At 39.5% G+C, this 72,089-nt stretch overlaps 1 protein-coding gene across 2 annotated transcripts; it reads right to left on the bottom strand.

Annotated features, from left to right (window-relative positions):
- Nucleotides 1-20,594: 20,594 nt before the first annotated feature.
- On the bottom strand, nt 20,595-51,184 carry LOC126092012 (serine/arginine-rich splicing factor 7-like). 2 transcript variants are annotated; one of them, XM_049907392.1, is made up of 6 exons: nt 51,042-51,184; nt 50,699-50,764; nt 50,422-50,575; nt 49,322-49,513; nt 47,462-47,644; nt 20,595-21,750 (listed from the first exon to the last, which is right to left on the bottom strand). In XM_049907392.1, the coding sequence occupies exons 2-6, from the start codon at nt 50,754-50,756 to the stop codon at nt 21,696-21,698; spliced, it is 642 nt and encodes a 213-aa protein (XP_049763349.1). In that variant the 5' UTR covers nt 50,757-50,764; nt 51,042-51,184; the 3' UTR covers nt 20,595-21,695. The 2 variants fall into 2 exon arrangements, with proteins under 2 accessions (XP_049763349.1, XP_049763350.1); XM_049907393.1 differs by having other exon boundaries at nt 50,699-50,777; nt 51,042-51,119.
- Between the last annotated feature and the right edge of the window lie 20,905 nt (nt 51,185-72,089).

Below are 72,089 nucleotides of genomic sequence, written 5' to 3'. Positions count from 1 at the left end.
TGGTCTGGCACACAGTTTTAATCTGTCAGGAAGTTTCTGGGTGTATTGTTGAGAGTTAGAGTGAAAAGTATTCTTGCTCATAATGCTTGCACAGTGTTGACAATTTTAAAATCAACAGAAGTTTAATTCTGTCTATGTGTAATGCAAGTTGCTTGTACATAGATGACAAAAGAAGCAACTAAGTGAAACTGAAAAACAACAAGAACAAAAATTATCCAGAAAAGGAATGAAATCTGAAATTAATGTGTTACAATCCCTGAAAACAAAAGAGTCAGCTGAAGCACCTAAAATTTTGTCAGAAATTGATGTTTGAGAAAGTATACATTGGTAAGTGTGCTACAGAATGGCCGGTCAAAGTCAAACATGCAGGGTAGCTAATGCAGATGGGCAGGGATATGCAGGGTGTTTGTTGTACCTGTTACACACACTTGATCACTTGTCTTGACAGACTTCATGGGATGAAAAATCAGCTTTCTTGACAAACATTCAAACTGTCATGTCACCAAGTAATCATTGATGAGTCGCCACAGTTTATTCAAATATAGCTAATACACAGTTCTGTAACTTCATATTGCATAGTGTAGGCCTAATGACAATTTGTTGCAAAAGGAATGTTTTTGTAAACAAATCAATGTAAGACTATGAATACCTTAATAAAATTCAATGAGAAACTTCAAGTTTTCTTTCAAGATTAGCTATAACATTCTACCATCTTTAATCCATGAGATGTCACTTTGGATTTTAATTTGTCTGTTCTGTGTCACTTCTTTCATGTACTGGCCATTTAACCCTTCAGTTGACCCTAATACATCTGGCTTAAACAAACAGACAGTGTTGCATAATATTTTGATGTGCACTATCTTCCAGATGATCACTCCACTTGGTCAGTCATGCTGTATGTGGTGTACATCTTGACATGGTTCATATCGGACATCACATATTTAAAAAAAAAAGCAATTTGTTCTTTCCAGTGTAGTATGTATGCCTAACCCCATACAGTAAATATAATACATGACAACACTGAATTTGAAAATTCAAATTTGGTGGCCACCGTGATGTTTGTACAAAGAGTAAATTGCTTTTCTGCAAATAGATTCTGAAATTATGTAAAGCCTCAGTTTCATTATAATAGGTAGCAGCCAAAAGCAAGGAAATGTCTGGCCATAGTGAGGTTTAACATGGCAAAAATTAGGGAAATGTGCCATTCCATTTTCAATATTTTCGTTTGCTTTTGTTATATAATTTAGAACATTTGCTCCCCACAGAATTTGAAACAGTAGAATTACTGAAGTAATCTGTAAACTACTTTTGTATAGCAATCGTATAACCTGCCTTGAATTGTCCTTAATGGGGCCGTAAGTGGTGCCTCAACCCTACTTATGTTAAGCTACCATGGAACATGCCATATCCCAGTCAGTTTGCTGCACTAACCGTAACATTTCAGAACAAAAGCCACTAAATATTACATGCAGTACATGTGTGTGAAGCTACAGTTAGGGAATGGGACAACTTTTCTTTACACCCTTTATGTGTAAAATCTTAACCACTTTCACTACGCCCAAATATAATGAGAATTAAAACATGTTTACAGTGCGAAAATTACGGAACAAACCAGAGTCGAACACCTTAATCTCAAAGTCCATTCTCTGTTGTGTACAAAATTGTTTCTTGTGATATGTACTGACACTGCATACAACATAATGATTAAAGTTTGTCAAAGGAATAACTCTTTATTACTAATCTGGGGGATATCGAAAAAGTTGCAGAAGTGGATGGCTTTGAATATATCCACAAGAAACTAAACTTTCAAAGGAATTTTACATTGCAATGTTACAAATTCTTTTTCTACCAGCTTTACGTGATTTTTTTGCAGCATATACACTGCCATTTTTTTTGTTATAAGATAAATGATCATTTAACGATAAAATAAATACATAATTGTAGCAAGCAGCAAAGTTCGTCAAGACAGATATTCATTAAACTGAGTGCTACAAATTACAAAAATATCAGTGGATCTAAACAATACGTGAATGTTCCAGCACAATTAGCACATACGTATTGAAAATATGGACCACGTTATGTTTACCTCCCTTTTTTCACAAAAATAACTGCAGTGACAAAATACACCACTCCACTTCTTATAAAAACGTAACGAAACATTTCACTAGTATAGTTGAGAAATCGTCAAAAAGCTGTTGCCAAACAGGTATTTTGCCTTCCTCTCCTAAGTAATCGTACCACTAAAAGACTGTCGGTGCAAGGAAAACAGGTAATTACTGATGATGCGTAATTTTGTTGCTCGTAAAAAGAGTAGTCAACACGTTTCACCTGGCCGCATGTAAAAACGGATAACTATCGAACTAACATAAGGAATTTCGCAGTAACTACGTTAACTGTATATCTACATGTGAAAAGACAACATGACAAGACTATTTATTGTTAAAATTAATGCCTAATTTCAGTTATAAATGAGAAAAACAATAACTATCTCAAAAGATTGGTGCGTATGCAGTCTGTGTTATTGAAGATGACATGTAAACACCAAAGATAAAGATGTCCACGCCAGGTTCATCCAAAGCGAAGCAATCCTATTGGCTCTAGCTACCTTGAAATGCTATTGGTTGGTCTCGTTTCGAACCGAGCTGTCCCCAACGGCATGTGTCCCCAACGGCAAGTGAAATCCACAGGGGAGGAGTTGTGTCACGGTTCAAGAGTACTGAATAGCACGACCCTTGCAGCGTTGGTATTGCACAGGAACCGTGAAAGAAAAGTAAGAAAAGCACGAAAAGTAGAGGGATACGGAAGTTACAGATCGACTACTGCACTACGAGGTCTATTCAAAATATTCCAACATTCGTAATTTCGCAGCAATGGTGTGAAATGCGGTTGGCATCCCTGCACATGCCTGTCTTTAACATGTAACTGCCGGAAGTACAGTGCTGTGTGTCGTTTAGTTACTGTTCAATACTGTATTGAATAGAACGTCGTGTAGTACAGTCTGCGAATTTCGAGACGGCACAGTTAGAGGAGCAACCAGTCAGTTTACGCCGTACTCGGTGTTATGAATGGTTCACACGGTTTAAAAATGGCTGGACAGAAGTTGAAGATGACCCTCTTTCAGAACACCCTTCGATATCAACCAACGACGTTAATGTCAGGAACGTCAACGAAATTGTGCGTGCCAATCTAAGACTGACAGGCTGACTGAGAGACTGCAGAAGAATGTAACATTTCAGTTGAACCATGTAATGAAATACTGACACAGCATCTTGTAATGCATCGTCATGCCACCAAGTTCGTCCCATGACTGATGAGTCGAGGCTAGAAAGATCTTCCACTCACAATCGGAATAACTTTTCGATCACGCAAATGAGAACGAGATGTTCCTAATGAGAATCATAACTTCTATTACTTCCAAAGCTGAAAACTCCGTTGAAAGGACGAAGACGATTTGCGACGATAGACGAGATAAAAGAAAATGCGGAGATGGCGCTTCGCGTGATCCAGCAAGAGGCATATCAACCAAGGCTGCTTCCGACAGTGGAAACGGCATTGGGAGCGGTGTATCAATTGTCAAGGAGAGTATTTCGAAAGAGACCATGCACAATGAGTAAAAATCAAGCGTAGAAAAATTTTGTGGACATAGTTTTAGGATTTTTTTAATAGACCTCGTATTTCAATAGCCTATTCCTAACTTCCCTAGTAGAGAAAGAAAGACAGAAAACATTCCAAGACCACTCTACATATTCATAGCATTCTGTATTGGAGGTTTTAAATGCTGTTGTCCTTACTGACTGGACATGGAGTTTGTCTTTTTGCCTGGTACTACATTCATGTACATTAGTTTTTATTTCTCTCTTTTAAATTCAAATGTATTTACAAGTTTCTAGAATAAAATTACAGGGCCTAGGAGGATTAAGACTTCTGAGAGGCCTGTAGGAATCTAGTCATGCTTGGTGCAGTGTTCTTACAGCTGTTTTGAGAGTTATGATGACTGAACTATAAGTCTTACTATCCCAGAATATAATTCCATACTGTATAATGCTGTGGAACTGGACAAAGTATGCAATTCAAAGTATGGAAGATTGCTTTGTGTGCAAGTGAACATACACTTCAGTACTTTCTGCAGTATTACCTTTGCTTTTGTTATGCCATTTAAAATCATGTTGAAGCCATATGCCTAAAAATTTTACTTTCAGTGAGGATATAATTCTGTTGGTGTTTATCACAGAGGTGTCAGAGTCTTCCCCTTTTAAACAGAAATTAAGATAATTTGTTTTGTTATTTTATTGTTAAGTTTATTTCCTCAAAACCAGTAACTTGGCTGATCTGTATCTTCATGTAAGTGTTCCTGTAGTTGTGTTGTTTTCTCTGTAAGAAGGGTGCCAATGTCATCCACAAACAAAAGTATCTGTGAATCAATGCATGGTCATTTATGTACAGAAGGAAAAGGGTACACACAAGGATGGTTCCTTGAGAAACTCCAGTTTTTATTATTTCTGCATCTGAAAAATATGTTCTAGTGCTATCGTTTAGCTTGTGTTATTACTGCTTAATGTTTCCTAGTCAATTGTGAGGAGAACCATTTTAATCCAGTGCCTCTAATGCCTTTCTTTTGGAGCTTCTCCAACAGGATTCTGCAGTCCAAGATGTCAAAAGCTTTGCTTAGCTCTAAGAAAATACCAGCAGCATTTTGTTTTGTATCCAGTGCTTCTAGAGCATTATGTAATAAATTATATATGGCACTTGTCATGGATTTGTTTTTCTCAAAACCACGCTGGGCATCACTGAGGAGGATGTTCTTGTTCAGGAATTTGATTAATCTGTTATATGTGATCCTTTCAGTGCATGTGGCAAAAACTGATGAGACTCATCTAGAATTTTCCAAATTTGCTGTGTCACCTTTTTTTATGAATAGGGATCATTTTCACAATTAAGACATTCAGGGAAGATTCCTATCATGAAGGATGAGTTGATCATCTCTGCGAGGGAAGTTGCAATGTTTATGACAACATCTGGAATACCATCAATTCCTGAGGACATTTTTTGAAAGTTTTCGGTATGTGAATGAATTCATTTGGAGTTGTTACATAAAGAGAGATTGAATGAAGACAAGAAATTACTTTCTTCTCTTTTTACTTTGGGTAACATTATTATTATCAGCTATTTTGTATTGTCTGCAGAGTACTGCCTTATGATATTTGCAATCTATTGAGGTTCGTAATTATCTTGTTTTCAAAGTTCAGGGTGATATTTTCCTTTTTACTATTTCCTTCCTGCTTGATTACTTTCCTAGTTGCTTTGCTTTTATTTTCTGATTAATATAAACTTACGATTGGCCATTATTTTTGCCTAACACGTCTTTCCTATATATCTGAATATCTTTCGTAATTAAATTAAAGAGATGGGGTATGTTGTAGCTTTTTCTGTAATGGAGCAATTATTTTTTTGTGTTTCTTGAGACTTATGCCCCTTGTTACCTATGTCTCTGTTTTTGTATTTGTGCTCCTTTCCACCTGTATTTTGAGAGGAACTGCTGTTTCAGAATAATAGTTGAAAATGCCAGAGAACTTTTTGTTGGTGTCACACATCTGAGAAATTTCTTCCCACGTTTCTTTTAATAATAAGTGACTGTTTCTATGCTGTGTCTTGGGAACCTTCTTGCAGCCAAAATTCTTTTATGGTTTTGTCTGGGTAGTAAATAGCCTGAGAGAGTTGCTACTTGAGCTTCAGGATCAGTAAAATTTGAATTTACACAATTTGCAGTACAGAGTATGTTAAATATTTGGTCCACAGTAATGGCAGAAGTTTTTGAATTTCTTGTGGGGGTTGTGATTGTTTGTTTTAAACTGGAAGTATGTTAGGTTCAGTTACAGATCTTTATTCCTGCTTGCTACAAGAATGTCAGTGTTGCAATACCCACACACAGTACTGTTGATTTCTTGCCTGCATGTATCCTATTTAGTAATGTTTCAAGTTTACTGATAAGTGCGACAGATACAACTATATTTGCACCACTGATTTCTACAACTGTTGCTTTGAAGTCCCTTTCTGCAATTACGTACTGAAAGCTGTCATTATTTTCTACATCCACCCACTTTAATTAAAACAGCAGTCCCTCCATGTTTCTAATTTCTTCTACAGAACAAATTTGCAAGTTTGTAGCATGGTATTGAAAATGGAGCAATCTTATCTGCCTTTAGTGTAATATAGAAGGAAAAAATACAGCAGAGGAAATAAATGGACTGCATTTTTCACAATAGCAGTGAAAAAATTGGTAATTAAAATTTTTCCCACTAAAAACTGCCTTTCCTCTGATTAAGCCTGCTATTTTACAGAAAATCCTCATGTGAATTATCATACCACAAATGTTTTGTACTTAACCATGCTCCCAATCTAATCTTCCCTTGCTATTAGAAAAAATGGTTGCTGCAGTAAAAGTATTGAAAATACATCTATGTGCCTGAGTTTCAACAGACTGTGATGTTATTTATTTTTTCAATAGATGTAAAGACTGTCCCCTAAAAAGCCAGGCTCATTAGATAATTTTTTTTATTGTGATCTAATTATAAAGTCCTAAGTTTTGCACAAGTTAATGGGCCAGTGGCATATGAAAGCTATGCTGAGGATGCACACATGAAGAGCAAGACACAAGTTAGTCACAGTGAAGTGCACTTGTCAGTAAGCCAACAAGGAGGAATGCCTGCAACAGATGCAAGAAATGGGCCAACAAGCTGTGTACAGGAAATTGCTGCACAGACTATTACTTTCAAATGGAGGATATTACGCCTGGTTGACTTAAGTGCTCACAATACTGGATGAAATACAATCTTGTGGCGTGGCTTTTATAACTAGATGACCCCGCTTTGGATTTTGAGAAGAATATGTCATGTATATCATTTGTAGATTTGAAAAAAAATGCATTTGACAATGATTGCAGGTGCATACTCTTTCAAAGACTGTAGTTATCAGGGATAAAACAGAGAGAGAGAAATATTATCTACAATTTCAACAGAAACCGCACAGCAGTTTTAAATGAAAAGACACAGTGTGACAGTAGTCGAGAACAGAATGTGGTAGCCTTACACCTGGTTATTCATCTTGTGTAGTGGGCAGCAAGCACAAATAAGGAGAAATCTGTACAGGGAATAGAACTTCAGGAAGAAGAAATGAAAACTCAGATTTGGCAATGAAATTTTAATTCTCCGACAGACAGCAAATGCTTTGCAAGATCAACTGAACAGAATTGAAATGTTAAAAGATTAATCAATTATAGCTTCATTAAAAGTCATGTGCTGGTGCGGGAATTAAGATTTTCTGAGCCGCTAAGAGCTGTGGACAAATTAGACTATTTGGGCACCAAAGTACCTGACAGTGACTGAAGTAAAAAAAAAAGGGGTTTTAATACTAGACTTACAGTACAAAAAGCTTTTCCAAAAATAAATTTAAAGGAAGTAGTGTCTGAAAGTACACAGGATGTGTTCTTATGTGATAGTGACACATGGACAATTAATAGAACATAAAAAAGATAACAGAGGTTTTTGAAATTTATTACAGAAGAATGCTGAATGAGATGGTAGTATGGGTAACTAGTGAAGAGACTTAATTGCACTGGGGAATAAATTAGTATATCAAAACTTTATGATCAAAAGAAAGGATAAGTTGATAAGACATACCATGAGATGTTAGGGAGCAGTTAATTTGATAATGGAGAGGTGTGTGTGGAAAAAATTGTAGGGGGAGACCAAAGCTTGAATAGGCTCGAATGTAGGTAAGTCACAACTCTTATGCAGATAAGAGGGAAGATCGGAAAGTAAAGCATAATTTTATTACTCAACAGTTTAATAGATAACAAAACAAAAAGTTACAAATGAACTTACATCTTTCACCAACTTTTCTACATACTCACCAAAGTTCAGCACATTTCTCCCATCCTAGTACCAGTATCAATAAGCCCTGTTAGTACAAGTCAGTTTCATTGGTGTATAGCCATTGGTAGACTGCTGATTTCACTTCTGCAAAGCGTTGGCTGACCACGAATTTCTTAATGGGACTGAACACATGAATGTCCTACAGTGCAAGCTCTGGAGTTCACAGTGGATGCTGGAGCAGCTCCCACCAAGGAGTTCATGGTGGATGCTGGAGCAGCTCCCACCACTTGGCATTTTCTCACGAACAGAAACAGCATTATGGCAGTGAGCATCATCATGAGGTTTGACACCATCGACGTTAATATTGTGGCATTTGCCACTAAGGGCATGACGCAACTTAAAGTTTTAATGTAAGCTGTGGCATCCACAGTGGTCCCGTGTTTAGCAAATTTCAACAACACATCATGCATATCCCAGAATACTGTCCCAAAAACTTACCTAGCAGACTGAGTGACTGAATATTTTTATTTATTTTTTTTATTTTTATTGTAGCATGCTTCTGCTCTGTAGAGATCTACTCGGTTTTTGGCACATAGTGGTTCACCAGTGACAATTCCTTTCAGAACGACGTCCTGCAGCATAAGCAAGCCAAGCTTGTCATCGTTCGCTTGCCCTTGGAGTTACCTGCCAGTTCTTAGGTAACCAGCGAGCACCAATGTTAGTAAATTTCTAAATGCCTTGAACAATATTGTAAACCACGCCATAGGAAATGTTGTTCTGCTCCGATAAGGTGTGGGCAGTTGCACACACTGGTTGCTCAAAATTGCTGCCTCAATGATTCCAACATTCTGCGGGACTGCACCTGATACCAGCTTCCCAGAGCATGAGGAATCAAAAGGTTCACACAGCCCTCTTCGAGGAATGCACACACCTGGAGACACTGCTATGGTCCATAAAGTTGTCCCCATACACACCACACATGTCCCTGTGAATCTGACTGTTTATGCCCTATAGCTCACAAATACTGAACTACGCTGCTGCTCTTCACAAACTAAAAGCACTAACGTGCAAATCACATTTGTTTTGTAGTTCATCCTTCTCTCTAAAGCTGCACACGAAACAAAATACTCTCTGTAGCGCAAGCTTCGAACTATATCATCGTGAAATTTCAACATTTCAGTTGGCAGAGGAGGAGAAAAATTATTGCACATTATTTCCCAATCCTCCCTCGTATGATACTTGCATAGGACACACTGGTGTGAGGAGCTGCATCAAACCTGTCTTTGGACTGAACACTACATCGTCTCTGTACTTTTTGCCCACAAAACCTTGAACAAAAACTTACACAGCATAAACATTCATTACAATTATTCACACAACAGAATGCACAATAGGTAGCAGAATACAATTGCTACCATTGTGACTCCTCCCACGGAGACAATGCATGATTCACAGATCTGTCCAATCCTTATTTCCTCCTAACTGAGAAAGTTGCACTTGCAAAGCACTGAACATGGTAGAATGTAGCTGTGACAAATAGACACACATTAAGTAAAATTACCTGGCTCACAGATCACATATGTATCTATAATTTTCTGTATATATTTTTAAATCCTGAATTTAAAGGGACATCTTGCTGAACATTACGAAGATTTAGTAATTGCCTTTATGCTAAAAGACACTAATTTACACTGGACAAAAAGCTAGTCAATCCCAAGAGACTTCGCTCTATACCATGTAACACCACCTATAATCTAATGGCCTCAATTCGACGAGTTTCCTCATGTTTCTTTAGGTATACTATATTCTGCTGAAGCCACTCATTGAACTTAAGTCTAGTAAACCAACGTAACCACAGGGATGTTGACTGCTACATTTCAGCCAGTGTTACTATTTTCTATGGGATTTAGATTGGATGATTTAGCACACCAGCTGAGGTGCGACAGGGTGCCTAGGTGTTCATCAAACCAAGAACGTATGTGAGCAGTGTTGTGGAAAAGTTATTATCTCACAAAATGGGGGGGGGGGGTCCACAGCATGAAGATATAGAAGAAAGGGCATCATTTGGTCACTGACAATGAGAAATAAACATCCCAACCCATATTTCATAACCTGTGAGAAAGGGCCCAAATCATAGTCTTAACGTCCCTGCAAAACATCCCAAACCACTTCTAGGATCAACTACCCTCGGCACACAATTTGCGTTAAATGCATCACTGGACTTGCATCATCTGAAAATGGGCAAAACCTGAACTCAAGTGTACCACACTACACCCCTTCAGCTACTCCCCAATAGCTATGTTTGGTACACTGAAGATTGGGAATTTTGGGTGCTAGTGGAAGAAATGGCCTTTTGCAAGGTACCAGACACCAAATGTTTGGCATACCTTTCACTTTACAATGTATGCTCACACAAACTGGTTGAAATGTACCTGAACTCATTAGCAGTTCCTGTCAGGTTTGAAAACAACTGCCATTGGCAAGGTGTGGTACTTGTCTTTGGTTTCTGTGGGTTAGGGTCTTTTTATGACCACTGCTCTTACACTGCATTATATGGCTGTGAGTGGATCATCATTCCTCAGACATGTCAAGAGTCCCCATCAATACACTAAAAATCTGACAACTTCATTCACTGTGTAGCCCACTCCACATTGACCTATCTTCCTGCACTCATTACAAGGAAGGAAGGAAGATAGGAAGAAATATTTGATTTAACATCCCGTCAACTTTAAGGTCATTAGTGACAGAGCACAAGCTCGAATTGTGTCTCAAAGAAAGGGAATAATCAGCCCTGCCCTTTCAAAGGAACCATCCAGGCATTTCCCATGAGCAATTTAAGCAAATCACGGAAAACCTAAATCAGGATGGTCGGATGCTAGTCCAGTGTGCTAACTACTGTGCCACCTCACTCGGTGCACTCATTCCATACAATGTCAGGTACATACGAGGGCATTTTGAAAAGTAAAGATACAATGGCTCGCAGTCCTTAAATAGAACATTTATTTAGAAAATGTCAGTTACATCTTATTAACTGGATTATTTGTTATTTTTCAAAATAATCACCCCCGTTATCCAAACATTTGTTAAGTCAGTGCACAAGCTTTTGTATCCCACAGTCATAGAAAGTTGCCGCCTGTTGTCGGAACCACATTTCAACTTCATCTTTCATCTCTTCGTCGCCGTGGAATGATTTTCCACCAAGATGTGACTTCAGGTAATGGAAGTCGGTGGGCGCAAGGTCTGGGCTGTATGGCGGATGGTCCGACATGTACCATTTGAATTGTTTGAGTAGTGCTTTGGTTACGAGCGCTGTGTGAGGCCGAGCATTGTCATGAAGCAAGCAGACTCCACTTGTCAGCATTCCCCTGCGTTTGTTTTGAATTGCCCTTCGAAGACATTTCAAAGTCTGGCAATATGCAGCAGCATTAATTGTTGTTCCAGGAGGCATAAATTCCAACAGAAGAATGCCTTGTCTGTCCCAAAAAACAGAAGCCATGATTTTCTTCGCTGAAATCGACGTTTTGCATTTCTTGGCTTTTGGTGAATTCGAATGGCGCCATTGCATTGATTGTTGCTTGGGTTCAGGTTTATGGTGATAAACCCACGTCTCGTCACCTGTCACAATGTGATCAAGGAACTCACCTTCCTCAGCATAGTGTGTGAGGAAGTCGAGTGCAAAGCCCATCCTTTTCTGTTTGTGTTTTTCCGTTAACAGTTCTGGAACCCAGTGGTCACACAATTTCCTGTATCCTAACTTGACAGTCACAACGTCATAAAGAGTTGTCATTGACACGTCCTGTATGATCTGATGAAATTCTTTCAATGTGAGATGTCTATTCGCACGAATTGCTTCCTCAGTTCTCCGAAGAAGGGCATCAGAGATCACAGATGGCCAGCCTGTTCTTTGTCCATCATGAACATCGGTCCTACCTTCAGTGAAATGACACCATTTCGTTACTTTTGTCGATTCATAATGTTCCTATAAACAGAAACAATTTCTTTGTGAATATCCGCTGGTCGCTGACCTTTTGCGTGAAGAAAACGTTTGACGGAGCGCACTTCGCATTTGGCGGGATACTGAATCGACGCAGCCATACACGACCTACTACAACCATAAGCAATGTTCAACTCACGGGGGTGAACGCTATATGAGAGAAAAGGCAACAAGCCAGGTAGTTCCTTCCAGACCACTAGAGGTCAAACGAAGCTGGAATTGATCAATGAGAGCTATCCAATGGCGGTTGTTGATATTATATTGTCTTGCTCTGTACAGAAGTCAACGGTTACAGTGGTCTTTGCATATTTTCATATTTACATAGTACTTATCTTCATTATTTTTTCAAGGAAGATTCTATGAATAAAACTAGGCATAGGTTAAACAGGGATGTGTTCCCGAAACATGTGGCAGGTGTTCCATGTGAAATTTCTAATATCACTAGTGAATTAGGTGAAACTGTTGTTCATAATGAAATTTTTATTGTCTGCTTGAGAAATAAAAAGTAAGTTTTGTTTTCATTTCACTGTTTTTATCCACCTTTCCTATTTTAGGTACTTGATATTTATGTCTTCTTTGTTGTGTTGAAGCATTTACAATTGTAAGATGTAGGAACATTTTTTAAGAAATTAATGGTCAGTAGTGCAAGTTTCCTGGGCAATTATTCAGAAATTACAGTCATGAGATATAGTTGTAACGATTTTAGAATTCTTCATTAATTAATACTGTGATAAAGATTTCTTAATTGAACCTCTTTAACTGTTGCTTATTCTCTTAATTATAGTTTTTTTTTCTCCATTGACCCCATAGTTTATAAGATGTCAAAGTATGAAATTATTCAGTAATTAGCTGCAACAATTTTTATTTAGCTTGTGACAGTTATTTAGACTAGAAGCTGGTTTCGACTTACTGTCAGTATCAAGTGTTGCGTCTAATTTTTGTGACGCACAAAACGACCTGGAGCTTTTATATGTTGATAGAAATCAATATGTGTCAGTCTGGAAGTCTATTCTTGACGGTAGCGCCTGACAGTTGATGTTCAAGAAAACATCATTGGAGCACCGACAGTCAGACGCAAACGTCAAAAATAGACTTGTAAACTGACACACTTATACTGATTTCTATCAACATATAAAAGCTCCAGGATGTTTTGTGCGTCATAAAAACTAGATGTAATACTTGAAACTGACAGTAAGTCGAAACAAGCTTGTAGCTCAAATAACTGAAGCTTGTAGCTTCAATAGCTGAAGCTAAATAAAATTGTTGCAGCTAAATTGGACTACAAATGTTTCTTAGTAATAGGTTTGTCACTGTTGTACTGCAATGTGCTGTAGCTGTGTTTCAGTTATTTTATTATGATGCTAGCCAAATAATTACATAGCACGTCCAGAAAACTGAGATAAGAAAATTAAAAGAAAAAAAACAGCGTACATAAGCTAGAAGGGATGCACCCTGCAATGTTTATCCTTTTTTTAGTTAATCTCCATACCACTTTTTTTTTTTTTTTTTTTTTTTTTTTTTTTTTCCAACTGCCGTACGACCGCGAGGAGAAAGCTAACGGTTCAAGGTTAACACTAGTGTTACCAACTTGCTCGCCAAAACTTCTGTTTCTCTGGCGTACGGTGTATCTTTACTTTCCGAAATACCCTCGTACACACCGCTTCACTGTCATGACTTACGTCAGCATTGAAGGGTTAAATGCCACCTCCAAAGTGACCGGTTTGCTGTTTTAACCCTAGGACACCCAAGCCTTTTTTTTTAACTTTGATGCCTGAGGTTGGTACGCAGGTGAACAGCTGTATGTTTGAGTGGGGGGGGGGGGGGGGGGGGGCAATATTATGCTGTGGGAAAGAATAGGAAAATACAGCAACACGAAAAATGAAGTCAGCTGTTTTTACAAAATTCGTGAAACTTGACATTTTCCCCATATAGAAGAGCTATAAATACAAGGATGATTGTTTACTAATATTGATAATAGTTATTGTATGTTGAAATTGGACTGACTTTCCTCAATGTTGAAGCTCATGTTCAATCTGTTTTTACAAAATTCGTGAAACTTGACATTTTTCCCTGTATAGAAGAGTTATAAATACAAGGATGATTGTTTACTAATATTGATAATACTTATTGTATGTTGAAATTGGACTGACTTTCCTCAATGTTGAAACTCATGTTCAATCTTAAAATGGCAGTACATTTTCTGCCAAGTGAATTATGACTTGACATCAAAAGAAAATATTCCATTCTAGTAACAGTTTTAATTGCCAGCACTTTTAGAAAAAATACGGCAATCTTCAATGCTGTACATTAATTAAAACACTACTTTGGCATACATACAAACCAACATGTCTCTTTGGTCTGCTTTTACGAGCCAATCGCAACACAGAACCTGCAATGTTACACAAAGATCACAGTTGCCACATACTACAAATAGGACATGAAGTATGATGAGCACCTCTGAATCACATTCATAGGTTTCATTAACTTGCAACCATCTGAGCATTACCTACCTAAACCTTAGCTTTCCAACAGATCATGTTATGACTGAAAACTGCATTCTCAAAATAGTAAAAATAATACTGAAATAAACATTCAAGGAATCTTGTTTTATCATCACAAACACCTTCGCATGACGTGTCCTTTGCTGTGACTCACTAACAGAAGCAATCTGAGCAAGCCTCATTGATTTACGTGTTTGTGAAGCTTAAGTACTGTATTTTGAGATTTTCGTATTTATACAAGTGAACTATGAAAATATGTATTTACCTGATGCAGTACATTAATATTCATCCCAAACTGTATATTTATGTTATGATATGTAGTGTAAAAATCTGGAAATGTGCCATCAAAACTATTACCTCTATTCCAAATTAAAACGCTCTTTCATTGTTGTGGGTACAGGAATGTTTGGTGGCAAAACCAGAGAACTGTTGAACACAATAACGCATTTCAAAGGAATGACTTAAACTCACTGGTCTGCAACTCCAAACTAGGTTCTTACAGCTGCAGATCTTTGCAAGTCTGGTTAACACCCTTAAGTTCTTGTTTCAACCTCATGAGCTCTATTATTACTGATATAGCACATCAGTCACAAAATGCACCTGGAATTACAGGTATCAGCCATGTAAGTTATCTAAACAATTTCCTTCAATATTAGTGCAAAAGCAACTTTCCACACCAGTAAGAAACGTGTACATTGTGAAATGTCATTTCCACACTATACTGAAGTGCTGATATATCGGTAGCAGGTTTCAGAAGGTAACTAAAGTTACGATAATGCTTTCTTTTGAAAAACTTTACCATGGTGTGTGGTTCCAGTGTCTTTTTGTATAATTAGGTGTAATAGGTTAATGTAAAAGATTTTTTGTAATTTAAACATATGACCTATGATGTCAATAAATCAATGTAACTGACACACATTTTTCATTTTCAACAAAACAATGAAAAACTAAGATAAAAATAAGGAACATACAGTACTGCAAAAATAAGCAACAGAAAATACATGAGCTGGCAGAAGAGATACCAAAACTGACAAAAAATTGCTGGTAAATGTCAATAATACTGAAATAAGTAAAAAAAAAAATAGCATCGAAATTAGCAAAAAAGGACAGCACTGCAATTGGCAAAATAAAAAAGCATTTTCTTGTTTCTAGCTATGGGGATTTCCAATGGGGCTTTCATAGTTCCAGGGTAGAATGATTAAGGCACTATGATATAGGAACACTATTGCAGGCCACCTACTGTACACCTCTGCATACTCGATATTTTCCCATTTGAGGAAAGCATCTTCCAGCAGTTTAACAGCCCGTGCTGAAAGGCCAGAATCATGCTTCAGTGGTTTGAGCAGCATAATAGTGAACTCACACTGTTTTGTCTTAGCCACTGAATTAATCACATGAAACTGATGGAACACATCTGGGACACTATCAAGGCTCAGTTCCATACCCGAAAACTGCTGGCCCGTAACTTACAGGAACTGGGTAACCTAGATGTAGAAATCTGGTACAACATACTTCCAGAAACATACCCAGGACTTGTTAAATCTGTAACGCCCAACTGCAGCTGTATTGTACTCCAAACACAGACTATCCCACTATTAAGCTCCAAGACTGGTCTTCAGAATATTATTCACAAATGCTTTTTCCTACTTCTTTCCCTGAAACTTTTTCACTATCTCCTACTGGCTGCAGTTTCTTAATGTTAAACAGCAACAGCAAATTACAGAAATTGCACCAGCTGAACCGGAAAATTGGAAATGGAATTTGTGTTGGTACAAGCCCTTGGTGTCGACATCCACTTAAACTCATTTATGGAAGTTCAGATCCTGCAATTTGTTGATGAGAGTCCAATTGTGATTCTTAAAAGTCAAGCAGTACGGCACAGTCACATATTATGCACAACTAAATCCCTGTTGTGGTCTTCAGTCCTGAGACTGGCTTGATGCAGCTCTCCATGCTACTCTATCTTGTGCAAGCTGCTTCATCTCCCAGTACTTACCACAACCTACATCCTTCTGAATCTGCTTAGTGTATTCATCTCTTGGTCTCCCTCTACGATTTTTACCCTCCACACTGCCCTCCAATGCTAAATTTGTGATCCTTGATGAATCAGAACATGTCCTACCAACCGGTCCTTTCTTCTTGTCAAGTTGTGCCACAAACTTCTCTCCTCCCCGATTCTACTCAATACCTCCTCATTACTTATCCCTCCAGTACCAAAATGTTAGTAGGATGTATACACTGACCATTCTCTGTTTACATCGAGGGAGTCTCTGAAAATGTCATCTTCCAGCAGTTTTACTCCAAAGGTCAGAATCATTATACTGTGGTTTGAGGAGCAAAAATAGTGAACTCTAAATGTTATCTTGGCCACTGAATTAGCCACATGAAACCTATGGAACACATCTGAGACACAATGAAGGATCAGTTCTATACCTGTAAAATCAAAATGTTAATGTCTAATTTTGTGCATTCGATTAATGATTGTAAGTTGTTCATTAGAGCAAAGGACAGGAATATCTGTACATAGTGTATACTGAATAACAAAAAAAATACGAAAGTTTCGGAAATCAACATACAAAGAATAAATACTTAATTTATATATGAAGTCTGATGTCAGTTTCCTGCTTATAAAAAGGAAAGATCTGATGGAGACGCATCTGAAAAGAATGTTAACCAAGTTGGCATCCACTGCCGAATACATGGTTACAACCTCCAGATATAAAAAGAAACTCAAAAAAGATGTGTCAATAAGAGCAACAGCAAAAAGGCAATATAATACAGGTGACTGTACTGTTGGTTTTTAAGCAAGTCTAAACAAACCCAACTTTTTTTCTATTTCATGTCCTCACTCACCTACAAAATAACTACACTTTGAACACCTAACAAGATCAAAAATCATTACAAATTGGTGCCCATACAATAATGTAAAAAACTCTTAGGATTGTTAATTTTTTTCACTCAACAAGAAAATGGAAAGCTGGTGTAACGAAAATATCTTCAAAATTTCTTATTCACAACAATTATGCTTCCTAAAATTCAAAATCATATGCATACAGGGTTATTACAAATGATTGAAGCAATTTCACAGCTCTACAATAACTTTATTATTTGAGATATTTTCACTATGCTTTGCACACACATACAAAAACTCAAAGTTTTTTTAGGCATTCACAAATGTTCGATATGTGCCCCTTTAGTGATTCGGCAGACATCAAGCCGATAATCAAGTTCCTCCCACACTCGGCGCAGCATGTCCCCATCAATGAGTTCGAAAGCACCGTTGATGCGAGCTCGCAGTTCTGGCACGTTTCTTGGTAGAGGAGGTTTAAACACTGAATCTTTCACATAACCCCACAGAAAGAAATCACATGGGGTTAAGTTGGGAGAGCGTGGAGGCCATGACATGAATTGCTGATCATGATCTCCACCATGACCGATCCATCGGTTTTCCTATCTTCTGTTTAAGAAATGCCGCACATCGTGATGGAAGTGCGGTGGAGCACCATCCTGTTGAAAGATGAAGTCGGTGCTGTCGATCTCCAGTTGTAGCATGAGCCAATTTTCCAGTATGTCCAGATACACGTGTCCTGTAACTTTTTTTTCGCAGAAGAAAAAGGGGCCGTAAACTTTAAACCATGAGATTGCACAAAACACGTTAACTTTTGGTGAATTGCGAATTTGCTGCACAAATGCGTGAGGATTCTCTACCGCCCAGATTCGCACATTGTGTCTGTTCACTTCACCATTAAGGAAAAGTGTTGCTTCATCACTGAAAACAAGTTTCGCACTGAACGCATCCTCTTCCATGAGCTGTTGCAACCATGCCGAAAATTCAAAGCATTTGACTTTGTCATCGGGAGTCAGGGCTTGTAGCAATTGTAAACGGTAAGGCTTCTGCTTTAGCCTTTTCCGTAAGATTTTCCAAACCGTCGGCTGTGGTACGTTTAGCTCCCTGCTTGCTTTATTCATCGACTTCCGCAGGCTACGCGTGAAACTTGCCCGCAGAGGCATCCAGAAGCTTTAAACTGCGCATACCATCGCCGAATGGACTTAGCGGTTGGTGGATCTTTGTTGAACTTCGTCCTGAAGTGTCGTTGCACTGTTATGACTGACTGATGTGAGTGCATTTCGACATACGCTTTCTCGGCTCCTGTCGCCATTTTGTCTCACTGCGCTCTCGAGCGCTCTGGAGGCAGAAACCTGAAGTGCGGCTTCAGTCGAACAAAACTTTATGAGTTTTTCTACATATCTGTAGTGTGTCGTGACCATATGTCAATGAATGGAGCTACAGTGAATTTATGAAATCGCTTCAATCATTTGTAATAGCCCTGTAATTCATAGTTACAACCAAATGGTGTAAAAAATTGAGAACAAAAACAATAACACTCAGAAATTTGCTTTATTAATATGGAAATATCCACTATCCATTTTGTGTTCAGATGGCCACAATACATTATTTACAATGACGCTACTATACTTACCATAAAAAGTGACAAGTTGAAGACAGGCACAATTAAAAGACACACGTAAGGTTTTGTCCACAGCCTCCATCAGAAAAAGAGAGACCATTCATTCACACAAGCATCAGACCTCATGCACACATGATCACCAAACCTAGCAGCTTGTGCCAGAATGCCTGGCCCAAGCTGTCGGATGATTGGTTTGTGGAGCGCTCTATCGTGTGGTCATCAGCACCCGTACAAAGTCCTAATTTTTACACAATCCAATCTAGGCACTGTCACAAATGATGATGATTATGATGATGATAATACAATGAGGACAAGACAGACATCCTGTCCCCGGGCAGAGAAAATCCCCAATCCAGCTGGGAATCGAACCCGAGATCCAGAGGCAGCAACGCTAAACACTAGAGCACCCGAGCTGCCACAGTTGGCGGTAATGTGCACATGAGGTGTGCACGCTTGTGTGAATGGAGTGTGTTTCTCTTTTTCTGGCCTAGACTGTGGGTCAATTCTGCCTGTCTGCAACTTAACATGTCATCTTTATGGTAAGTAACAACCTGTCTCTTCCTACATTTTCGGTATTCCTGCCTCGAGTTCCCATTGTTTAATAATACATAGTTTATATTAACTTCATAAACACCAATCATATTAACACTTTCACTGCCACAGACGTTCTCTCTGCGTTCCAAGCTGATGGCGGCTTTTGTTATGGCTGAACTGCTCACCAGATGCTGGTGCCTGTGTTGAGATGGCATCCTGGCCGATAAGAAATACCCGCTTTTATTAAAAACTGTTACATAAGGAAACTTTATTTTTGCTCATCTTACAGTCAGATCTTCTCGATTAAGAACTGAATTTCTTTTCATTATATGTCATACTTACATAACTGCATCATATACATAAAACAATGCGTAACATTTTAAAGAGTTTGTACAGGTTTAACTGCCTTTAGTAAATTGAGCATGTAGTCGATTTTCACTAGTATACTGCAGCGATTGAAATGCAAATAAGGTATCAAAATTTTATTTAAAATTAATAGCAGAGTAGGATGTATACACTGACCATTCTCTGTTTACATCAAGGGAGTCTCTGAAAATTCTAGAGTTATTGGGTTTTAATCCAATGGATATCCATTCTGACTCGAAATGCTGGAATTGGCAGTCATTTGTGGAAGGTGTGCTTGTGTGTATCTTTCCTGACAAAAGCTGCGGCTGAAAGCTACATGTGTCTTAATCGTGCCTGTCTGCAACTTGACATGCCTTCTTTACAGTAAATAGCAATCTATGTTTTCCTACATTGTTGATATCCAATGGATAGTCACACACGATGCACCCATTAACATCCTTGCACGTCGCAAATCGCGTGATCATAAGAACAGTCACATAATCTCAAAGAATTCAAGACACTGAAGCAAGGATTTTTGCAAATGATAGCACACAATGAGGTACATATGTTGTACAATAAATACTCCCTAAACCTTTTTGTTCAGGGATGTGGAAGTAACTCATCTGCAGCAGAGAGGTCGGCAACTCTGGATGCATACACACATTCATAGCACTGATGGAAAGCCCAAGTGGTGCACTTATATGTGACCACAGCAACTGGAGAACGGTGTAACAGATCATGTGTACACGTCCACAGCAGTGGAAGGGTTAATTCTGGTCAAACAGTCTTTTCAGTGCACTTCACACTATTCTCACAATGAATCCTTTCGCTCCATAGTCAAAACTGCTGAATATACAAGGTACAAAGTAATTCCACAATGTCAATGTCTGAAAAGATACTTTATTAACATAACATTTAAGTACACTTCATTAGAAGAACTTCACATGAAGAAGTGAATTTAAAGGATTTGTGGCACACAAGCCTTCCCCTTATTTGCAGCTATCACTGTCCTACTGGACCCACCTGATTTACTACACACTTGTTAAGTTAAAGACAGCTGTCGCAATACAGGTATGACCAATCATGGAGAAGACAAGCATTTGAATAAATTCAGTTATTATGATGTGTATGAGTACAAACTACAGAATCTAAGGTAAATGCTGAAAATTGACCTGTCATGTGTACCTGTTATTTTCACAGGCAGGTACATTCCTAAATTTGTATTAACTATCTGCAAAATCAAACAAGTACACTTAAACAAGCCCCCCTTCTCTCTCTCTAGGAACAGGAGGGTGGGGTGAACAGGAGATGGAAAGGAACAGGGGGGAGAGAGGGGAGGGGAGAGAGGGAGAGAGGGGGAGAGAGAGAGAGAGAGAGAGAGAGAGAGAGAGAATGGCTCATCACTCAACTGTCACCACAAGACAACTGCTCTTGATATGGCAAACACGTGAAGTTCTTAGTACTACTGCAAAGGAGCTTACAATCTTATTATAGGCTGGTGCCCAAAATTACATAACAGAACTGAACTGAAAAATACTTTTGCCCAGTACTGAAGTGGTTAACTATCATTCCAGTGAGATCAAAAATAAAAATCTCTGTCAAATCACACTATAGGAAACTATACTTCATGTGAGTATACGAGCTGATCCATTCAATAGTTTATAAGAAAAGTATAGAATGTGTTTTTAAATACAAACCTGCTGCATTTGTTCACAGGAACCTATAAAAGGTACACTGTTTACAAAATGCATGTCCAAATCTAACACTGGCAGTGAGTACTGCAAAATTAGTACTCAATACAACATATGGAGAAACATTAAGTAATAAAGCTTAGCCTAATTCATTCTTTAGTCAAACAAGTGCTGGAACATTTTAAAAGCATTACAAGAGTGACTTAAAAATATAATCTGGAAGTTCCAAGCTGTCTAGATGCCTCCCAGAAATCACCAGAAGGTCCAAGATGAGTGTTAAAGCAAAGCAATCAATCCCGTTCATTTGTGTTAACATCCCCATTGCGATCAGGAGAATCTCGTGCCCTGAAAATAAATGTATAATTAAACCCTGATAACTGACAAATGAAATATTTAAAAAAAATAACAACCATACTAATCTAATATGTAATATTAAACAGATAAAGCATAGCAAGGATTCAGTACTAAGTATTATTTCTAAATACTTGGAAGATCATGTACTGACGACCCTCTACTGTGCCAAAACAAAACGGCTGAACTACGTAAGACTTTTACAGTCTTTCTGATTAAATATTTTCTCAAATCTTATGTACAATTAGCAAGATAACTTTTGTGAGCAACTCCAGCATTACATTAAGAACATGTCAATGTAACATTAAGTCTAATGCTCCACAAAGGTTTTAATTACAATTGAGTGATGGCTCAAACAGGTCTGTTCTAACTTTTTATTGTGTGTTTTGACTAAGTAATCATTCATTTTGTAGGTAAGTTTTTGCCATCTGGCAGGTCATTTTACTATGTCTTCAAATATGTAAGAAAGTGTGTCCAACCAAGAATAGTTTTGTACCTTGCTAGTAAGAGCTGCCTCCAGAGGTGGCATTATCTTTAAAGACAGACCAACCTGTTGGTCGCGTAGTGAGGCTTGGCATTTTCATGGCAAACAGCACACATGCTGTGGTACGTTGTGATTTTTTTTACAACCACAGAATTCAAGTTTGATGAAGCAGTTCAAAGCGACAAGTAGCATTTATTTTAAAACAGTCCTGTACTAAATCAACTAAAATACAATTAGTCCCAAACCCAAAACAGCAAGGGTATTTACAACTTTCCTGCAGACAACTATTTTCTACACCATTCATGATCTTTTTAAAATCACCATGTGGCAGCACAGAGCTCCTCCAAAGAAAAAACTGGTAATTGTATTCTATACTGTCATTCATATGGAAGGTGCCAATCTCAAATGGTTTTCTGGCAACAGTCAGGGTATTTTCAATATATTTTCAGTATTTGTTTTACAAAATTGAAAATCTTTTTAATCCTGCAATACTTTTAATTTCCAGACTTGTTCTGCCTTTTGTATCAAAGTCGTCGTCTTTAGATATTTAGTACTTTTTACCTTTGCTAGCAATTCCTAGATTTCCTTCCACCTAGTTGAAGGTTGAGGAAAGCACTTCCACTACAGTTAAGTAACTTTTGAAACATCTGCATACATTTCTTTGTTTTTTTCACATTGTTTTGTGCATTATATGATGTGAAACATTTCGCTGGTGATCAATTATTTCTGATCTGTAACATGACGACTGACACAGAAGAACTACGCACTTACGAGACTAAAGTCTATTTCTTCTGATTCCATATGAAAATAAGTATCATATTTTATGGACCATAAGACACTACACCAGCTAAGACAACTTAATTTTTAAGCAATTATTTAAAGTGTCATTTGCACCTTTTTCATTGTTAGATTGCAAAGCCAGGCTGAAGATCATCTGAATTTTCTTCTTCCTCCTCCTCGTCGCCGTCCTCTTCATACAAAAGATTGTCTTCACTGCCACTGAGAGTGTTACTTATTGCTGCACTTCTTGAAAGATTTAACAATAACACCTTCCCTTACTCTAGACCATGACTGTTTTATCCTCTGACTCTTTCTTTTATTGTAGGAAGTTTTAGAGAACCCTTCGGCATGATGGGTTTCATCCGTCGTCCATATGTTCCATTCCCCTCTCTCTCTCTCTCTCTCTCTCTCTCTCTCACACACACACACACACACACACACACACACACACACACACACACACACACACACACACACACACACACTTCACAAGGTTTATTTATTGATAAGTAAGTCATCCTGGAATAACAGCAAGCTCTGTATTTCCCCGTCTAAATTTCTCTTTCACAGAATTCTTCAAATTACTACTGAACTGATGTAGCATAAGGAGAAAAGTTTTTTTCAAAAAGCACCTTTCCTTCTCTCCCACACTCTGTTAATCCATAATTTCGTATCAGCCTCATCCATGCAACCCTTGTCACGCATGTGAACACCACCACCTGGCAGTATTTCAGGAGGTTTAGCCATCACTCTGCACTTGAAAATGAACACTGGGTTAAGTTTAGTACCATCATCACAACATGAAAGGACAACAGTATAGTGCATTTCTTCATGTCCATTTGCTTTTATAGTTGCAATCTTAGCACCTTTCATAACAGTTCTGTTACTCGGCCCATCAAATGTCACGAGTTTCATCCATATTCACAATTTGGCATAGCTCCACAATGGTTTTCTTTCATTGTTGAATAATAAAGTGATGGAAAGATAATATTCTCTCTTCACACTCTTGTGGCATTTTCTGATACATTGTTTTAGCTCACATACTAAGTCCATGACGCTTCATAAACCTGTACACCAACCAACTCCAACCTTAAAATCTGTCAAAGTTTCACTGCAGCACTAGCTTGCGAGCGTGTATTTTAATAATTATTGTTGTAATTCCAATGCAATTTTGATGGAGTCCTTTAATCCATTTCAGTACATCTCTAGTTTTGGCCACTTTGCATTCAATCCTCTATTTGCACATTTAGTCACAACCATTTTTTCTGTTCTTTCCCAGCATGCCAATCTCATTTTTTTCTTCAGTCGGTGGAAGGCCAAAATGCCGCTCAGCTGCTCTGTTTCCATGTATTAGCATATACTGTCACTTTCAATTTAAAGCCATATCATATGAATACCTTTTATTTTTTCCATTAAAAAACCAGCAACTAACACAAACACTGTTACCAATAACACAAATCACTTTCAGTTCAAGTTCACTGGTACCACAGACTGCAATGATACATACTATGCTACACAGTGTTCTGGGTTTGTGATGACAGGGCAGCAGGGAGACAATGTTAGCAAGCTTGTGAATCCCCATAATTCACGTTCATCACATCGGTATACTGCTGCTGCTGCCAGTTGAATCCAATGTTGCCTGATAGAGATTGGTTTCCTGTGGCGGCATATACACGGCCATTTTTAAGACTGGCGGGAATTTTAAATCAAACACTGGATATTTTTATATCAATTCTAAATTTAAGATGCATCTGAATTTTTGAGGTAATTTTTTGAAGGAAAAAATGCATCTGGAAGTCTACAAAATATGGTAGCCATTCTCCACTACTAGTGACTAAACAACTGAGACAAAACCTTTTTTGAAGTTATGACATAACTACAAAGAATCTCAACACAATTTACCCCTGGTTTTTCTCCACATTCTATTAATAGACCTACAGTGCTCCGTTACTATACAAGCATTATCTGAGAATGCAGAGCAGGTATATTTTAAGAAATAACATACTGAGAGAGGCATTTCTGCCTTATGTAATGCAAACAGTTGGCTTTTTACATCTTTGGACAACACAAGAATTTCTAGGAATATAAAACAACCCCCACTTATCGCTCAAAATGGGATCATAAGGACAAGATTAGATTTTTACAGCACAGCGAGGCATTTAACAGTAACTGTAGCATATTATTTAGTGTTGTTGTTGTTGTGTTTGTTATAATTTGTGTGGTTAATGATAGTGGTAAGCAACAAATTGTACAAATTCAAGTAAGAGAATTTGCAAGATACAAATTTCCTTCAGCTGCAAAGCCCCTCTACATGCGTATTGCAACTGTTGTACGGAACACTGCAATTCCTGTCCATGCCTTGACTTGTGCAGGTTACCATCATTCGTGAAGCAGACTGTAATATAGTATGATTTTCACATTTAGGTTTCTCTAAATCACAGTGTAGTACTGTTAGTTTACATGTATTTTACTCAATCTGAACAGTCGAAAAAGTTCCTATTGATTTTGCAGAACTTGTAGAAGTATCTTGTACAGAAACTTGTTGCACTAAATCTTCAGTCAACATCTGCTCTGTGCAAAGGTCATTCATACAGTGGAAAACAATAGAAGTGAATTAGAGGTAAACATTAGATGAGCAGCAACTGCATCTAGTGATTTGGGATGGGCATTTATAAACAGGTATTTGCCTGGGAATTTGGCCCAAGCAGTTTTAAATGCCAAAATCTGGACATTTATAAAAAAAATTACTACAAGAATAAAATAATTTATGAACTTGTTGTACCAAGGAAGGTCATGTGTTGCTGACAGCTGCTTTTCATTTATAATATCCTTTTTAATTTTACCAGTGCGCACTCTCTCTCTCTCTCTCTCTCTCTCTCTCTCTCTCTCTCTCTCTCTCTCTCTCTCTCTCTCTCTCTAAGTAGCATGTATTTCTTTATGACAAATGTACACTTAAATGTTGAACTGTTTTTAGTAAAAAACAAAAAATGGTTTGTCAAATGTAGCAACACTTGAGAGATTCTAGTTTTCTATTCCGCTCCTTTATCTACTTTTGTATGACTGCACTGCTGTGAAGATAAAATGAGTACACTAACATAAAAAATGATTTAACAACAAAGAATCAATGCCCAAAACACTGGAACCATTCTATTTTAATAATAGCCCCTTCATAGAGAATCCACAACTCTTGAAATTGTGAAATTGGAATATTCACTCTAATTCCAGTTATTCTAAGTAAATAATAGTGCTATTGCTATTCTTGCAAGTGGCTGGTAATTTCAGGCAATTAATGCATTTCTGTTGGTTTTATAACTTAATAGAATGTAAATACATAAAACTGCAACCAGTCGCTTTTATGAATAGTTATTTATCATTCCATGGACCAGTTTTCAAACCTTTTCAGGTTTATCTTCCGATGTTTTTCTGGCAGTTACATCACTATTTCTAGCACAATGCTGGGTGCTCGCGTGTGACAGTATGGGAGGCTTTTTTCTGTTATTATCCATCTGTCTGCTTCCATCTAACAGCCAGCTGGTTAACCACTTCACAAACTTTTACTTTTAAACTTGAGTGCCCTCTTTTTATTATATACTACCCCAAGAATTGACCTCATTAAAAACGTAAAAATTCATGTTTACATCCATTTATTTCTCCTAATTATTCTTCCCCAACTCTCAAGCAGCTTCTTCAACATGGTTACCCAATCCCTGAAGAAGCAGTGTTGCAAAACATTTTCCAATACAAAATATCAGCTTAAATTTTCCTTTTATAAGTGCCACTTCTCAATTGAACTTTAAAATGCATAAATGCCTGGGACTTTATGAAATCCAGGCATTTGCTCCTACCTACAAATGCCTAGGCATTTTACACCACTAGTTACACCTTTCTGAAAAATATAATCATATTTTCAATTACTACCTGAACCAATTTTCTAACATTATAATTTTATTAATCACAATGTGACATGTTCTGTGCTGATCTAGTAAACTAAGAGATGTATCAGTAGCATCTTTGATGTGACATCGCACGTGCTGGACTACTGTTGAAATTGCTCGTCAATATTTTATTAAGTTTTAGTCCTAAGTGGTCATTTATTCATGAGTGTTCTTAAGTCATTCATCCAAGCCTCACACCTCAGTGGTGTGTTTACATTATGTAGCGTGCAATTGCTGCTGTAGCTAAGTACTAACAAAGTTATTTGTGCACTGTTATACAGTTATTAAATTTAATAGTTTTCAGCAGTGTTTCATGCTGTTTCTGGCAAAATAACAATTTAATAAATTTTTGGAAACATCCACTAGCTGTGTTTGTTCTCAGAGTTTTCTGAGTGTTGAAGTCGTTTAGTAAATTTCGTGCTTTAGTTTTCAGCTGACATTTCTCAATGTTTCTAGTGAAACATTTCAGTAAAATTTTCATTCAGTGCTTTTAACTTAGTTGAGTGTTCCAGTGGCTGCTTGAATTTTTGGTTCTAGCTAATAATTTTGTGAAGTTTTGTTGGTACTGGTATTGGCTGTGGTGCAGTAGTATTAATACAAGTAGCTGCTTTCTTAGTTGTCAGAGAATTTCGAGATTGCTATTGTTAGTTCTATAAATAATTCTACAGGTGTAACTGAAATTAGGTAATGTAGGACTATAGTTTTTTCAGTAACTGAAAACTTTTACCATGAGTGAGAAGTGTGGGCTCTGTCATACGTATGTGAGTAGTGGGTTACTGTGTGGGATTTGTTAAAAATATTTTCATTGGGGAGAATATACTGGGGAAGTCAGTGGGCATTCTAGTGAGATACTCTCCTGGGAACATAGAGTCTGTAGTAGAAGTAAGTTGATGTAGGAGCAGGAGCGGCCCTTCAGGTGCAGTTACAATGCACAAAGGAGGAACTAGATACATTGAGGAGGGTGAAGGGTGGTAGGGAATGGGAACTGGCAGTTGGCAAAAATAAACCTAGGAAGAGGAGGTGGTATTCAGACAGTTATACTGTGCATACATTCAACAGATTTAACCAACTGTCAGAATTAAGTGGAGAGGAACCTCTTGTAGCTGTAGATGTAGGGAACATGCAGCAGTCCTCAGCAGTTAGGAGGCCTAGGTCAGTTGCAAAGTCTAACAGAAAGAAGGTTCTGCTGCTAGGTAGTTCGCAGCTGTGGGCCAGCAGTTGCAGAAGTGTTGGGGAGTGAGTACCAGGTCACCAGCATTGTGACCCCTAGTGCAGGATTGGTTCAGGTGACTGACAGCATAGGGGGCTTGTGTAGGAATTTTACGGAGGAGGATCAGGTAGCGACCAGTGGGTGGAGCAGGGAACAGTCTTGATAGGGACAGGGAATATGATGTAGGTGGTGACCTGGTAAAGATCGCTACTCAAACTGGTGGCACTAATGTGCATTTCGTGCAACTGTTTCAGCATCATGATTGACCTAATCTTAATGCAGCTGTTAGGCACATTAATATGGGGCTGGAGGGGGTTGCTGTTGGCAGAGTGCATGGGTCACATTTCAATGGTGTCATTTGGGTCTATCAGTAGGTCGGATTTCACTAGGCATGGGCTGTACCTCAACAGGTATGGGAAGGGGAGGCTGGTAAAGCTTATAGGTGACAGTGTAGTGGCTGGTGGTGGGATCACTCATGGAAAAATACCTGTAGTAGTTGGTGTTAGAGCTGCACCTTTTTTAGATTGAAGTCAGCTGATAGGTATACCTGCTTAAAGAAGTCCCTCTACTGAGGCTCACCTTCAGAGGATGATATGTTTCCAAGTAGAGAAGGAATTAACATTTCACCAAAATATAAGAGGTATTAGAGATGAAGTTAGTGAACTGCTTATAGATGTTGACTCTGAAATTATTGGTATATCAGAGCACCACTTAAATAATTTGACAATTCAGAGGCTTCGTTTACCAGATTACAGATTAGCTGGTTGTTTTTCAAGGAGTTCCTTACAGTGTGGCAGACTGGCTATGTATGTAAAGAACAGTATTCCATTTGAGTCCATAGACTTATCGTGACACTGCACTGAACAGATATTTGAACATTGTGCAGGGGCAGTTGATTTAATGAAACTTAACTTCTAATTGTTGTTTATAGGTCCCCTAACTATGACTTCAGAGCATTTTTTCTGAAGCTAGAGGGGGTTCTTCATTCACTTTGTAGGAAGTACCAGAAATTAGTTGTATGTGGTGACTTCAATATAAATTTTGTATATGAAGGTGCAAGAAAAAGGATGTTGGCAGATCTCCTAAATGCATATAATCAGATGCAGATTGTTTTTCCAACTAGGGTGCAGGGGCACAGTAACACAGCCATAGACAATATTTTTATTCATTCTTCATTACTAGATGGGCATTCTGTTAGTGAAAGGGTGAATGGCCTTTCAGACCATGATGCACAAATTTTAACACTAAAAGGCTTTTGTACTCAAATGCCACATATAATTACAAACTACGTAGGAAAGTTAATCCAACAGCAATGGAGTTTTTTAAACCTTGTCAAGGAACAAGAGTGGCAGGATGTTTATTGTGCCAATAACATAGATGATAAATATAATGCTTTCCTTAACACATTTCTCATGCTCCTTGAGAGTTTATTTCCACTAGAACGTTCTGAATGGGGTACTAGCAGCAATAGGCAGCTCGGGTGGCTGATTAGTGGGATAAGAATATCACGTAGAATGAAGCAGGAATTATGTCAAAATGTTAGAAGTAGTCACAATCAAGCTACAGTAGCTCATCACAAACAGTATTGTAAGGTATAATAAATAGTCTTCACAGGTTTGCTGCCGGATCACGTTGTGCAAATTCCACAGTATTTCCTTGGAGCAACTGTCCGACATCTTCAGGTGGTTCCACCTTGCTGGTATGACTGACGGTATCCACCCGTCGACGATCCGTTTCTCAAATACGCAAGGGAAAAATGCGCAGGCATGGGAATCGCGCATGCACAATGATTTGCAGATAGATGGTGCCACATTCAAACTCCCTCCACCGAAAATCGCAGAGATGGTCTCCGTGCTGCATAGTACGCTGCGTTTGCCAACATTGCAGCCAGACGTTACTCACCAACGGCCGTACTAGATCAATGTTTATGACGGGCCTGTTACTAAATAATCTTTATTTTCGCATTGTGACTTAATAGCAGCCAATGCATGGTTCCAGGCTGTGCTCAGCTGAAATCTTGCATCCTTGTTGAGGACATTATCGGCTGTACAGATATGTATTGCTTCATTAATGACGCAATCCCAGAATGATGATGCCAGGGATAAAACTTCCGTCTTTTCTTAAATCATCCGCTGTCCTGTATTCAGACAGTGTTCCACAATTGCCAACCTTTCCGGTTGACGAAGACATGTATGGCACTGATGTTCATCACAGCATTCTTGTACTGTGCGGCATGTCTGGCCTATATACACTGTCCCACATTGACAAGGAAGCTTGTACACACCACATTTCCTTAGGCCAAGGTTGTCCTTAACCGAACCCAAAGGTTTCTCAGTTTTGCAGATGATTGAAAAACACACTTAATTCCATGTCTTCCTAGGACTCTTCCGATTCCTGATGACACGGCACCAAAATATGGCAAAAAGGCCAAAGTGGTGGGTGTCTTCATATTCTGCTCCATAGACTGAACTCACCTGGGCCTGAATGCATTACGTACCTGTCTCTCAGAATAACCATAGGAGAAAAGAGGGCTTGCCATGGCAACACCGTCCACTTATTCAAAATATTGGTCATGAAATAACAAGTATGTTGAAGTAAACACGTGTTTAAATAATGCTACTATGTCCTCTTCAAACTTGTTACTGGTGTGCTCCAAAGAGTACTGCAAGGACACCTTTGTAAATAAAGACACAACATCGAAACTAACAGACCCGATGATTGCTATCTAAGAGTTTTCAGGCGACTTATAAATCTTCAGTGTTTTGAATGTGATTGTCGCACTTGCCTACGAGAAGTCCCAATAGTGATGTCAAGTATTTGGCAACAAAATACCGTATTTACTTGAATCTAAGCCGCACTCTAATCTAAGCCGCACCTGTCAAATGAGACTCTAAATCAAGGAAAAAAAAAAATTCCCGAATCTAAGCCGCACCTTAAATGTGAGACTCGAAATTCAAGGGGAGAGAAAAGTTTTAGGCCGCACTTCCAAATTGAAACAAAGTTGGTCCATTGTAATATGAGACACAATTTAGGTCAAATGAATGACGATACGGCTACAGTAGTTTGGTTCGAGTCGTAATCTTAGCAGTCAAGCTTTATCAGGTAGCCACTGCTATGCGTCAGGCGCTCCGTCCGTATTTATATGGGTAGCCTTTCTTTTTCACGTGCTTCGTCTGGTTTGAATTGACTGCTTATTTTCTTTGATCTGATAAGTGCCGTTCTCTTTGTTATAGGTGTTTATGTCACTCCAAGCTGAAAATGCATTACTGTACTGTGTCATGCATTGTTTGTCGCATTCTGATAATCTGTGTTTACGACCTGTCGCCACTCGCAGCATGGCTTGCTTTTGTGCACGCTACCGCCGCTTACAATTAAAAAACAAAAGAGAGGAATCGTCTCATTAGCGAAACAATGGCAAGAGACCGCTATTTGTTGTGACTTACACTCCTGCTTTCTCAATAATGATCAACAAGAACCAAATAATAGACTGTATATGATAGAAGATGTTCTGAACGAGAATTTAGCAAAAAATGTTCTCTGTTTGAAAATCTTTGCAGACGCCTCTTTAGTACATTACATTCTGCACAGAAATTAGAGTCATCTTAGATTTAAAAATCTAGTCAATTGCCGTGCTTCATTTCTGACTGTACCGCTATTAGGCATAAGAATAATACGAATATAAACATGACATGATAGGTATATTCTTCCGCATTTGCTGTTGACTCACTCTAGTTTCGTAGTTTATTAGGCATACAGGATTTCAATGAGCTAGCAGCAAACACGAAACAATACATGGCAAAATGTTTATATTTGTATTATTCTTATGGTGAAGAAAATACTGCAAGTGACTCACAATACATAAAAGTTCCTATTAGCAACTATCTCTTCTCACAGGTAGGAAAAAATTCAGTCGGATTTTCGTAGTACATTGAAATGCTGCTACATTCGAAGATGAACAATACGGAATTTGTATTTACTTCATTGGATAATGTATGAAAATGCAGTGGTCAAAACTCGGGGCGAAGAAAAAAGCTCATCTTCAACCTTTTTTTAAAATTTATTTACTGACGCAAAGGTTTTGGCGTCTTTGTGCCTGCAAAGCATGCCTGTGTAGCGCTACATATATTCGACGGCAGAACTTAGCTGTGGCGGCACCTAACAACATTATTCAGAACTTCCACTTACTTTGCACTCGATTCTAAGCCGCAGGCGGTTTTTTGGATTACAAAATGCGGAAAAAAGTGTGGCTTAGATTCGAGTAAATACGGTAAGTAGGTGCTCCTATGTTACTTACAATGGGATGGAAAGGTGCCCCATTCTTATGGATCTTGGGTAGGCTGTATAGTTTAGGAGGAACTACAGCCTTCTGACGCAAACCCTTAGTGACTTTCGCTGGAATTGAGCTCTTCCTGATGAGTTCCACAGTCTCTCTCTGGATCCTACCCGTCAGACCACTTTTTAATTTACCATATGCAGGATCGTCGAGCAGTTTGTATATCTTGCTGTTTTATTCTGCGCGTGAGAGAAGCACAGTAGCATTTCCTTTGTCAGCAGGTAAGATGACAATGTCTAGATCTTCTCTCAATTCTCGTACAGCATTTCTTTCAGCTGAGGTAATGTTAAAGTTGGACATCTCAGATGAAGCTTGAGTGAAGATGTGGCAAGTGTCACACCTAACCTCTTCGGCAGCATCCTTAGTTTCGAAACAGCCTGCTCTATTCCACTAATCACATATCGGAGGGAAATGGTCCCTAGTGTAGGTACAAAATTCAGATCCTTCTCTAGCACCAAAATTGCAGTATCACCTAAAGTCTTCTCCGTGAGACTAAACACTGTACGTCTTCTTGGCAAGACATCTTGCACTCGGGCTTCCCCGAGTCCATTGTATTTAGTCATTTGACAAAACTTAGCTTGTCATTCAGTCCAGTCAGCCAGAGCCCAAGTGGCACTGTCTACCCAGTTCCAGGATACCACTGAAATGTTCGCTTAAATCTTCAGATGGAGTGATAGCAATTGTCTGGACCCAAGCACAATTCCTGACACATATAACGCACCCTTTCTATCACAAGTGCCGCACTCTGCCATCGTTTAATGTCAGCCGCAGAATCTATACAATGTTTAAATTTAGCAAAAGTACCACATTGTGCAGACCACAAGCTGCCATCATCCTGCACAACGCAGTAGTGCATTATGTACGTTAGTTCATAGAGCACATGGGGTATCTGATCCTGAAAGCCTGTCGAGTGAAATACAACATTTGAAGACACGTGTTCCGACAAAACTGTTATTCTGAGACAGACACGTAATGCATTTAGGCACAGGCGTGTTCAATATATGGAACATAATGAACACACAAAGACACAACCACTTTGGCCTTTTTGCTGTATTTTGGTGTCATGTCATCAAGAATCTGAAGAGTCCTCGGAAGATAAGGAATTATGTGTGTTTTCCAACCATCTGCAAAACTGAGAAACCTGTTGGGTTCAGTTAAGGATGACCTTGGCTCGAGGAAATGTGGTGTATCGGCAATTGTGGAACACTGTCTGAATACAGACATCGGATGATTTACAAATGCAGCATATAGGGCATGTGCGGGAGAGCCGCTCTGTGATTTTCGGCAGAGGGAGTTTGAATACGGCACCATCTATCTGCAAATCATTGCACATGGACAATTTCCCCACCTATGCATTCTTCCCGCGCATGTTCGAGAAACGGGGCATTGACATGCATATACAGTCACTCGTACATAGCCACCAGCAAGGATGAACCACCTGAATGTGTGTGACAGTTGCTCCGAGGAAATATTGTGGAATTTGCACAAAGTGATCAGGCAGCAAACCCGTAAAGGCTATTTACAGCAATCCGCCAGAAAAGCTTGAAGAGTCAAAGTATTGTAAGGTGCTTAAAAATGTTATTAGGAAGGCACAGAGTATGTGGCATGCAAATAGAATAGTTAATTCACAGGATAAAATTAAAACCATATGGTCAGTTGTAACAGTGTCTTGTCAGCAACAAGGTCGACGATATAAAGCCAGTTCGTAGTAAAAATATTTCTGTTACTGATAAATCAGATATATGTACAGTATTTGGCAAATGCTTTTCCAAGATTTATGTCTGAAATACTCCTCTGTGATACAAGGGAAAGATTGAGTCAATAATTACTGAAGACAAAGGACTCGTGGATATGATGGAGTGCCTAGCAGAGTATGAAAGTACTGTGCTGCACATGTTAGCCCTGTATTTAGCGACATTTGTAATTTTTTCTTTAGGGATGGTCAGTTTCCTGAATTAAAGTACTCAGTAGTAATGCCACTTTATAAAAAGGGAGAAACAAATAATTTAGACAATTTTAGAGTTATTTCTATGCCATCAGTGTTTGCTGAAGTTGTTGAAAAGGCTGTGTATGTAAAGATAATTTATCATTTTATATATCACTATTTGCTACCAAATGTACAGTTTGACTTTAGAAGTCATTTAACGACTGGAAATGCTGAATTCTCTTTTCTCTGAGAGGTACTGGATGGGCCAAACAGAAGGTTTTGAACGCTAGGCATATTTTTTGATTTAACTAAGGCATTTGATTGTGTAGATCACAAAATATTGCTCCAGAAGTTGGACCATTACGGAATACAGGGAGTAGCTCACAATTGGATCACCTCTTACTTTAGCAACAGACAGCAAAAGGTTATTATTCACAATGTTTAGAATGGCTGTGATATGGGGGTCAGAGTGGGGTACGATCAAGGTTTCTTTGGGGGGGAGAGGGTGGGGGGAGGCAGGGATCAGTGTTGGTGCCACTCCTGTTCCTTATTTATATAAATGATATGTATGCCCTCTAGTATTACGTGTAACTCTACAATATTTCTGTTTGCTGATGACACTAGCTTGGTAGTAAGGGATGTTGTGTACAACATTGGCTCGGTTTCAAATAGTGTAGTTCGTGACTTAGAGAATTAACGCTAAATCACAGTGAGACTCGAACTCAGCAAATCCTGATGTTTTAATTTCACAGAATGGGCATATGATTAGTGAAACTGAACAGTTCAAATTTCTAGGTATTCAGATAGATAGTAAACTGTCGTGGAAAGCCCATGTTCAGGATCTTATTCAGACTTAATGCTGCCTTTTTACTATTCGAATGGTATGTGAAGTGAGTGATCATTCGACATGAAAATTAGTCTACTTTGTTTATTCTCATTCACTTATGTCATATGGTATTATATTTTGGAGTAACTCTTCCCATTCTAAAAGGATATTTTTGGCACAGAAACAGGTGGTTCGGGCAATAAGTGGTATAAGTTCACGAACCTCTTGTTGACCCCTGTTCACAAGTCTGGGTATTTTGACACTGGCCTCTCAAAATATACTGCCATTTCTCGTTAACAATATTAGCATAATCCCAAGAATAAGCAGCTCTCGGCAGAAATCAAACCTGCATTCGGATCTGACTTCCTTAACTCTTGTGCAGAAAGGTGTGCAGTATATTGCTGCTTCCTTTTTCAATAAGCTACCACTCGAAATCAAAAATCTTAGCAGTAATCCACACACTTTCAAATCGAAACTGAAGAGTTTCCTCACGGATCACTACTCCTATTCTGTCGAGGAACTGATTCTTCTTGTATTGTTGTTTGCTTTTACTTAAACTTATGTACTGACTTCGGATTCATCAACATTTTATTATTATCGGTTATTACTTTTATGTATTAATTTCATGTACTTGGAGATTTGCTCCTCAATTTGGTCCAATGGAACTTGACATGTAAATAAATAAATAAATAAATATATCTAAAAAGAAAGATGATGAGACTTACCAAACAAAAGTGCTGGCAGGTCGACAGACAAACAAACACAAACATACACACAAAATTCAAGCTTTCGCAACCAACGGTTGCCTCATCAGAAAGAGGGAAGGAGAGGGAAAGACAAAAGGATTTGGGTTTTAAGGGAGAGGGTGAGGAGTCATTCCAATCCCGGGAGCGGAAAGACTTACCTTGGGAAAATAGGACAGGTATACACACACACACACACACACACACACACACACACACACACACACACACACACACACATCCATCCTCATATACACAGACACAAGCAGACATTTGTAAAGGCAAAGAGTTTGGGCAGAGATGTCAGTCGAGGCGGAAGTACAGAGGCAAAGATGATGTTGAAAGACAGGTGAGGTATGAGCGGCAGCAAATTGAAATCAGAAATTAGCGGAGATTGAGGCCTGGCGGATAGCGAGAAGAGAGGATATGCTGAAGGGCAAGTTCCCATCACCGGAGTTCTGACAGGTTGGTGTTAGTGGGAAGTATCCAGATAACCCGGACGGTGTAACACTGTGCCAAGATGTGCTGGCCGTGCACCAAGGCATGTTTAGCCACAGGGTGATCCTCATTACCAACAAACACTGTCTGCCTGTGTCCATACATGCGAATGGACAGTTTGTTGCTGGTCATTCCCACATAGAACGCTTCACAGTAGGCAGGTCAGTTGGTAAATCACGTGGGTGCTTTCACACGTGGCTCTGCCTTTGATCGTGTACACCTTCCGGGTTACAGGACTGGAGTAGTTGGTGGTGGGAGGGTGCATGGGATAGGTTTTACACCGGGGGCAGTTACAAGGGTAGGAGCCAGAGGGTAGGGAAGGTGGTTTGGGGATTTCATAGGGATGAACTAAGAGGTTACGAAGGTTAGGTGGACGGCGGAAAGACACTCTAGGTGGAGTGGGGAGGATTTCATGAAAGATGGATCTCATTTCAGGGCAGGATTTGAGGAAGTCGTATCCCTGCTGAAGAGCCACATTCAGAATCTGATCCAGTCCCGGAAAGTATCCTGTCACAAGAGGGGCACTTTTGGGGTGGTTCTGTGGAAGGTTCCGGGTTTGAGGAGATGAAGTGGCTCTGGTTATTTGCTTCTGTACCAGGTCGGGAGGGTAGTTACGGTATGCAAAAGCTGTTTTCAGGTTGTTGGTGTAACGGTTCAAGGATTCCGGACTGGAGCAGATTCGTTTGCCACGAAGACCTAGGCTGTAGGGAAGGGACCGTTTGATGTGGAATGGGTGGCAGCTGTCATAATGGAGGTACTGTTGCTTGTTGGTGGGTTTGATGAGGATGGTCATGTGAAGCTGGCCATTGGACAGGTGGAGGTCAACGTCAAGGAAAGTGGCATGGGATTTAGAGTAGGACTAAATAAATAAATATAAATAAATAAATATAAAAAACAAATATGCTTTAACTTACCCACATGGAATGTTTCCCTCTATTATATAAATAAATAAATACATACATAGAAAACTCCATAGAACATCCTGTAAAATCATAAAATCAGATTAATGTTCTATGTACCCCCCAAAACCTATAATACAGACTTCTGTAGCTGTTAAAAGTGTCCTAGATAAAACACATAGCTTGTTTTCAGAGCCTTTAGTTCATAGAAGTCTTATGATATTGGGAAACTCTGCCACTTTTTGTACTCAATTCTACAACAAATCTTCATTCATTACTTGAGCATGGTCTCAGGCGGCTGCCGCATCACCAAGACAGTTTGCAGGCTATTCTCACGAAGCATCTAGTTTGTCCCCCTGGAGCACACTTCTAACATGACACCTTTGCTGCGAACTGGCCCCATCTGTACAGTTAATAGTTTTCAGCAAGAAAATACTGTCATTCAGAGTGAACATCTGCTTGAAAATGGTATGGATTTTGCTGACTGCAGAACAGTACATATATGTTAGCCAGTCAGATGAAGGATCAAAAAGTCTCAAAACTTTTGCCTCTTACTTTGAAGCCTTTTCTGTCTTCAAATGTTTTTCACAACATGCTTTCCAATACACAAACTGTACATTAGAAGTTGCAGGCAGAGTACCTACTGCTGAAAAAGTGTCCTTGCAATGACTGTAGAATAGTTTCCTTCTTTTCATTTTCACCAAACCAAATGTCCTATACGCATGAACCAAGGGGTCTACATGTGGAAAAAAAGTCACTTAAACTGAAGTTTCTTCTTAATAAAATGTTCTCAGTTTTCAAGCCACAATTAAAATTCAAGCTTTCAATGCATATGCACCACGGCAGAATCAAATTGAGAAAGTAGTGTAATTTTTGTTCCGTCCCACAGAAGAATCGGAAATGTAGTGAAGTCCCTTCACTGTTTAGTTTCTCACTTCCTATTTTGTTGAAGTGATACTTCATTGCAGCCCTTGCCATGCTCTCTCTAGCCACCTGTAGAAGACAATCCTAGTTCAATAACTTCTCTAGAGTGTTAAGTGTTATGCCATATGTGTAATATCGTATTTGGCACGCACAGTGTACTTCCCCTATAGTAGCCTTCACTAAAGATTGGTTCTGCACGAGATCAAAATTGACGCTTACGAGTTCCTTCGGGGAGCAGGCTTAAACAAAAAACACCTTGCTCGATTATTATACACGAGATACGAAACAATGACCTGCTTCTTTTCTTGTGAGTTTGTTTCAGCTTTGTCACAGTTTTAGCCTCAAACATTCACTTCAAATACCAATCAAGGAGCCACAACAAAAAATTAAAGGCTGAACGACAAGCATAATAATACAATGAATACTGACATTTGTGTGATTTTTGTCAGTAATCTTAAGAAATTCTATGCATTTCGCTTACAGTTAAATAAGCTGGTAAATATTTTCTGCCAGGCATGTTTTTCCTACTTCAATATAATCCTTTCTTTGTTCTTGAAGCAAATTCATCTTTTCAGTCACTCGATTGCCACCTCTTATCTATTTCTTCAATTTAACTTTGGACCTTCCTATGCTTAATAAACAAACTACCTGGGCCTGGTAAAGTTTTGATAAAGTTTTTAGCACTTTTCCCCCTGCAGTTACGGGTGGAAAGTCTGTTGTAATCATAAAAGTACTCCTTTGTAAAGCTAACGAATTTATAGGAACAACATCAAAGTGTTTCACAATAAGTTCCAGACTTTGTGAGATACTATTAAAGAAAGACAATATATTCAGTGGAATTCACAAGTTCCTCTTGTGTCTGAACGGAGTATTTGCTCCTACCTAAATAGGATCTTTTTGGATTTTTTGAAGTATGTGTATTGAATACAGATACTCAAATATTCCACTTATATTATCTTTCTATAATAGTATCTCACAAAGTCCGGAACTTATTGTGAAACACTTTGACGTTATTCCTATAAATTCATTAGCTTTACATAGGAGTACTTTTATGATTACAACAGACTTTCCACCCCTAACTGCAGGGAAAAAGGGCTAAAAACATTACCAAAACTTTACCAGGCCCAAAAGGGACTGACAGAAATACACTTACACCATTAGATGCATATTATTTTGTTATCACATGATAGAAGACATCGTAGCTCATACCAACACATGGACTGGGAAAAAAACGTAGTGATACCAACTATTCTGGAGTTCATGATTGCAAGACACTTCAGCAGAAGAAATTCATGCTCTTTTTGGTGCACTTTTTTGATTGGCATAAAGAAAGGACATCATGCCAACTGCAGTCAACTGTGGACATCTGATGTTACTGGTGTGACTATCTTACTATCACTTTTCAGTTATAAACTCTCCGTTTTCTACTTAGAGCAATTATGTTTGACAATATAGAAACAAGAATTGAACCAAGGTCTACAGAAAAACTGGCACCTCTACGTGAGTTTCACCAAGAATTTGTAAATAACTATAATGTCAGTGAATTTGTGATAATTGCTGAAATGCTGCAGGCCTTTACAGGCCATTGTAGGTTTGTACAGTAGATTCCAAATAAGCCTGCGAAGTATGGTATCAAACTATACTCCCTTAGTTACGCAAAAACATTTCAAACCCTCAAGTTTGAAGTGTATTGTGGCAAACAGTTTGCTGCACCTTATCTAAAATCAAATAAACCTTAAGATGTTGTCAAAAGACTGGTAACTCCCACACAGGGCACAAACAATGTTATGACATAACTATTACACCAGCTAGTCTAGCTCATAATCTAGTAGATAAAAAGTTCACCTCCATCAGCACTTAAAAAAACCACCTGAATTTCAAGCTGGTAACACGGGGGAAAGCAAATCGACACTCAATGGCTTTCAGTACAATCTGTTTATCTTCAACTGTCACTAAAAAAAAACCAAAGCTGTGGTCCTCCTCTCTACGATGCACAATACAAATGAAATTGACATCTAAAGTGGGAAATCAGCAGTAAATTTGGACTACAACAGAACCAACGAAGGAGCAGACTGTGAATCAGATGTGAGCATCGTATACAACAGCCAGAATAACCAGATAGCTACAGGCATTATTCTATCGACATCTTGATATCGCAGGAATAAATTTGAATGTCATCTTTAGCCACAACACCCCAGACAGACAACTGATGGCTTTTTCTAAAAAACCTGTCATATGGTCTTATGAAGGCTCATCTAGTGCAAAGAGCGAAACTAACGAACCTTCCGAAAGCTATACAAATATTTCTTGAAAAATTCAGAAAAGGAGGCCCAGTTCATGACAAACCTACACCCAGAATAGATCACATATTTGGATGGAACAAAAATGTCAGGACGAAGACATCGTGCAACAATTGTGGAAACAATGTCTGCAAGAAGCATTCTTGTCAGGACATTGTGTATTTCTCTTGTGATGCTAATGGCCAGCGGGTGGAAATTTATTCTGCCTGAAGACATTTATTTATGTAACCTATTTTAATATAGTTTTTTCTTTTACTTTTAACGGAAATAAATACTGCAATGACATGCTCTTTTATTTCAGTTCTTACCCTTTGGTTTGCCTAAAAACAACAACAATGGGAAGACTAAATTGCAGTGTAAAGGCATGCATAACCCAAGTACCTCAAGTACGAGTAACCACACGTAAAGACGCAATTGGTCAGCTTGTATGGGATGCCATCTAGTGGAGCAACTACTCAGCAGTAACCTACTGGTACTGTCGTACCTGCTCATAGTACCATCAACATGTTCAAGGCTATCACACAAATGAGTTGCTACTTTAGTAGCAGTGCCAAAACAGGAACAGCAAAACATTGTGTTTGACAGTAGTGTGATAACTGGGCATTCAAGAGTTGCGTCTGCTTTAGAAAGGCATTTGAACACACAAATTATTACATACTAAAAGTATATTCTTAGAATCAGGTAGAATAGAATTTTATTAATTGAAAGAATTCCATTTTTGGGGCCCTCAGGGCATCCAGGTCCCACTAAGTATGGTGGTTATCACCCCTTGCTGCCGCTCTCAGCACACACTGGCAACTACCCTTTCCTCCACTCACTCCATACCGAACTTATTTTAAATGCACTGTAACTGCCTTATTCTGTCCAAAGAAAGACTAATGTGATCTGTTTTACTTACAAGTCATATAATATTTGAGTTAGTACAATGCTCACTAGATAAAGAAAGAACGCAAGACAGGAGAGGTCAAATGATAAAGGCAGCTGATAAAGGAAATAGCTGTGCATTTACTAGGTATGTGCATGCAGATGCAATGCAATTAGCACTTGCAATCTTGTCGCCTTATTTCACACAGAAATTGATTTGTCATGGTTCACTGCTTACAATTTGCACGATGATTCAGTGGTATATAACATTTGGCATGAAGGAGGGGGCTAGAAACTTAAGCCTTTGCAACTTTCCTTTCAGACTTTTTAGGAACAGAAAAGACTCACAAAACATAAAACTAACATATTATACAATGGTGTATTTCTCTCAAATGTGTAAACAACATTACAGCATAGCAAGCAGTATATCAATCATCCAAAAATTACTTGTAGGTCACACAAAAACACAATACCATTGTTCACATTTCACAATAGTACACAGGTAGAAAAACAGGATGCACTATTCCTTGGCTATTTACATTAATGTGAAAAAGCAAAAAAGGCAGGACAAACGTGGCCACATCAAGTAAAGTATGTATCTCACATCTTTAAAAACTTTTCCAGGCAATAAAGGAGATGTGTTACAGACATATCAGTTCAGGGGTATAATCCATATGTGGGTAGTGTATACTGACTGGATTTTTAAGATAATGGGAAATTACTTCCAAGACACCCCAATAGTCATCAGATACATAAAAATGTACACTGAACCAGTTGCTATTTCTGCATAGACTTATCACAATTTCATGTTTCTAGAATCAGTGAAATCAAGTGATTGGCATCTTTCCAAGCAAATTGTGGGAAGAAAACAACTTCTTCCTAACTTATTTTTGTGTGAAAGCCTTTAAATTGACATCAGTTTTGTGTGTTTGTATGTTCAGCTCTTTTAGAAACATTAGAAACTATGAACGCAAAACCCTATATAGTGTGTCAATGTTTTGTTGCTAAACCTCACGTATTATTAAACAAAACCTTTATATAATGTTTTTCAAGAGACCACAAATTCTGAACACTATAGAGGAAAACACTACAAAGAGGAAGTTGACAAATGGTGCCATAGATGACATTTTAAATTTTCACAACACTGTAATGTGATATTCATTGCAAATGATCAATGTATCAAATGATTAGTTTTTTGTAATTAAATCATGGGGCTCGGTAGGAGGATGGGTGAAAGTAAATGGATCAGTTTGTACTGTAAAAAGTTATAACAGATTCTTAAGATATGACATTGTCCAAAGCTGACAGGTGGTATCACATTCTTCAGTTGACCCAATTATAGAATATGAGCCAAATTTTGTTTATGATATACTGAACATATTACATAAAACACAGTAAATGGTACAGATTAAAAAAGAATTAGTTACAAAAAAATTACTTTAATAATTAAATCATGAAATGGAACTTAAATTTGCACAAAACTCTAGGAACCTATGCAATCTGAAAATCACATACCTATGATTTTTTAAAATATTCAAGCAAGCATGTTTGTTTTCTATTTCTCCTAGACTCTATGGCAATCATATCTTGCTCCAAATGAACAACCTGAACCACTGTTCTGTCCTCAAGTCTATGGGCCATCATATACCTCCTGAATGTTACAGAGGCTTCAGTTGCCTTAGTATATGAGGGCACAGGGTCATCTTCCTTGTCACTGTCACTTTTTCTACCACTATTATTCTCCAAGCTTCTCTCTGCAGTCAGCTCCTCAATACTTTGTACTCCTGTGGTTGCCATGTCATCCACAGCCACAAAGTCCTCAAAAGTGACAGAATCACTATCTATTAATTCCTGAAACTCTTGTAAATCACTTGCAACATCTTCCACAGAAGCTGCCATCATTCTCACAGAATCCCGCTTCTGTGAAACAGTTTTTAATAGTTTCAGCACTGACTTCCTTTCATAAATACATAATTAAATTCATTGCCCGTAAAAAATTCAGCTTCAGTTGTGAGCTCTGCTGGTTTCCCGGTTTTCTTTGGTCCATCAAATTCATGGCCTTTTACACAAGGGGTGTCCTACATTTAACCTTAAGGGCATGTATTAGTCCCATGTCGAAAGGTTGCAGATGGCTGGTGCAGTTGGGTGGCAGGAAAATTACTTTCACATTCCTCAGAAAGGATTCATCTGGTGGATGTGCCGCACATCTATCCACAAACAGCAGCACTTGTCTTGCAGCACTCCCCATTTTGGTGTCAAATTCTCTGAGAAAATGTAAAAATATATCACTCGTCATCCATGCCTTAGCATTGGTAGCATATTTGCACAGATACGCGGAAATGTTTTTGAAACACCTTGGATTTTTTGGCTTCCTGATAAAGGTTTCAATTTTTCACTGCCATTGACGTTTGTACACAACAAAATGGTAATACGTTCCTTGCTCTTCTTACCACCGAGGCAATTTTCCCCACGAAAAGTAAATGTCTTATCCGGCATTAAATTGAAAAACATGCTGGTTTCATCAGTGTTATAAATGTCACACAGTTTGTAGCCATGTACCAGATTAATCAGATTAGGGAGAGTCTGCATTTACTGAGTTACAGTTGGTTCGTCCACACTTTTACTTTCTCCACATTCCACTTTGTATACAACACCATGACACTGTCGAAATTTATCAATCCATCCATTGGATGCCTTAAAATTTTCCATACCTAACTGCAGTGATATTTGAAGCACCTTCTCCTTCAAAATAGTTCCATTTATAGGAATGTTTGCAGCAAGTGCTTGCTGAAATGAAGTTCATAAAACTTCCTCCATTTCGTCATAAGTCGATGGCTTCAAATTCATATGTTTCTAATTTCCACAATTCTCAAACCCTTCCATTATCAACAATCTGTTTTTAATAATAGTGTTGAGGGGACCAGTTCAAATTGCTTCACTAGCTTCACGCGACTCGCACCAGGAGATGCCTCCACTTTTTTAATAACAGAAACCTTCTCTTCCAGAGAAATGTTCTTCCACTTTTCACTCATGTCCACTGATGACAGCTTTTTAAAAAAAAACATATTGAAGACACACTCTCACTACACACACGAACTGTTTGCTGCTAAGCTCACACAACACGCTACAAATACGAAGCATTGACTGAAATGGCACCAAAAAGATCACAAGCAGAATGTGCGTCACGTCACGTGACCAGGTTCTGCCGCTGACATATGAAACACGCTGAGCGTGGCCTTTCCGAGCCAGTGCAAACTGTGAATCCACAGAATGGAAAATGATGTGTCTACATCCAGTCACTTAAACATTATAAAGAGGTAAATAATTGACCAGGGTCCCAAAAATATGAGCGTTACATGGAGGAAATTGTAATATAGAGGAAACGCAGTAAAGAGGAAAATTTAACCTTGTTTATATGGTTTCATTGTAGTTACTTCTGGATTCAGCATTTCTTTGCAGTAGTATAACTTGCATCAATTAAAAACTGTATGCACTAGAAAGATTTTTAATATGCAATAAAGGAAAGGCTTATAGATGACTGACGTGTGGAACATGGAGCCACTATGTGTATGTGTGTGTCGGGGGAGGAGGGGCATGTGGCACATACTTCTGCTAGAGAAGGAGATCTCAAAAGTTGATATGAACATTGTTTTTGTTGCCTTTCCATTGTTTTACCTACTACTCCATCCTGTAATTACAACTACAGAAAGTTATTTGTGTTTCATATGAAACACATTTCTGCTATCTTAGCGAAGATATTTCCTTCAACAACAGTGTAAAGAGTATTGGCAATATTTTAAGAATGCTTTCAATGCTGGCTCAAAAAATACTGAAAAAATTTTTCAATGTGTAATTTATTTTTAAAACCTTTTGGGAGTCATTTCAGCAATGCGAGACGTGTATAAAACTATAGGTTCTGAAGCTAGAAGAATACTCTTTCTAGATACTGTACGATAAAAAAAAAGACTATAGTACATACACTGGAGATAGTGTCCCCAATACGCACCCAAAATATGGGACCCAAAATGCTTACATCAATTTTTCAGTTGCATGTACTTTGACAGAGAAAGGCAAATATTATTGATGGAAAGAACAAAACATGGCTAAGGTCCTATAAAATTTTTGTTTGAACCCATTCATAAAATTACGATTTACAGCTGGTTAAATATGGGTTCTCCAAATCACATGATTTTCTGCATCTTTTGTAGTACGGCTGTCACTACAGGTATTAGAAAAATAATCAGTAACGTGACGAAGTAAAATACGCCTGGAGAAATTGAAGAATCACAATCAGTAACATACTCTTATATAGCTCAAAAAGTTGTTCTAGCATACAAATGCAGGAGCTTGTAAGGTAAGAGTGCCTTTCATGTAAGTTATTTGAAGTTGGCATTTCAGCACGTGTGTAGATGGTGCAAGCTTGGGACCCACCTACTAGAGGAGATACATGCTGAAACTTTGTACATATAGATTGATGACACTGTGTAGCCTCCCCATACAACATCAGATTCAGAAATTCAGTACGGGCCCTGGTCTACTCTATTGCGAATCACATTCTTGCCACTATTATCATACAAGACTGAACTATTCCTCCGATTAATAAGTTTCCAGTTTACTACACAGAACCTCTTGACAATTTGTGTCAAATTCATGTGACAGATCAAAGAACGAAAGTGACACCCTTTGTCCTCTACTTGCAAAAGCTCTTATGTACAAGATCATAATTATTTTTAAAAAACAGACAGTCCTTAAACAGAAAAAAGCCTGCAACACAGGTCAGAAAGCTGTAACTGTGTCACGCTAGCTAAGAAACCTATGTACGAAAGAACGCTCAAGTCCATAACCACTATCTTTTGCTCTGTTCAGGGTTTACTTATTTTCTCAAGATAATTCTTCAGATTGACTTGACATGCACAACACTGTATTCCATCCAGGATTTTCCCACAATGAATTTGGTAAACAAAATAAGTGAACTAATTGTTCTCCCATATTGTGCCAATTCTGGTAAGTATTATATTACATTTACACGAATCCTAAGAGAAAAAGGCTCCAGCACAATTAATGTGTTTTCCCAAATTGGCAAAAATCACAAGTTACTTATATTAATTAGCACTCATCATGTTAATGTAATTACGGGATCTTTAGGATGTAACTTACGGATTATGATCAAATGATGGAAAATGCAGTGTGGCTAGTTCTCTTGGACTGCAGTCATGTGCGCGAATTGCATTTGCGTGAGTGAGAGAGAGAGAGAGAGAGAGAGAGAGAGAGAGAGAGAGGCAGGCCTTATGGGCCGAAATCTTTGTGACACTTGGGCCTACTGCAACTCAACATCTCCACTATATGGTGAGGGTAACTCTTTTTCTTAATAAAGATAATGATCAAGTTCATGTGGCTGCAAAATATTGCCACAGCGTAAGTACATCACATTTTGACATGGCAGTGAGTTTTGTATTCAATGAAATAATTTCAATCAGTATAACTTCCAGCCTCCACCAAGGTGACATCTTCATTACTGTCAAGACCATACCAGTGTTCGCACTCCCATCTAATAGCAGCTAGAATGTCATTAAAAGCCAGCGAACTACGTGGGATATTTGCTAGAAATAATTAGTCTTACCACAATCTTTGCTACAAATACATTTCAATTTCAGCACTAAGGATAGTTTTTCCACCTTCTAACCTCTCAGTTGTTGCCTAACAGTAATCTAAGGGCTGAGCAAAGCAAGCTTCATGTGACAATATGCTGCTGAAACACAGAGCTTTTACTATATAATGATTTCTGTATTTTAAACTGACCTACACATCAAGTCTTAATAGGTCTTTCACATGATTTTTCGAACAAAAAAATTTGGGGAATACATTAGCATAAAACATGTTACCTGTCCATATATCAAATTCCTCTGGACAAGCTCACTGTCAGTGAAGTGTAGAGGTCCATAGAATGTAAAGTAAGTAAGAACTATAAATTTTGTTTCTAACCTGCTTCCACTGCGGCTTCGTGAGCGCGGTGTCCTAGAGCGAGCTGGACTGCGAGTGCGAGAACGTGACCTAGGTGTCTTCGAGCGACTGCGAGATCTTGATCTTGTTCTTGAACGACGGCTTCGTGACCTGCTGCGGCTACGTGATCTTGATCTTGAACGTGAACGACTACGTGAGTATGACCTGAGGATGAATTGTGTGTATGAAAGTAACAAAAATTTACTATGAAGTATACAATGTAAAGATCACTCCTACAATTGATACATTAAACGCACAGCTGCATACAAACTTAATGAAAATGTCTCACTATCTGTAACAAGACATTAAATGTTCATCTCCAATGTGCAGCTAAAATCTGAAAAAGCAGTAATATGTCTCCCGACCTTGCAAATAACAGATCAGAAATAATAAAATGTTCATGTGACAAAGAAACCTGCAACAATTTTCTTTGTCCCAATAAAAATGTTGGGTTATGAATTTTAGTAAAAAACAACATGGCAACTGAAAGTCAGCTACAATTATAACATCGAAGCTACAGTACTGCTACTCAATTCTTTCACCATTTATTTGGGGAGCATGCAGATGGGAGTGAAATTAACTCAGTTGAGTATTATGGACTACATAACTTGATATTAACTGCTGCTCACCAGACAGATGGCATGAAACACCCTGTAATGGAGAGTAGTCTAATGAAGACTAAACCCTACACAGTGTGACTAATTCGGGATAAAGATATGCAAATATTGTAACTATAAACTGGATGAAAAACTGTGCAAACTACTCCTGAATAACGAGATATGCTCCGAGTTAGCCCTCAAAATTCCCTTTCCAAACGGGTAACAAAATGTCCACACTACATAGACTGCACAACAAAATTAAAATTTGAAAGCTTGCCTCAATCCTAGCACCAAAAGCAGTAATGTATCAGGAAGTTTGAAGTTATGTAAGTTATTGCCATGAGCCAACAATCAGAAAAATAAATGAAAATTTTCAGTAATATAACAGTAATAACTTAAAAGTTACACATTGATGTATTTTACAATTTAACAAACTGAAAACTTCAAAATTGATCAGTATGGTCTCAATATTGTATAAGCAAATGGAACAATAATCAAATGATACTGAGTATTGTTATGAATATGTTATATAACAAATAACTGGGTCTCAGAGTTTAACAGCCAGCCCAAAGTATTCCCATTTGTGAAAATTTAAGAACTCTCAATGTTTCCTTCCTGATATGAATGGTCCTATAGTAATTCTCACAAAGTGGACTACGTTGGGCCTATTACAAACTCCCTGTCAACTGTGATTAACAGTCTCCTCAAAGACTTTAAGAATTTATAAATATTTCACAAATATCACATTAAAAGAAAAATTTGACAGCGAGTTGAAACTATGAAACCCATACTATTAGTTTCTTGTCATCTCTGTACAAGTTACAGACTCACTTATTTGTGAACAGTAGCTCTAGAGGTTCAAGCACAGCAGAACTACGAGAAATTCTTGTCGACAGTGTGCAGAACATAAAACCCGTAGACACAGAAGAGGGAGAACTTAGAGATGGCTGGTGAACTCGAAGCTGTAGCCCACTTTACGCTAAAACACTACGCAATGCTCGCTCTCGCGGCTCTGTAGAGCAGTTGGGTTGTGAGGTCGACTTGACGAGATATGTCAGCCGTACGGGTCGAAGAGTGTGTTTTGTGAAATTTGTCTGCCGCTCTTCCTATAAAAACGTTAGGAACAACAATTATAACTGTGAGCAGGGCATGCGTGTGTGCAATATTTTCAGTACGTGGCAAGCAGCCAAGGCCGCCGATTTGGAGGGTCAGAACTCCTCCCCAATCTGAACAAATTACTCACCTGCGCCGTCCACTGCTACGAGAACGGTATCTGTAGCAATCACGGGCATAGTGGCCTCGCTCCCCACATTCGTAGCACCTGTCTTCTGGGTGAAATGGCCGACCTCGTCGTGGTACTGAACCTCTGAAACGGCCACCTTTGCCACCTATGCCATTTGACATCTCTACACGAACTCTTCTGCCACATATAGTTCTGTTTAATGAAAAAGTAGTGATAAGGGAGACACGATTTAAATAACTGAAAGACAAAACTACTGTACCTACTATTCATGATCAGAACAAACTGAAGGGATCTGCACAAGAAACTGCTGCTAGCCCAAAAGAGCAATTTTGAGGAACTGGATGTTATGTATAATGTTAAATTCAAAAACAAGAAAAATACAGGACAAAAAATTCACATAGTACACAGCATTCTCCAGCAATATATATGGAACTGTTTGTTACCAGCATGCAGTGCATTTGATAACAGATAAAGCAGTCTATTCCTTATTGAACTGAGATTTCTTTCTTCCACAGTCCCCTTCAAGTCCGACAGAGCACAGAAAATTAATCACCAACAAAATTCAGAATACAATGAGACACACAAAAGGAAATAGGGTAATTAAATCACAGCACATGCATGATAAAATATAAGATTAAAAGATCAAGCAGAGCTGAAAAACACTAAATAAAACAGTTTATTTCTATTGAATGAAGGAATTTTAATACAGCTTAAAATATTTTGATTACAATGCACTCTGGCACTCAATTCTCAATGGAATTACATACTTCTGCCGACGTAAGTTTTGACAATAATAAAGCCATGTTATACTGTACTGACTTATGGATGCTACAGAAATGCATGAAAACACATTCACATGTACCCCAGAACACATTACTAGTCACAAACTGAACTTTTCGAAATATTTGTTCATACTGCTTGTCACATTCAGATGAATGGGGTAACTATTTTACACCTAAATGAGCCTCCCCCCCCCAACACCATGTGTGTGTTCAGATGGGTTAGCTCTCAAGTGACTTCTACAATGCTACCCTACTGATACAATGCAGCAGCGTTACATCGTTGTGAGAGACAGGGGCAGAGTTAATGAGGGTACATACCTTCCATCCAACCCCCGAATTGCATCTTCTGCGTCTCTCACGTCCTCAAATTCCACAAACGCAAAGCCGGGTGGATTACGAGCGACCCACACATTGCGCAAGGGGCCGTAATACGAAAACGCTTCTTCAAGTTCCTGTTTGGACGCCGACGATCCTAACAACAAAGGATCCATTTACTTCTCTTCCTATCGGTACGGACTGAACATTTTAACTTCAACTGAATTTTCACAATGCATCAATCAACGCAATATATACATGTGAGGTCTTACTTACGTACCTAAGTCTCCAACATATAACTTAGCATCAGATGACCCCGAATCTCGATATCGAGACATTTTGGTGCCTGGAACAAAAAGCTACTAAATTTAATTTACATCTGCCTCAAAACAAGGAATCTATGGTGCTTATAAGACTCAAAGCCAGGTCTACAGCTTCGCCATTACACTCATTTCTGAGCAAAATAGACACCAAACAAAAATTCGTACATCTCGCCGACAACAAAGTTACTCTACTTCAACGACGCAGGCTTATATTTTGCACTCAAAAATTTACAAGGACATTTAAACACTTGACGTGAAAGACTCCACATACTCAATCAAAAATATTCACAGTACGCTTACCCTACAAAATTTTGCAACTGTCGCATTCAATACAAACGTATTCCCAAAATGGCGATCGAATCAAACGGACGCACAGTCGTAGGAGCTCATGGGAAATACGCGCCACAAGAAAAAGTACAAGCCAAAGATGTTCTAGCATAAATTCAAAATATTTCAAAGAATAGCCAATTTGAACGTAAATGTATTGAAAAATGAATAGAAACGTGTGCACACACTTTCTTAAAGCAGTCTTTCATTTGACATTATCAAAGCTGTACACACGCAACGAACTGTCTGCACGAATTTCTGCGCACAACAATCTGCACAGACAGATTGTTGCTAGTGAATAGCAGATCTGCGAGATATTGAATTTTTTTTGTGAATTGTGATTTATTTGTATCATAACGTACATAATCTAAATCATTTGATTCTGGTACAGGAGACACGTCAAAATTGCGGTAAAATTTCACCATAAACATAGAACAGCTGATGTTAACAAACAGCATCAGAATAATAGTACACTTTAGTTATTTATGCAAACAATAATACCTAACACTTAATTACCCATTGCTCAAATTATCATTTAATCCTCTATGAATTCTTCTATAGAATAGTAGCATTTCTCCTACAGAATCTGCTGCAATATTGTTTTTAAAATTTCTTGTTTCGTATTAAATATGTTTTTGTCAATAAACTTGTTATATGTTGTCGTCCCCAAACACTGTAGGGTTTGTGCACGCAGTTCCAACTGCTGTCTAGGTAGCATAAAATCAGGTTTATTTCTCACGTTATACGTGTTATTAAAAGTTTTTGCTTGCTGTGCAGGAAGATTATAATTTCATAAATGTATATGGAGAGAACAGTTAGGATTTTTAGTTACCGAAACCATGGGCGACAAGCTTCTGTTTTCTGTGCACTACATATGTATCTGACAATTTTTTTTTGCAGTTTAAGTATTTGAAATACACTACTCCAACCTATGCAGATAATTATGCCAAATCTAATAACAGATTCAAAATAACTATGATAAGGAATTTTTCGTGTACTCAAGTTAGTGGATTTGCAAGTATTTCCATTGCAAATGCAAAACTATGTAGTTTATTTGATAGGAAGTTATTGTGTATTCCACCTTAAGGTCTTGTCCACATTTAGACCTACAAATTTGACCATGCTAACTTCTACTGTAAGTTGATTATCAGATTGTGTTTTAAGTTCCACACGTTTTGAATGTTTGGTTTTGAAATGAACGATATAGGTTTTTGCAGTGTTCACCTTCAAACCATTTAACAGGTGCCAGTTTTGTAAGGTATCCAGGGTGCTTACGATGGAGCTTGGAATTTTTTCTGTAGCATCATCTACAATTAAAAGAGAAGTATCGTCTGTAGACAGAACTGATGAGGAATTTATATCTATACGTTAGTCCTTTATGTAGAATAGGAACAGGATTGGCCCAAAATGAAACCTTGCGGCACACCTTGTGATATAGCACACCATTTAGAATAATAATTCACTGCATCTAAAGCAATAGTTACCCTTCGTTTTCTGTTGTGTAAATATGATGTTAGCCAATTTAGAGCATTGTCCTTAATCCCGCATTTGTATAATTTGTAGATAAGCATGTCATGGTTCACAGAGTCAAATTGTTTTGTGAGGCCACAGAAGATACCTGCAATTTTACTCCTCTGATCCAATGATTTACATATCTTTTCAGTGAAGTTATTCACTACATCCAGAATGTTTTATCCTTGTTGAAATCACAGTTGGTTACTTACAATAAAATCATTTTTACAATACAAATTTTTGATGTGATTTGCAGCTACTTTCTGCAACACTTTTGACAGGACTGGAAAATTGGAAATAGGATGGTAGTTTCCCAGGTCTTCCCTCAACCCTTTCTTGGCAGAGCTCAGACTTCAGCATACTTCATAACATTGGGAAAGCATCCCTGTTCAAAAGATTTGTTGAATATTTTAGTCCAGAGGCATGCTATTATGTCACACACAGTTTCAATCGCTTTAATCGGTATACCATCCCACCCAACAGAGTTTTTATTTTTTAATGATAATATAACATTTTCCACATCCTTCACTGTGACTTTTTTTTAAATCCGTAATTTATTCAGCTTCTGGAGTCTGATACTCTGCTACATCAACATCTGTCTTCGCCACATTTATCAAGAATCCATTTAAACATTCTGATATTTGAGCTGGGTTTACAATAAAGCTACAATTTACTTTAATCCTATATATTTCATTAGTATTAAATCTAATACCTAGCTCTGATTTGACAATTTACCACACTGCTTTTGTCTTACTTTTATGTTCTACAATGAACTTATGTTTTTATTGTTTGAGAGCCTTCACAAAAATTTTAAATATAGCTTTATAACGGCAAACATATTCAGTAAATCGTCTGTTTTTATTATATTTCAGTTCATTGTGGAGTTTCCTCTTCTTGACACTAGAAATTTCTAAACCCTGAGTTTTCCATTTAAGTTTATTAGTCGTTTTTGTTAAGATATGTAAATTGATATAGACAGGTTTTTTGTTTACTCCAACCTGGTGGTTATTATGTGTTCTGGGGTGTGTCTATATTGTTATGCATGTTCTGATTAATTAATAAAATGTTGTTTCAGAAAGATTTCATGTTTATATTAAAAAGTGCTCCATTAAATGTTATGGGTCCAGGCACAGGCGTGAAAGTGAGATTTTACAAATGTTAAAATCGAAGTCGTCGCGAAAATCCAGAGCCAGTTCGGGAGTTACGCGTGTGCCGATCATTCACATTTTGCCGATTGATCATTGTTGGGTGCAGATTGCCGATGTCTTTTTCTCTCACTCAAAGCTAAAAATTAGTGGTAGCAGCCTTAACTATACTTCCAGCGGTTGAAATGTTGATCGGGAGTGAAAATTACTCGATGTGTAAATTTGCCATGAAGGCATATTAGGCCCATGACGAACTGTGGGACGTTGTTGAAAACCCCCCTTCGGATCCAATGAACCAGGTTGATGCTTGGAAGAAGAGAGACAAAAAGGCACATAGTCGGATCATACTTTTTTGTGGACAATTTGTTAACATCGAGTATAGATTTAAATGTCATGAAGTCGTTTCTGAAAGTATTTGTATGGAGTGTAGCTATGTATGGAAGGGAAACATGGACAATAAATAGTTTAGACAAAAAGAGAATAGAAGCTTTTGAAATGTGGTGCTACAGAAGAATGCTGAATATTAGATGGGTAGATCATATGACTAATGAGGATGTATTGAATAGAATTGGGGAGAAGAGGAGTTTGTGGCACAACTTGACAAGAAGAAGGGATCGGTTGGTAGGACATGTTCTGAGGCTTCAAGGGATCACCAATTTAGTATTGGAGGGCAGCGTGGAGGGTAAAAATCGTAGAGGGAGACCAAGAGATGAATACACCAAGCAGATTCAGAAGGATGTAGGTTGTAGTAGGTACTGGGAGATGAAGAAGCTTGCACAGGATAGAGTAGCATGGAGAGCTGCATCAAACCAGTCTCAGGACTGAAGACCACAACAACAACAACAACAACAACAACTGCACTCAGTACTTCCAATAATTTTACATTTTAAAATTAAGCAAAACAGCACTGTGGTAGTGTTTCATATTGCTGACCTCCTTACAGAAAATTCCGCACCGGTGAAAGAGGCTGATCACTGCCAAACAAGTATCTGATGCTACCTTTGCAGCTAATATCTTCAATGAGTACTTTGGCAAGGCTGCAAATGATCTTATCCAAAGCAACTTTCAGAATACTGATATGCACTACACTGAGAACTGTAAACCTCCCATGGGGATCTATGTTTCTCAAGCAGGTCACACAGAGTGAGCTAATATTGGCAATGAGCTCATTAAAGAAACTTTCATGTGGTTTTGATGAGATTCCATATTGTATTATAAACCAAACAAGATATCATACTGTAGAACCTCTGAAGCATACTGTTAATCACTCCTTTTCCACAGGTACCTTTCCAAATCTTCTAAAGATTGCAAAAGTAACTCCCTTGCAAAAAAGGGAGCCACAGACAATGTTAACAATTACAGACCTGTAGCACAGCTTGGTGGTTTCTCAAAGGTATTTGGGAAGATCTTTTATAATAGGTTGCTAGAGTTTGTTAGCAAAAAATCACCGCTGTCAAATCATCTGCATGACTTCAGGCAATCTAGATCCACAGCAGTCTATGAATAATTGCACTCCATTCTAAAAGCTGTAGATGAAAACGAAATTGCTACTGGAATATTCTTGGACCTATCGAAAGCATTTGACATTTTAGATCATGATATCCTACTACAGAAGTGTCCGCCCCAGTAGCTGAGTGGTCAGCGTGACGGATTGCCGTCCTCCGGGCCCGGGTTCGATTCCCTTTTGGGTCGGAGATTTTCTCCGCTCAGGGACTGGGTGTTGTGTTGTGTTCATCATCATTTCATCCCCATCCGGCGTGCAGGTCGCCCACTGTGGCGCCGAATGTAATAAGACCTGCGCCAAGGCGGCCGGACCTGCCCCGCGAGGGGCCTCCCGGCCAATGACGCCAAACGCTCATTTCCATTTCCACTACAGAAGTTGGAAAGAGAGGGAATTAAAGGTATTCCAAATGAATGGATTAGATCATATCTTACTAGCTGGCAACAAAAAGTTGTTCTCAAACAAGACACAATAACTGAAAACATTTCAAGAAGAACAACATACACATAAAAAAATTACCATCAAATATGTTGTGCCACAAGGATCAACATTAGGTCCTATCCTCTTTCTTTTGTATATTGATAACCCGAATGCCACTGTCCATGCCAAACAGCAAACTTTATTTGCAGATGATACCAGTATTTTCATTACAGGGTCAGAGCACAAAGAGCTTCAATTAACTACAGATGCATCATTGCTGGAGCTAACCCACTGGTTTGAAAAAAATAAACTTATAATTAACACTGGGAAAACGGCGCCCACGAACTTTCATATATCGCACTATAAACAACAAAATGAACATGCATTGAAAATAAACAACAAAATTGTAAAATTAGTTGGTGATGTTAAGTTCCTAGGAATATATCTGCAGAGTGACCTCAAGTGGAATACACACATTAAAGCTCTTACAACCAAGCTATCATCAATCTGTTACATGCTACTGATACTAAGCACAAGCTGTAATAGAGAAATAGTAATACAGGCATATCACGCACATTTACAGTCAGCAATCCGATATGGAATAATGTTTTGTGGGAATGCACCCTGTAGTCAATCTGTTTTCAAAACCCAGAAACAAGCTATCAGAATCATCTGCAACATAAAGAGGCAAGGTATATGTCGCTCTCTTTTTCCTGCTCTAAAGATATTAAACCTTCCATGCCGATATATATTTGAAACAATAGTCTTTGTAAGAGAATATTTAAGAACCTCCAACGCCTATCAGCTGAACAGCTCTGTGCACAATTACACAACAAGAAATGGCAATAACATTCGTGTCTCATATGCCAGAACATCAGCCTACGAGAAGAGTGTCCTACATAGAGTCACACAAGTGTATAACCATCTTCCTAACAATATCAAGTTGGCAAAACAAGACAGCTTGTTCAAAAAAAGCTGAAGTCATTTCTGATGGACCACAGTTTCTACTCTTTAAATGAATACCTCTCAGAATGAAACAGAAATTATAATGTTAAATTAATAAACAATTTATGGAAATTATTTGTTTAAGAAAGTGTACTATTTGTACATGTAATGTTGTATTAATGTACATACTTGTAGTCAACAGCAATGTATTGGTCTTATTATATATATATATATATATATATATATATATATATATATATATATATATATATATATATATATATATATATATATATATATATATATATATAACATAAAAAGCAAAGAGAGAAAGTGCGAATTTATTTATTTATTTAGTTTTGGTCCTGTGCCATCTTGAACAGATATAGGACAGGTGAAGAAATGTACAGAAAGTTAACTAAATAAATGAATTTATAAATAAATTCTCACTTTCTCTCTTTGCTTTTTATGTTGATTGACAGATGTCTTCCTTTCAGGAACCAAAAATTCGTGTAATCCACAGGTTTGAAAATTCTTAGTGGAGAGTCAGGTTACTTTCCCCGACCATTTCTTTCTTACAGACGACTAGACTTCCGATTCCTGATAAGATAACAACGTAATTAATTGATTAATAATTGGTCGCTTACGTAATTGCGCTCTCTGTCTCATGCCCTCTCTCTCACTTCCTCACCTTCCCCCCTCCGCTACCACTGGTCTAGTGTTGGAGGCATCCCGTAACGTTTGAAGATCGACACCTGTCTGTCAACGGACTCCTGAGCCAGGGGGACTCCACGTGGAGTAGCAAACGTGGCCCGTCCTGGATGCTGTAGACCGTTGCCACTGCCCTCCTTCAGGCTGACCGTGCAATCTCCAAGTATCCAGATGCCGTTCCGTCACATCCCGGTGTTGCGTCCCCGGAGGAGGATTACAGCCCGAACAAGTGCAGTGAAATAAAGTAAGATTTACATAGAATATTTACAACATTGCTACCAGACTGGCCCCTATAAGCGTGGACCAGCACAGGTCCGTCCCAACACTCGACTGGCCTAGCACACCTTGTCCCAAGGTAAAAGTACCTCACTATTTAAACTGCTTCCCCCCCTCCCCCCTCTGACGTAATGTCAGACAGAGACAGAAACTATGGCAGGGATAAATTCCCAAACGTCAGCCATCTACAAGTCTCGACTTGGCTCTGGCCTAGTTCCTCGTCTCATATCGCAATAACTTCAAGCAGTGCTGCAGTTTGCTGCCTCGGTTTTGCTTCACACAAAGCAATTCGTGTGCACAAAAGCGCCGTCGCAGCACAGCGCTCGCGAGTGCCATGTTTGCATTTCCTGGCCTACTAGCTGCCGACTGTTTCAACTCTCTGCCAGTGGCCCCAGATTCCAGCGTCCAACCGCGCGTTCATTGACTTTTAATAAAATTTCATCTTTCCTACTACTAAGACTAATACTAGCGCAGCACACCTCTCTCCTTTCAACAAGATTCGTCCCGAACCGAAATATAACAGATGTGGCCTGTGGCTGCTTAACGCACCTTGTTCACAAAACTTACGTTCTACGGATTAAAAGTAACGAGAACATCAAAACATTAATTCTACACCTATACACTGTTCACACTGGTTACCGATGCTGTAGACAACTGATGTGTTGGCACCTCCTCTACTGGTGCACGTCTCCATGCTCTCCATAAAGCTATACTCAAGAAAAATAGAAAAACGGCACACCCTGTGGATGAAATGCTCACTGTCATTATCCTGTTGCTCCGATGTTGTTGTAACGTTCGAACATGTTCTAATAATTCATTAACCATGGTAGATCCTTCCTGTGCATTGATAAAGGAATGCAATGTTTCCAAAAACTCTGGATTTAACGTGGAGTTTAAATATGTCAGATTCTGCATTGGTAATATCTGCAGAACCCATTTCCAGTACAAGGTACTACAGTATCGTATGACATCCTCAAAAGTTCCTGATAGTACACTCTGCCCAGTACACTCTGCCCCTATCGAACTCTCTGAAAATAGTCTCCCCCATACAGTGACAAAACTAAAACAACAAACAACAAAACGCAACTGTTATCTTACCCACCAAAACACAAAAAAATGCAAATTGCCCCTTGATACAAAACACAAAATGTAAACATGCCATACAGCATTACACATACAATAATTTACTCCCTCAGTGACCGTAACGCATATGGACGTTGTGCATCCACTGTTGTCCCTCCGCCGCGACCTTCTTCTTCTGTTTGCTTTGTCTAGTCTCTCCAGTGGGTCACTTCCTTGTAGTTGAGATAATCCGTCCACCATTCCTTTAAAACGCTTTACCCTACTCACGTAGTTAATGGATGTTTTTGTTGGCAGCTGCACTTTAACATTCCAACGTAACCTTCCAGTACTGGTGGTGGTATAAGTCCACCTAGGTAGGCAGATTACCGTCGCTTTGACATGTCCTACCGCTCCTGCAAGCTGCCGTCTGTAGTAAATGGTTTCTTAAATTCGTGTGGTCCACGAAATTATTGGCCCCTTCGAGTTATTGCTGGGTATTAATAATTTCTAGCGGAAGGTTGCGGCGGTTGCTCCAACCGACCATGTGGCGCGAAAGCAAGTTCACAAAGAAAACATATGGAAAATAAATAAAAAAAACCAAAATATTACTGTAAATGGAAGAGCAGATTAAAATACATTGAATGAGTGAATTTCCGTTAAGCACAGAGCAATAACGTGACCGTGAGCTTAAGGCACATGGTGCATTGCCTGTACAAGGCACTAACGCAAGGTCTACTGAAATTCGTGTAAATTAAGAAAATCCTTTTCCTTACGGGGTTCAGTGGTAATTTCGCACCTGCTTTCAACACCTTGACTTCATTACAGAGCAGATTTCAGACAATCTAATACCTATGTTAACACTACCAAAACGAGAGCTGCGTCTCCATGTCTGTCCAGCACCACGATCCAGGAACAAGTGCTCTTCCAACAGAATTCGCCTAACCGTTCCGCTTACAAACGTGGTGGGGGTGGCGCGCCAACCTGACAGAGTCAATTCGCGCGCCTACGTGTCATCTTTGCCCTGACCTGCAAACTTGGTCTCTGCTAAACTTGTTCACACTTGGGGGGTTGGTACTACCCTACCCCAGAACGACCATTCATGCAGTGTTACAATCTGTGCCTAAAGCTTTCTGCTAGTTCACACACTCACTCATTTATACCGTCCAGGCCGCACAAAGGAAAGGAAAATGGGAAACGTGGTACACAACATAAAAAATACAATAAATAACACTGTTTAGTCTGTTCTCTCCTTTTGAACACCAGCTGAGGTATTACCTGCATGAGAAGAAACTCTTGCTAATAATTTCTGCATGCTAGCAATTTAATAAAACATTGGAACGGTACAACAAGTTACGTTTCAACATTTACAGGCGAAGTCATCTCTACGATCTGGTATCGGCCGTGGTACTTCATCAAGAATTTTTTTCGTCTTTCCCTTAGGTGTATATGGATTCGTGATCAGTACCCATTGACCTACCCTGTACCGTGGTAAAGGTCCCAACCGCTTATTCGTTTCTTCCTGCCTTTCCAACGCCTTCGTATTGGCCTTCTGTACCCTCTTCCAGATTTCCCGTATTGTCCATGCAAATTTCCTCACTGCATTCCCTTTAGCTCCCGATTTCGGACATAGAACTTCAAATGGTGATGGCATCTTTCTTCCATAGACCACCTCGAACGGTGACATTCGGACCCCCAAATATATTTTGGTGTTATAACTCGATACCACGTATGAAAGGTAAATGTCCCAGTTATCATGGTTTCCATTCACATAATAACTTAGCATTTTTGAAATTGTCTCATGTACTCGCTCTGTTCTCCCAACCACATGCGGATGAAATGGACTGGTCTGTATTTTTTTAATTCTCAATAACCGACACAACTGTCACATTAATTCGGACCTGAAGTTCGTTCCCTGATCCGTCATTATGGTATCAGGCACCCCAACCAGTAACCAGTTATTGACTAAAGCTTGTGCTACTGTACTTGCCTGTTGGTCTGGTATTGCGACCATGGCTAGAAACCGCGAAAAGTGATCAATTATAGTTAAAACGTAACGATTCCCTGCCGGTGTTTTGTTATATGGCCCGCAGATATCAAGTCCGATGAATTCGAAAAGTTTCGAAACCTCTGGTAACCGTTGCAATGGAATTCTTGCACGCGTCACATCCGCTCGTTGCGCACACGGTACACAATTTGCTACGTATTGTTCCACATCCCTTCTCTGAGTGCGCCACCAAAATCGTTCTGCTGCTCGTCTTTCCGTTGCTCGACGACCCCCATGCCCTGACAGCCTGGGTGTAGGGTGTGATTAAAGCCAAGTTGGAATTTTACTGTAGCATGCAGGTTCGGGAAAGGTGACACATTTCGCACTGGGTGCAGCCATCTTGAACTATGGTAATTGCGTAATCAAGTGACATGATGACAGAGCGCTCTGTTGGTTGTGATAGGAGCTAAACACAGCTGAACGTGGAGCAATTTTTGTTAGGTAAACGAATTGTATGATCTTCCGCCAAAATTCAAACTCACTACCAAAATCGGACATCTTAAATGAGGCCCTCTGCTGGTGGCGATGTGTACTAACCCATTTGGACTCCGGACCTCGTGGCGAACACACGCTCATGATATAAATAATAATAAATAATAAATTATAATAAATAATAATAAATGATCATAAATGATAATAAATAATAATAAATAACTGGAGCAGCTGTCCGAATGCAGAGACCTGTTGCAGTGTATCGATCTGTAAGAGTTAACTTTGATGTCCTCTAGACGACCTAATAGCGAAGTAATAGTATGTGTTGAGCGGCTTTGATGTTCAAGTCAGAATTTGAGAAGATGATTGATTTGGGTTGGAGCGTTATTCGATGGGATGTAGATTGTTCGGTTGACTACTTCTGCACATTTGCTTCCTTTATTTAGTTGAGTGAAGATCGATTGTGGTGTGTTGGATACACGCTTGTCTGTTCTCTAGACCTGGGGCAGACCTTAGTTGACGTGTAAGATCTCGACTATGTTACATGACTGACACCGGTATTCGAGAGTGGAAATATCATTTTGGGTATGTTTGTTTCTAGTTAGTCAGTGGTTTACAGCATGCTGCACATAGATAAAGTTTGGCGTTTGTAGAGAATTAATTTGAAGTCTGTATCTTGGGAATTATGATGAATAGTGATCGGTAGGGTGTAGCCTAGTGCATGATATTGACAAGTACAGCTAAAATCGTGTAATATTATGGAGAAAGTACATTTGTTCTTGCAGTCTATGAGTCTGAGGCTGTTTGTAGAAAAGCAAACAGACAAGGAAGGAGAGACAGTAAGGCGTTTGTGCTGAGGGGGTGACGATACTGAATTTGCAAAAAGAGTTCTGAGGGTGACTTAGGTCCGCTGATGTAAGAGGGAAGATTAGCTCTGAGTGTCGGGTCTGTAGAGAGAAAGAGCAGGTTGACGGTGCTTTCCTAGGATTGAAGAAAATTGGGGTATATAGACGCTGTAGGAATAGGAATTTTTTTTCGCATTCTGTAGAGATATACGGGATAAGTGCGCTGTTTTGTGTCAAATGTGTATATACTGTATTGTAAAGTTAATGTGGCTTATATTGTGTAGCGTTTGTATATATTGCATTGTAAAGTTAATATTGTTTATGTTATGGGATGAGTAGAGAGGAAGTCGTATGGACGGTAATTTCCAGAGTAACAGCGGTATAGAGAGTGTATTTCCGATACTTAGCTCGTTGTGGAATGCCAATCAATTGAGCCCGCTATCGTAAGATTTAACTGTAAGTATAATGACATCAACGACTTCGGTATTAGAGAGTGCAAATATCATTTTTTGGTCTGTTTGTTTCTAGTTACTCAGTGGTTTACGGGATGCTGTACTTAGAAAAATTTTGGTGTGTTCTTGTAGTCTATGAGTCTGGAGATGTTTTGTAGAAAAAAATCGAGCAGTAAAGGAAGAAGAAGAAGAAGAGACAGTAACGCATTTGTGTTGAAAGAACGCTTTCTTTCAACACAAATGCGAATTTGTGGAATAGTTCTGAGAGGGACTTGCGTCTGTTGATGTAGAAGGGCTGATTACTACTGAGTGTCGCGTGTGTAGAACGAAAGAGCAAGGCCCGCATCTCGTGGTCGTGCGGTAGCGTTCTCGCTTCCCGCGCCCGGGTTCCCGGGTTCGATTCCCGGCGGGGTCAGGGATTTTCTCTGCCTCGTGATGGCTGGGTGTTGTGTGCTGTCCTTAGGTTAGTTAGGTTTAAGTAGTTCTAAGTTCTAGGGGACTGATGACCATAGATGTTAAGTCCCATAGTGCTCAGAGCCATTTGAACCATTTTGAAAGAGCAGGTCCACAGTGCTTCCTTAGGAATGGAGAGAATTGGGGCATGTAGTCGGTATTGTATAGTTACTGTGGCTTACATTGTGTAGGGTTTGTATATAATGGATTGTAAAGTTAGTATTCCTTATGTTATGGGATGAGTAGAGAGGATGACCGTGTGTGTGTGTGTGTGTGTGTGTGTGTGTGTGTGTAGATTGAGGGGGCTGTGGAGTTAATTTAGCGATCTCTGTAAAAGTAAACACTGAAAGCCTCAGAAAGAAAAGCAGGATGATACTTCGATAACGTGTCCTTAGGAAATTAGGCCAGTAAATTCGATAAGAAGGAATAAGAATGATTAATCGGTTGTGCTAGGATATAGGAGGGTTGAGAACATTTGCGTATGTTGAGAGCTGGAAAGGTAGGAGGTTAGGAGCGCATTAAGTATTATTTTCGTGAACAAGTTCTGTTAGGGTAAGAATTTGCATTTACAGATAAGCTGAGAAAACACGAAAGCGAGCGTTAACTATTTCTGGGGGCACTATACAATTTCGGAGAGGTTGACTGCGCTCTTATTATTATTATTATTATTATTATTATTACTTTACATTGTCAGATGATCGTTTTAGATTGTGAGGGGAAGGAAGCACTGGGATGTGTGCGGACAGTGTGTGCGTGAACTCGCTCTCGGCTATTCTGACAACAGACGTGAAGGTGGAGATGTGTCGCAAATAGGCCGGCAAGCAATGGAATGTGGCCTTAACATGTGTGTTGGACCGCACTGAGTTAGGACGGTGACAGACGACGCGCGCGGCCTGCCTTCGATAGTCATGATCGGCGTGTAGGTGATATGAATTTCTCAGGTGTTAGGTGTGAATGCGGCTGTCATCAAGTCATGTTTGAGGGGTTGAACAGAGACCTTTGAGCGAATTGAGAGCTGTCGGACGTGTGACAGTGTGGGACAGGTTGATTGCGCGCATCTGTTGAGTTATTTTGCTATGCGTTATTTGGACAGATTACGAGTACTGATGGTGTTTACAGTGATGTGTACTGCATTATTTAGGAGCAGTTTGATATTGTGCACTGAAATTAGGAGCTGTTTGCGTGTCTGCCGACTGTGCAACATGACACCAGGTACAGCAGGGCGAGTGTTTTTGTATGAGGGTGATAGATATACTCGATGCCTAAATAAAATGTACGTTAAGTATTTGTGGGACTATATAGAATATGAGCGAGTTGGTTCTTATTTTTCCTATTTGGAGGTTTTGTTAGATCAAATTGCTGAGGTAAGTAACTAAGAGAGCGCGAGGGATGTGATTGCAGCATATCTCCGTCTCTCAGAGATTAACTACAGGTGGGGCGAGCGATGTGCTCGACTTAGGTACTGGGGATGTGCTCTGGCCATGTCCTAGACCGTGTGGATTGAAGAACGGTATTAGGGTCATAGTTTAGCTAGAATATTTACAGAGGAGTATGTCCGACGCGAGTATAAAGGTCCAGGCTGTGACGTGGGCGGCCTCACGCTCGTGGTGTGTGAGAGAGGCAAAGCAGACGATTTTGAGTCATCACAGGTGACTTGGGTTAGTGGCTTCGTTTGCCACAATTTTCTTGTGTTGGTAGCGAAACACGAACTGACCATCAGAATTCAAGCTTGGCGTATTTGTATAGACAAAATGTGATATAAGTTAATGTAGGTTAGTACACGTTAGTAAACGGAAGTACACATTAGTACATGTTAGCCAACGAACATGGGTCGGTAAAGGGACGTGGTGGTCGGTAGGGACTTTAACTATTTCATTTCAAGTCCAGGTGGGCGTGGCAATGGCGAAAATTGATTGCAAGTCTAGGTGGACGTGACAGTTTTCCGCATCAGAGAGGTTAATTAATTGATCAAATTAATTAAGTGGTCATGCGAACTTTGTTACATTCCCTTGCGGAGGTACTAAGCTAAGTGCGCGCGATAGCTCATGTGTACGGACGTGTGTTTTCGCGACGATCTTCGATTAGGTAAGCGCAGAATGTGGATTGAATAATGAGAGCCGGGTGATCAATTAACTTAGCGAGTGACGTCGTTGTATCACATGTGCTGGACAACCTGTTGTGACGTCGTGGCAGATTTCACTCTCGAGCAAACTTTCGCGCCAAACGTGCGGCAGGGCGTTTTTCGTCAACCAGGTGCTGGCTCAACCGACCTACCGTTATGAAGTCGGCAGGTTCCAAACTGTCCAGCGAACAGCTTTGGTGGTGGGGGCGGACTCCACTGTCCATGAAAACATGTTAACATCGCTGGACCAGCGCGGGCCTGCGGCGCGAGTCGGCGGCAGTATGCTGTGACGTGGGCGGGCTGCTGGACGGGCAGCGGGCGCGGACGCATCCGACGGCCGTCACGTGAGGCGACCGCTCGCTTGCCGGTGGCGCGCGCTCCGCCGCGGGTCGGCGGCGACCATATGAACTAATTCAGTTGGACTGGAGGCATCGTCGCGACTGGACCGCGATCTCTAAGATGTGTGCTAACTCTGTTGGAGAACAAGTTATAACGGTTCTGTTGAAAGACTTCAGTCCTTTTCCCACGAATTCACAGGAGGTGACTTACGTTAGTAAAAGTGCACTTTATTACTATTTGACGCGATTTTCATAGCTTAGGAGTGAAACAATAAGTGAGGGTGAAAAATTCAAACTTCATAGGATGAGGTGGACGTAGGTTAGTGCACATGACCCAATTGACCTCTTTTTTTTCGTAGGTGTGACCGATTATCGTGTTTCAATTTGAATTTGTGAGAGATTTTTTGTTATGGAAGTAAGGGAATTGGCTTTATTGCTGCAAAAATCGACCATCTTGAATAAATAATAATATATCATAATAAATGCTAATCAATAATAGTAATTTATAATAATAATAATAATAATAAATAGAAGTACGGTTTTCCAGAGATTATGGAGTGTGAATTTGAACATGGCGCGATTTCTACGTTAGTGGAGGTAGGCCAATAATAATAAAAAATAGTAAATAATAAATGATAATAAATAATAATAAATGATGAATGATAATGAATAATAATAAAGACAAGTATGGTTTTCAGCCATTATCGAATGTGAATTTGGGGTGAATTTTCTCGTGGAGGTAGGCCAATAATAATAAATGAAAATAAATGATAATGAATTATAATAAATGATAATGTTAATAAATGATAATCAATAATAATGAATAATAATAAAGACAAGTACGGTTTTGCATGCATTGTCCTGTTGGAATTTGAATTTCGTGCCTATTTTTTTTTTGGAGGCTTAGGTTAGTGGTCATAGCCCAATTGATCTATTTTCCTGCCAAATTAAAAATTCCCGCCATTTTTTCTGGAGGTTAGGTTAGTGGACATAGCACAATTGGCCTATTTTCCCTCCACAAGCCGCCATCTTGGATGACGTCATGCACTGTTGCCAATTTTACATGCCGCCATCTTGGATGACATCATCGCCGCCATCTTAAATAAGTTTGGCAACATTGCAGCGTGTCGTAGCATGAAGGTTGCCCCACTACTCCCACCGCGCATCCCAGGTGCTGCAACAGCGCTGCTGCACCTCCCACGGCGAATGCCTTGCCTGGATCCTGGTACACCAGGTGGGAAGCGAACGTGGCCCATCCTGGACCCGCTGCAGACCGCTGTCACTGCCCACCTTCAGCATACCGTGCAGTCTCCATGTACCCAGCTGCCGTTCCGTCCCACCCTGGTGTTGCGTCCCCGGAGGCAGAATACAGCCCGAACAAGTACGTAGAAATAAAGTACAGGTATACATAGAATATTTACAACATCGCTGCCAGACTGGCCCCTATGACCGTAGACTAGCAAAGGTCTGAGCCGACTCTCGACTGACCTGGCACACTCCTCAAGCTAAAACTGCCTGGTTATTTATAGTGCTTTTCCCCTTGTTTCTGACGTAGTGTCAGAGAGAGACAGAAACTATGCCAGGAGTAAATTCCCATACATCAGCCACTTACACATCTCCACTCCCGGCTCTGGCCTACTGCCTCGCCTCATACATCGCAATAACTTCAAGCAACGCTGCGGTTTCCTGCCTCGTTGTTGCACCATTCAAAACAAATCGTGTGTGCAATTACGCCGTCGCAGCTCTGCGCAATGTTTACCCGGTCTGGCCTGCTGGCTTCGACTACTACCACACACTGCCAGCGTCTCCAGACTTATTTCTCACAAAGCACCATTGAAAGAAGATACATTCAACGCGGACTGATAACTCCATGCGATGATTTGAGGGTATGCTATAAACTGCTTAGGTGTAAGCTATAAGGTCACCTAATGTAGGCTGCGTAAAGCCTACTCTGGATTCAGATTCGCTTGCTGGAATGCACTTACGTTATGTAGGAGAGAAGTGGCTTACCAAAAAAAGTCTGTTAGACTGATATTTTTTACGAGTATTGATCCGTCAGCCTGAGTTCTTCTGGATTAATGAAAGAGGGGTGCTTTATTTGCTATAGGAACATTGGGATGGTTAACAAGAAGCTTCTGTGGTCTGCTATTGTTAATCGGAAAGACAGACACACTTATAATGATATGCAAATAGCATTTCTAAATCAGTAGCAATGGTGGTTGCAAACGGTAGTATGTTGTTAACGCTCCATTCTGGGACTCGTCGCAGTATTAAGCATTACGCTGCTCACTGCTTTTTTAGACGGGGAGCAGAGAGCCGAGTCTGATTCCTGCCTGTTTCTGGCCACGCTGCTTGCCACTCATCGACTGGTCAGTCGGCACGGGCGAGGGTGGGGGGGGGGGGGGGGGGGGTACAGAGAAGAGGATTTGGCGTGAAGGGAAGTGTTTTTTCTGTTATGTATAGTCTGGGAAACACGTAGCAAGTGCATACTGTTGTTTCGTGAGTCTGCTTGTTGTTTATTGGTGCTTTTTGTTAGAATAATGATAAACAAATCCTGTATTGTGACTGACTCTCAACATCGTGACACAGCTTTGAAAAGAAATATGTAAAAATTCTGGGAGTACGTACGTATCTGTCGGTGTCTCGAATGACATGACTTAGTGTAATTTATTATTAACAAATAGCCAGAGTATAATCCTATCCCTTATACTGTCCTGCTCCAGAGTGTCCTTTTAGCTAGAGTGTAGCAGCTAGTATAGCCCACGCGGAATACGGTGCCAATGTGCAGCAGTGACCAGTTTTCGTCCAAATCACTGGATGGGTTCATTTGTTTGTTTGGAAGGGGAGGCTGACAATGTCTGAAACCTTTTGCCCAGTCGGCGATGACGTGCCCATCATTTCGTTAATGGTCATAGTTATTGTGATATTTATGTGGAAGTAAGACACTGCATGAAATTCGAAAAAGTTTGTAATGAAAAATAGAGGTCACTATGGTTTTGCGTTTGGTGGAGATTGCATCATATGTTACAGGATATGAAATTTAGCTAACCTATTGAATTTTTCTTTAGTCTTGGCTGAAGGTCTCTATCTTTCACCATTCTCGAGAAAATTGATCTGACGCAGCACACTCATTTGCGATAGCGATGCGCCATCTAGAGAGCCAGAGTGAAATATTAACAACATTCCTCGCATTTCATAAACGGTTTGAGATACAGAAATTAGATTTTGGCAAACAATACCACTCAAAGAGGAGAGTATTTTGTGATATGGTCACTATGCAAAACTTCATTATCTACCAGGTTATTTCACTAACTGCAGACTTTTTAGTTACTAACTAAAGCAGAGATGGCAGTAGACCGTTTTGTATAGGCACCATTCAAGTGTGGATGTGGAGGGCCCCCACTTAAAACATATAGAAAATGCGAGTGTAGGCTTCAATTTAGAACAGCACTTCCCCTACAGCGCTCAGCATTTCCCCTACAGTGCCTGCCCGTAACCCCCACCACTACCACTCTCCTACATGTGCACTTCTGTTTGCGTATCTTGTGGCCATGGCATTCAGCTCGCAATATAATCCATGGCTGCTGCCACAGTATTGTCTGCCTCGAATAATATAACACACAAGTGCTCCCTGCCGCCGTTGGATAAGCAGGTGCCAGCAACAAGTCGTATACTCCTAGCTTACTTATTTGTTACATAGTTTAATTCTTAATTTCTTTGCGTGTTTTTGGGTACTTGCATTGCTTAATTCATAAATTTCTGGCGTATTATAGTATTTGAGAGTTGTAGCATCGCGCTTTAGTACCTGAATAGTGTAAAATCGAGTAGTCTCCTTCTGCTGCCGAGCAGTGTGTCAGCAGTGTGCAAGTAGCAGCATTACTGCATTTACTAGGCAATCTTGTATTTTAATAACCGTTTAAATTTTGTGTCGAATTGTTTGGCTCTGTAGATTAGTTCAGACGTTCTTTGCACAACAGTTTTTAGCATGGATAGGGACTGTGACTACTGTGTTCGGATGCGGGCTGAGTTGGCATCCCTTCGCTCCCACCTTCAGCAACCTTGTATTTTAATAACCGTTTAAATTTTGTGTCGAATTGTTTGTGCTCTGTGATTAGTTCAGACGTTCTTTGCACAACAGTTTTTAGCATGGATAGGGACTGTGACTACTGTGTTCAGATGCAGGCTGAGTTGGCATCTCTTCGTTCCCAGCTTCGCTTCAGGCAGTGTTGGCTTCGGTCACGCAGCTTGAAGCTGTTGCCAATGGGCATCACTGTGGGGGTCCAGATGGGGGTTTTTCAGGGATGGCCAGCTCGTCCCACGCAGCCCCCGATCGGACTACGGCTGTGGCTGCCCAGGATACTGCTCACATTGAGGCTGACCCCTCACCCGTGGTAGAGTGGGAGGTCGTCTCGAGGTGTGGCAGGGGGCGCAAAACATTCCAGAGGGCTGAACGGAAGGCCTCTCCAGTTTGTCTGACGAACCGGTTTCAGGCTCTGTCTCTGGCTGATACTGATCTTCGGCTGGACATGGCTGTTTGTCCTGTTCCAGAGGTTGCCCCTCAGTCTGCAAGATCCGGGCGGTCACAGAGGATGGACTTACTGGTAGTTGGGAGCTCCAACGTCAGGCACGTAATGGGGCCCCTTAGGGATATGGCAGCAAGAGAGGGGAAGAAAACAAATGTGCACTCTGTGTGCATACCAGGGGGAGTCATTCCTGATGTGGAAAGGATCCTTCCGGATGCCATGAAGGCTACAGGGTGCACCCATCTGCAGGTGGTCGCTCATGTCGGCACCAATGATGTGTTTCGCTATGGATCGGAGGAAATCCTTTCTGGCTTCCAGCGGCTATCTGATTTGGTGAAGACTGCCAGTCTCGCTAGCGGGATGAAAGCAGAGCTCACCATCTGCAGCATTGTCGACAGGACTGACTGCGGACCTTTGGTACAGAGCCGAGTGGAGGGTCTGAATCAGAGGCTGAGACGATTCTGCGACCGTGTGGGCTGCAGATTCCTCGAATTGCGCCATAGGGTGGTGGGGTTTCGGGTTCCGCTGCATAGGTCAGGAGCCCACTATACACAGCAGGCGGCTACACGGGTAGCAGGGGTTGTGTGGCGTGGACTGGGCGGTTTTTAGGTTAGATGGCCTCGGGCAAGTACAGAAAGAGCAACAGCCTCAAAGGGTGCGGGGTAAAGTCAGGACATGCGGGGACCAAGCAGCAATCGGTATTGTAATTGTAAACTGTCGAAGCTGCATTGGTAAAGTACCGGAACTTCAAGCGCTAATAGAAAGCACCGAAGTTGAAATCGTTATAGGTATGGAAAGCTGGCTGAAGCCAGAGATAAATTCTGCCGAAATTTTTACAAAGGCACAGATGGTGTTTAGAAAGGATAGATTGCATGCAACCGGTGGTGGCGTGTTTGTCGCTGTTAGTAGTAGTTTATCCTGTAGTGAAATAGAAGTGGATAGTTCCTGTGAAATATTATGGGTGGAGGTTACACTCAACAACCGAGCTAGGTTAATAATTGGCTCCTTTTACCGACCTCCCGACTCAGCAGCATTAGTGGCAGAACAACTGAGAGAAAATCTGGAATACATTCCACATAAATTTTCTCAGCATGTTGTAGTCTTAGGTGGAGATTTCAATTTACCAGATATAGACTGGGACACTCAGATGTTTAGGACGGGTGGTAGGGACAGAGCATCAAGTGACATTATACTGAGTGCACTATCCGAAAATTACCTCGAGCAATTAAACAGAGAACCGACTCGTGGAGATAACATCTTGGACCTACTGATAACAAACAGACCCGAACTTTTCGACTCTGTAAGCGCAGAACAGGGAATCAGTGATCATAAGGCCATTGCAGCATCCCTGAATATGGAAGTAAATAGGAATATAAAAAAAGGGAGGAAGGTTTATCTGTTTAGCAAGAGTAATAGAAGGCAGCTTTCAGACTATCTAACAGATCAAAACGAAAACTTCTGTTCCGACACTGACAATGTTGAGTGTTTATGGAAAAAGTTCAAGGCAATCGTAAAATGCGTTTTAGACAGGTACGTGCCGAGTAAAACTGTGAGGGACGGGAAGAACCCACCGTGGTTCAACAACAAAGTTAGGAAACTACTGCGAAAGCAAAGAAAGCTTCACTGCAAGTTTAAACGCAACCAAAACCTCTCAGACAAACAGAAGCTAAACGATGACAAAGTTAGCGTAAGGAAGGCTATGCGTGAAGCGTTCAGTGAATTCGAAAGTAAAATTCTATGTACCGACTTGACAGAAAATCCTAGGAAGTTCTGGTCTTACGTTAAATCAGTAAGTGGCTCGAAACAGCATATCCAGACACTCCGGGATGATGATGGTATTGAAACAGAGGATGACACGCGTAAAGCTGAAATACTAAACACCTTTTTCCAAAGCTGTTTCACAGAGGAAGACCGCACTGCAGTTCCTTCTCTAAATCCTCGCACAAACGAAAAAATGGCTGACATCGAAATAAGTGTCCAAGGAATAGAAAAGCAACTGGAGTCACTCAGCAGAGGGAAGTCCACTGGACCTGACGGGATACCAATTCGATTCCACACAGAGTACGCGAAAGAGCTTGGCCCTCTTCTAAGAGCCGTGTACCGCAAGTCTCTAGAGGAACGGAAGGTTCCAAATGATTGGAAAAGAGTACAGGTAGTCCCAGTCTTCAAGAAGGGTCGTCGAGCAGTAGCACAAAACTATAGATCTATATCTCTGACGTCGATCTGTTGTAGAATTTTAG

The sequence above is a fragment of the Schistocerca cancellata genome, chromosome 7, assembly GCF_023864275.1.
Source record: "Schistocerca cancellata isolate TAMUIC-IGC-003103 chromosome 7, iqSchCanc2.1, whole genome shotgun sequence".
NCBI lineage: Eukaryota > Metazoa > Arthropoda > Insecta > Orthoptera > Acrididae > Schistocerca > Schistocerca cancellata.
Note: the sequence above shows the minus strand (reverse complement) of the source record. Positions and strands in the feature narration are given on the sequence as shown.

Excerpts from the sequence above, each read along its gene's own strand:
- LOC126092012 (XM_049907392.1), bottom strand. The coding sequence starts at position 50,756 with ATGTCTCGATATCGAGATTCGGGGTCATCTGATGCTAAGTTATATGTT. Across the intron at positions 49,514-50,421 it reads ATTCGGGGGTTGGATGGAAG|AACTATATGTGGCAGAAGAG; the intron begins GTATGTACCCTC and ends TTCATTAAACAG. Across the intron at positions 47,645-49,321 it reads CGTAGCAGTGGACGGCGCAG|GTCATACTCACGTAGTCGTT; the intron begins GTGAGTAATTTG and ends ATTCATCCTCAG.